This window comes from Vicia villosa, linkage group LG1 (genome assembly GCF_029867415.1).
Source record: "Vicia villosa cultivar HV-30 ecotype Madison, WI linkage group LG1, Vvil1.0, whole genome shotgun sequence".
In the NCBI taxonomy this organism is placed as follows: Eukaryota; Viridiplantae; Streptophyta; class Magnoliopsida; order Fabales; family Fabaceae; genus Vicia; species Vicia villosa.
Window position 1 is genome coordinate 131,112,302 of NC_081180.1, and position 72,089 is coordinate 131,184,390.

The 72,089-nt window shown below is 33.7% G+C and overlaps 6 protein-coding genes across 14 annotated transcripts; 2 read left to right on the forward strand and 4 right to left on the reverse strand.

Annotated features, from left to right (window-relative positions):
• Positions 1-2,934: 2,934 nt before the first annotated feature.
• On the reverse strand, positions 2,935-3,940 carry LOC131616865 (germin-like protein subfamily 1 member 7). The gene is made up of 2 exons (XM_058888325.1): positions 3,769-3,940; positions 2,935-3,668 (listed from the first exon to the last, which is right to left on the reverse strand). Exons 1-2 carry the CDS (start codon positions 3,884-3,886, stop codon positions 3,118-3,120), a joined length of 669 nt encoding a protein of 222 aa, XP_058744308.1. The 5' UTR covers positions 3,887-3,940; the 3' UTR covers positions 2,935-3,117.
• A 21,445-nt stretch (positions 3,941-25,385) lies between these two features.
• LOC131644216 (U11/U12 small nuclear ribonucleoprotein 48 kDa protein-like) lies at positions 25,386-30,650 on the forward strand. Of its 8 annotated transcripts, none has more exons than XM_058914655.1 (7): positions 25,386-26,607; positions 26,762-26,876; positions 27,524-27,631; positions 27,979-28,327; positions 28,421-29,152; positions 29,260-29,449; positions 29,757-30,650. In XM_058914655.1, the coding sequence occupies exons 1-4, from the start codon at positions 25,436-25,438 to the stop codon at positions 28,309-28,311; spliced, it is 1,728 nt and encodes a 575-aa protein (XP_058770638.1). In that variant the 5' UTR covers positions 25,386-25,435; the 3' UTR covers positions 28,312-28,327; positions 28,421-29,152; positions 29,260-29,449; positions 29,757-30,650. The 8 variants fall into 8 exon arrangements, with proteins under 8 accessions (XP_058770638.1, XP_058770640.1, XP_058770642.1 ...); XM_058914657.1 differs by lacking the exon at positions 29,757-30,650 and having other exon boundaries at positions 28,421-28,994; positions 29,116-29,152; positions 29,260-29,502; XM_058914659.1 differs by lacking the exon at positions 29,757-30,650 and having other exon boundaries at positions 28,421-28,454; positions 29,116-29,152; positions 29,260-29,502.
• Positions 30,651-36,007: 5,357 nt separating this feature from the next.
• Positions 36,008-36,991, reverse strand: LOC131654197 (putative F-box protein PP2-B12). The gene is made up of 3 exons (XM_058924623.1): positions 36,722-36,991; positions 36,514-36,632; positions 36,008-36,389 (listed from the first exon to the last, which is right to left on the reverse strand). Exons 1-3 carry the CDS (start codon positions 36,989-36,991, stop codon positions 36,008-36,010), a joined length of 771 nt encoding a protein of 256 aa, XP_058780606.1.
• A 7,081-nt stretch (positions 36,992-44,072) lies between these two features.
• Positions 44,073-46,173, forward strand: LOC131616872 (U-box domain-containing protein 9-like). The gene is made up of 2 exons (XM_058888331.1): positions 44,073-44,508; positions 45,051-46,173. Exons 1-2 carry the CDS (start codon positions 44,251-44,253, stop codon positions 46,122-46,124), a joined length of 1,332 nt encoding a protein of 443 aa, XP_058744314.1. The 5' UTR covers positions 44,073-44,250; the 3' UTR covers positions 46,125-46,173.
• A 136-nt stretch (positions 46,174-46,309) lies between these two features.
• Positions 46,310-49,345, reverse strand: LOC131616882 (probable serine/threonine-protein kinase PBL25). Its single transcript, XM_058888335.1, has 5 exons — positions 48,964-49,345; positions 48,537-48,712; positions 48,256-48,445; positions 47,741-48,138; positions 46,310-47,637 (listed from the first exon to the last, which is right to left on the reverse strand). The coding sequence occupies exons 1-5, from the start codon at positions 49,070-49,072 to the stop codon at positions 46,732-46,734; spliced, it is 1,779 nt and encodes a 592-aa protein (XP_058744318.1). The 5' UTR covers positions 49,073-49,345; the 3' UTR covers positions 46,310-46,731.
• A 6,867-nt stretch (positions 49,346-56,212) lies between these two features.
• LOC131616892 (F-box protein PP2-B10-like) lies at positions 56,213-57,497 on the reverse strand. Of its 2 annotated transcripts, XM_058888346.1 has the most exons (4): positions 57,299-57,497; positions 57,087-57,205; positions 56,524-56,927; positions 56,214-56,340 (listed from the first exon to the last, which is right to left on the reverse strand). In XM_058888346.1, the coding sequence occupies exons 1-4, from the start codon at positions 57,419-57,421 to the stop codon at positions 56,330-56,332; spliced, it is 657 nt and encodes a 218-aa protein (XP_058744329.1). In that variant the 5' UTR covers positions 57,422-57,497; the 3' UTR covers positions 56,214-56,329. The 2 variants fall into 2 exon arrangements, with proteins under 2 accessions (XP_058744325.1, XP_058744329.1); XM_058888342.1 differs by having other exon boundaries at positions 56,213-56,927.
• Between the last annotated feature and the right edge of the window lie 14,592 nt (positions 57,498-72,089).

The following is a 72,089-nucleotide window of genomic DNA, read 5'->3' on the forward strand; positions in this document are numbered from 1 at the left end:
TCTTTCCTTGGACTATCTCTGTAACCTTTCAAACCTTTTTTTAAAGAACAATTTTTTTTAAAACACAATTCAAACTCCCCTTTCTTACATTTTTCTTAAACTTCATGTCTTACCTTTCTGAAGAGATGGAAAAAGATAATATCCAACAATGTGATGGCTCTATTCTCTTGTTGGGAAGGTTTTTTTCCCCAAAATAAGAAACTGGATCACCCCATTGTCATACTCTTTACATTTTCTTATTGCAATGTGAAGTTGAAAAGATAAGAGAGAGAAAGTTCTATTTTCTTTCATCCAACTACGATCCATAATCACATAAAGCTTCTTAAAATAAAATAAAAATAGTACACAACCAACAAAAATGAACATTCAATCTTAATAAACAACAATAACAACAAACAATAACTAAAAAAAACTGAACAACAACATTATAGTAAACCGTATAAGTCTCAAAAACCATAATAATATAACACAACAACGACGATGACTACAACATCAACGACGGAAACAACAACAAGAGCAAAAAACAACAACAATAATGGAGAATTTTTACATATCGGAAATGTGATGAGAGACTAAAAGAAAAGTGTTGGTTCGAGCTTCCTTCCTCCTTAGAGAATAATGGTGTTCTTTTGTTCGCTTGGGAAGAATGGTGTTCTTTTCGTTCGTCAGGGCTCAAAAAGTAAAATGAGACTTAGCATTAATTCAGAAGAAATAAAAAATTTAGAGAGTTTTTATATTGGTTTTCTTAAAAAACCGAGGGAACATATCCGATATAAATTCTATAAAATATAAGGACGTCTTTTTGTATTAGGAAGATCCTAAAGTCCCACATTGGTTGGAGATAGAGCATCGAAAGAGTATATATAGAGTGACACTCCTCACCTTACTAACCGGTTTTGTAAGGATGAGTTAGGTCAAACTCTAATATGGTATCAGAGCCTATCGATCGGACCATGGGCCGCCCACCGTTAATATCCACACATCAAGCCCAAAAAGAGTGCTGGACGTGAGGGGGTGTATTAGGAAGATCCCAAAGTCCCACATTGGTTGGAGATAGAGCATTGAAAGAGTATATATAGAGTGACACTCCTCACCTTACTAACCGGTTTTGTAAGGATGATTTAGGTCAAACTCTAATATTTTGGTTCTAAATGAATAAAATTTAGAAATTTATTATCTCAGTTTTCTAAAACACCGAGAAAACACATTCGACGTAAAATCTATATAAAAAAATAAACACGCCTTTTTGATTCTAAATAAAATATAAATTACAGGAGATGTGAATCAAAGGTCAAACCTCGAGCAACTTTTTATGTCGATTTTAGGAAAACCAAAAAAAAAAGATTAAGTTTTGTTATAAGACAAAGTTGGTTAATTGTGTTTTAAAAACGGGTTAATACAACTCAGATGTAAGTTAATGAATTTCTAGATATTAAAAATTAAATGAAATTACAAATCCAATAAAGTTAGTTAGTTGTGGAGAAAAAGTTGGATAATACAATTTAAAAGTTGGTTAGTAAATTTTTAAAGATGAAAATACACCACAGTTTACACATAATAGAGTTCTCTTTTAAAGCTCTATTAGCTTTTAACAAATTCCATCTTAACATAAATATGATTGAAATCGATCAATATAGGTCGATGGTTAATTTTGGTACAAATGTGAATGTTAGAGATTAAAATCGAGTGAGAGAGGAGACGGTCAAGTGTTGTTTGATGAGGAGAAAAGAGATGACGATTTTGATTTTATAAGCAAAAGAAAAAACAATATTGTAGTAGTAGAAGAGAGGAAAGAATTTTAAATTTTAATGGAGGAGGAGAGAAAAAGTGTGTGGTTACGAAGAAGGAAAAGAGAATGGTTATAAGATTCAAATCAACATGACAAAAATACCATAAAGTGAAATTACCAAACCTATTGTATTTAAAAGTAGTAATATAATTGAGGAGCATTTGATTGAGATGTTAAAAGTTTCTTCTAGTTTAATCAGAGATTTTGGGATCGAATCCAGCCCTGTGGATGCAACAATGTTAAATTTCTTAAAAGAGAATTTTGCCGTCTATTGTGGTCCTTCCAAACTCTAATAATATACGATGTAATATATGTAATGTCATATCAATATATCATTTTTCTTTATATAAAATAACCTCGCGTCCAGGCATACACTCCGCCTTTTTAGTTTACGCACGTGTGAAAATATAAATGATTTTTTAAAATTTAATGTTGATATTAAAAAAGAACATGTAACCGTTAATAGTAATCAATTATGCGAAAGTAAATAGTAGTGGATTTTGTGGAATTTATAATCTAAGTTATACAATAAATTAAAGATATAAATGGTAGAAAAATAGATTTTTGCCTTCATATATTAATATAAGGGTCATGCTAACGAGTGTTCCAGGGGCATTGGTTAAACATTCCAAATTAAGAAAATATTGTAGATTCATTGCATTGAATACATCTAATCTTCTTTTAAAAAGTTAAGGGTCATGCTAACGAGTGCCCTAGGGGCACTGGTTAAGAATTTCAAATATAAAAAATATTCTTTAAATAAATCAATTATTTAAACTTGCAATGCATTGAATACAAGTGTTTTTAAGAAAAACATACCTTTTATTTCTTACCATAGTCAATTATTTTAATTTTCACTACATTTAATAAAAATATTTAATAAACAAAATATACCATTTTAAACTTTTAACCAGGGCACTCGTTAGCATTACCCAAAAGTTAATTATTTATATTTTCAATGCATTTAATACATATATTTTAGATAAAAACATATATTTTTACTTTATTAAACAATGCTCAACTTATTTTTTTAATCTCTTAACCAGTGCTCCTGAGGCACTTGTTAGCATTATAAGTGGATAGTCTAAAAATTCATAAAGTATTTCTAAGAGTGGTGTGAAGAGGGAGCAATATGAAGTACCAAAGTAAGAACAATACATTCATTTATTATACTTGTATGATATATCAAACAAGTTAAAGTACACACAAAACACAACAACCATATTGCACATCCTCGTGCACATTATTTCCTATATTAGTAAATATTTTAAAGACTCAACATGAGGTAAACTTAAGAAAATCATACATATAAGTTCCCACTATATTATTTAGTTATTGTTGTACCAGAATTGCTTTTGAAGATAATCAATCACATTCTCCTCCACTTGAAATGCTTTGGTGAGAACTTCCAAGGAAATTGGTGGTTTAGACCCAAACACCGCATTTGCAATCGTAATCACTCCAGGGTTTTGGCTACTAAGTCCAGCAATAGCAACCGCGTCGCTATAACCCACATTCAACTGAAAATGAATGAGACCGATAGGGAACACAAATACATCGCCTTTGTTCAATACTTTCGTGATGAGAGTGTTATTGTTTTGATTGGAGGTTACGAAACCTACATATAGTGTACCTTCCACAACCACAAGAATCTCGGTTCCTCGAGGGTGTGTGTGAGGAGGATTTAGACCTTTAGGTGCAAAATCAATGCGAGCCAAAGATATACCAAGTGTGTTAAGTCCTAATATTTCGTTAACAGAAGCGGCAGTGACTTTTGAACCGAGTGGATTGGAAGTGTTTCCAGGTCCTAACCCTTGAAGGAAGAAATCATCAGCATTTGCAAGCTTAGGATCTTTGCAAAATTTTCCATTCACGAAAACTGCAATATTAAAAATACAAATTTCAATAAATTTATAATAATTAGTAACTTACTAATATTATATATAAGGTGAAAATAATGAAGAAAAAAAATATTATACCACCAGTTTTGGTATCATTGATTGCTACACAGAAGTCTTGGAGGGGGCTAGGGTCATAGGCAAAAGCAATAGAGGAAGCAAAAGCCAAGAAAACAATGAGAAAATAGAAAAGTTTCATTTTGTGTGAATGTTTAGTGCTTAATAGAATTGAGTTTTGTTGTGTGGAAAGCTAGCTAATGAACCAACTATTTATAGGAAGGGGAGTCATTGGTCTTGAGGGGGTGAAGGGGGGAATGTTTCTAATTAAGTTTTCTGAGTTAGGAATCATAATATAGGCTATTTTCCTATTTTAATTCTTGTGTTTTTAAAGGAACAATTTTTTTTACATAAAAATCGAATATTTTCTAGAGCAATTATAGAGATTAATCTCTTGAGTTGAAGAGGAGCACAATAAACAACAAAAGACTCTATCTGTGTATTTATAATTGAATTTGGATCCAAAATTTTTAATTAATCGGGAAGAAATTTCTTAACATATCTTTCAAATAAAATTTGGATGATAATTTTGAGTTTCATCAAGAGTTAAAATTTAAATTTAGATTCGTCTGATTAACTAAAAGTTAAAAAGATAACTTAGTCTATTTTTTATAGAATTTAATTGAAATAATAAAAAATATTTTAATAGATTGATTGTGTAAAAAATTTATCTGTTTTTACATGATGCTTAGGTTTTTCTTTGAATAATTGTAAATAATTTATTCAAATACCAATATTCTACTTACAAACATGTAAGATATTTGGTGTTCTCAGGATAATTTTAGTAAACACATGTGAGTAATTTTCATCGTCAGTGTTGATAAAGTAACAACAATTATTTCAAATATCATTTAAAAATAAACCATATTTTTTTCAATGTTGGAATTAACTTGGACATATTTCGTGGAGGAAGCAGTCTTTAGCAACAGACATATTTGTCAAAAGATTAGAGTAATTAAATGCTAAAAATCAACTCAATGACATATTTAGGTATTACCTTGCACTATCGTCTTGTACCTACTACATTTTTTGACTGAGTATTATACCCACTACCAGTGCTTAATTAATTATTATTACTACTTTTATTGTGGGAACAGGTCTGTTAAAGGTTAAAGTTGTTGAGTAAAGACAAATTATTCAGAATAACTCAAGTTTAAATTGTGAATACAATAACTTTTAGTTAGCCTTTATTTAATTGACAACAAAATTCAAAATATTTTTTTATAGGCAAAATATATTAATGAGTATAATTTAGAGTCCAACATTAACAATTGAAAGTTCGACAAGCTACAAAAAGATTTCATCCATTTACAATTGAAAAAAAAAAGAAGACAAACCACCTTCAATCCTAATAGACGGCATCCTTGATAGATGATACATAATAGAACAAAATAAATTATGATGAACCATGCATAATAACCTCCTACCTCCTATGATAGATTCAGATTATAATTGTATCTTTGGATCATAATTGAATAACTTTGTGATGATTTCCATTGATTAGAAACATGTACATATATAAGTGTGTTGAGCTAATCACATTGTTGAAATAATGCAAGTATGAGTGTGGAGAAAATAGTCCCACATTGGATATATATATATACTAGTACTTTAGACCCGTGCGAGGCACGGGTTAAATATTTTTTAAGTAGAAAATCTCATTTTAAAAACACTTATAAATTACAAATCTTACTTATAGCAATTGAATACAAAAAATGTATAAAATAGATCTTTTATTTAATATATAATAATATAAATTGAATAAAAAAAGACAAATTTGTGTTTTTCATAAGAAAGTTGTGTTTTTCATACATCATAATTGTCTCATGTCTAAGATATAATACTTATAGCAAATTTTAGTATAAATACAATTTGCATAGGTATATAATTATGTGTAATTTCAATGTACATATTTCTAATAATAAATTTAAATATTTCATAAATATTAAGTTGTATTTTAGTTATAAATTAAAACCCGTTTTAATATGAATCTATTCAGTAATAATAATAATATATGTTTTATGTTATAAAATTATATCATCTCATTCACTAAAACAAAAACGATATACTACATAAGCCTCTAAAATAATTTACTAACACAAATGAAAAATGACTCTTATGATATTTGAAGATAAAAATTTGAATATAATAAAATATATCAAATTAATTTATTGATCTTTATTAAATATAGTAAGAGAATATAAATTGTCCAAATTTTACCGTATCAAATTTTAAAGTAATAAATTTGTGTATATTAATCAAATATTTTTAAAAAATTTAGAATAAATATTAATATTTTATTTTAAAAAATACAAACTTTTATGATAAACTAATATTTTAATATAATTTGTTACACTTTAATAGTGTTTATAATTATAGTTAATTACATGTATTTTTAAGAAAAAAATATCACAAATAAATAAAGTTTATAGATACAAATTATTATATATTATTTTATACATTTTTAATAAGATAAAATTTACTTTTGATGCAAATTAAACTTTATGTTAAACAAATTTCAAATTCTCAAAACAATATTAAATTTAATTAATTATTTAATTATTGTTCTAAATTTATACCTTTGTTATAGGTTTAAAAGAATAAATATGTAAGTCAAGTTTCTATGTAATGGTCAATAGAAAAAAATAAAAAAATTTGAATATAGAGAAAAAAATAATATTGAAATAAACGAAGTAAAAAGATATCACATAAAAGATCTATTTCAATTTAATATAAAATAAATAATTTTTTTACCGTTCTTATTACAAAAAATATAAAAAGTTATTGTTTAATTAGATCTATTGGAACATAATAAAAATAAATATAAATAACAATAAACATTAATAATAATTATAATAAAAAATTATTATTATTATTATTATTATTGATAATAATAATAATAATAATCAAAATTTTAATACCAAAATTAGTATAAAAATTGAAATGATAAAAATAATGAGAAGGAGATATATCTGTATGGTAACGACAATAAAGCTAAGGATGGATTAGAAATAATGAAATACATTAATGGAATACATGTATTAAAAAATAAAATAAAAATTTAGTTTTTATTTTTTTAATTGGAATACATGAATTAAAAAAAGAGCAATCTTCATCTTCAAGCCTCAAAGGTAACCACCATTAATCCAACTCAAAAAGCATCATCAGAAAATCAATATCTACTGACAATTTCCCAAGCAAACGCTCAACCAAAACCTTTTCAATTTCATCCAAGTGCAAAACCACTGCAGCATCGGCACCACAAACTCCGGTCAACAACGAAGACACCACTGCAAACTCTGGTCAACAAAGAAGACATAATTAATCTCTCAGGTTTCACTCGAATTGTAACCAAAATCTGACAAACAAAAAGAAAACACACCGAAAAAGAAAATCTGACAAACAAAAAGAAAACACACCGAAAAAGAGTGTTATTGCGGCAGCAAAAAATTACACAGCATAACCCTTCAGCAGATCTAAAACAGAGAGAAAAAGAGAAACAACCAACTCATGATTTTCAGAAAAAACTCAGCAATGCTTATATTTCTACAACGCAAAAATAATTAAAAACTTTAAAAGTTTATGAACTTCAGAAAAAACCAATTTGTATCTGTATTATAGAAATAGCTCTGAAATGGGATTAGGGCTCTAGGGTTTATATAGGAATACGTTAGAATCTAAAAGTATGAGGAAAATCTAAAAGCCATCAAATATTGTTTGAATCAACGAATATTTTGATTAATGTGGGAAGGAAATATCAAAAGGCATGGAAATTGTTGGAAATAGAAAACTGAATTGATTTAGCCGTAAAAGCCTATCATATTGGAAGCATATAGTTGGTTCACGCGAAACAATTTTTGGGAAAATAAATAGTCCATAATTATTATAAAAATTTGTAAATTAAATAGGTGGATAATTAATTATAAATAAGACCAAAGTGAATATATAATAATTTTTAAAAAAATGAATTATTAAATTAACAATTATAGTAAGATTTCCTAATGTAGAAATAATAAAAATAGTAAGCTCTCTATAATTGTGACACTTGTCAAAATTGCCAAAAATCTCATTTTGCTTTATTATATTGTATGATATATATATATATATATATATATATATATATATATATATATATATATATATATATATATATATATATATATATATATATGTGTGTGTGTGTGTGTGTGTGTGTGTGTTTGTGTGAGAGAGAGAACCCACTCACCTATTACCTTAAGATTTTAGGTGGAGAAGTGGTGTGTCTCCCACAAAGATGTGTTGCTCGAACAGAATGTCTCGAAATTAACAATGCTCCTCGTTCGACCCTCTCCCGATTGTTGCGCTAACAAATGATATCATGAGCAAGGGACCGACTTACTTGTAGTTGAAGAGAGTCAACGAATATATGTAGTTGAAGAGTCAACGGATACAAGTGTATGTGAAAGAGGAGTTTCCACTTTTGAAGACTAGTCTCTACCTATAGAAACTATTAATTCAATGACATAATGAATTCTAAATACACTTAATGCATGTGATATACATACAAACATGATTCAAGTATTAAGGGATTGTGCTTAACTCCCCCCTCAAACGGATGGTGAGTGCATCACAGCGAATTTATCTCTGAGTTGAATGAATCTTGTGTGGATCAATGACTTGGTCAAGCAATAAACTATTTGATCAGTGATAGGGACATAATCAATAACAATTTTATTTTGAAGCACTTGGTCTTCAATATAATGAATGTCAATTTCAATAAGCTTTGACCTGATATGCATAACCGGGTTAGAAGCAAGTGTCTTGACACTTAAGTTATCACATTATATTATAGGTTTGCTTGGCATTGGAAGTTTGAGCTCAATAAGTAGTGACTTTGTCCATGCTACTTCAGCAGCCAAGTCACCTAGTGTTTTGTATTCTAATTCAGTGCTTGACTTTGACACCGCGTTTTGCTTTCTTAAGGACCAAGAAATGAGTGTGTCTCTCCAAGAAATACATATTTCCCATCCATGGATCTTCTATCATCCACACTAGTGTCCCAATCTGCATTTGAGAATCTTGTTAATTCTTAGTTGATGGATTGATGTGCAAACAATGGTTGATGATGCCTTGAAAATACTTCGGGATCCTTTTAATGCATAACCAATGACCAAGAATGGGTGAGCTCATATATTAATTAAGTTTGTTTATTGAAAATGTTATGTCAGGTCTTGTGTAAGTCAAGTATTGTAGACATTATATATCTTACTTAAACATAATTAGGACTTTTAAGTTCTCTCCCTCAACTGTGAGTTGCCTACCTGTTACAATGGGTGTTAGGCAAGGTGAAGCACTCTCCATATTGAATTTTTTTTAGAAGATCCCATGTATTTGAATTGTTTGAGATACATTCCATTATCATCTCTACGAACTTATATACCCAAAAAGTAATGCATCTTGTCTAGGTCTTTTAAAGAGAAGGCGTCATTTAGTTGTTGAATAAATGCTTGAAGAAATTCAGGATTGCTCTATGTGATTATGATGTCGTCCACATATAAAGAGAAGAAAGTGACATGATTTTTACCTTTGAGAGTGAAAAGAGAGATGTCAATTTTAGTGTTTTGAAGCCTCCAATTAAGCAGTGCAATTCTGATACTCTCAAACCAAACTCTTCGTGTTTGCTTCAACCTATAAATTGCTTTGGATAATTTGCATATATGGTTAAGTTTTGTTTAATATAAAAATACCTTTGGATGATGCTTGAACAATGTCTCCTTGAAGTGTCCATTGAGAAATTCATTGGTGATGCCTAGTTGCATGACCTCCTATTTGAGATGCACTTCAATGGAGAGGAGGATCCTGACTGTACTGAACGTAACTACTAGGCTGAATGCTTCTTCATATTCTAGCCCAATTGTTTGTTGAAACCCTTTTGTAATTGGGCTAACTTTCCTTCTCTCTTGGAACCGTCTGACTTATACTTGGTTTTGAAAACCCATTTGGAATCAACTATGTTCTATTATCCTTGGAAGGATACTAAAAGTCAAGTTTGGTTGGTCATGAGGGCTTGGAACTCCTTCTTCATAGATTATTTTCATAGTGGTTTAGAGAGAGTTTCCTAAATAGTTTTTGGTTCCATTGCATATGTAAGGGCTTCAACTAGTCCAATGTAGGGGACCTTAGGCTTGTGAATGCCTCCCTTAATTCTAATCTAGTGACTATTATTGTTGGTACCTAGCTCGTCAATATTTGTCTGAATTTTTTTAAAATAAAGGGTAATATGAATTAAAAGAAGATTAATGAACAAAAGGCGGGGGGGGGGGGGGGATAAAGCCAAAACCTACTCAAAAGTATCTAAACCAAAAAAGAGGCAAGTCTAGCCTATTTTTTACATAATCACCCCTGATATAAGTAGGTAAAGAATCGAAAAAGTGAAGACATTAAATGTGTGACCCAAATTAAAGAAGAAAACATCCACACAAATATTTCCTTCCCTGCAAATATGAGAAATGATAAAATTCATGTCCAAAATAATCTTGATACAAGCAAACCATTTGTTCCTTAATTGCCAAGGAACAATATCCAAATTCATAACTAAGAAAGCATTGGCAACCATTTTTGAGTTTGATTATACCCAAAGATTATTCCAACCTCTTTCCTTTGCTAATTCTATACTACGAAGATCATCATAAAATTCGAGTATCAAAGAGCTACTCCAAGCCAGAGGTTCATTAGAAGCTAAAGAAAAATCTCATGCACTTTTCCTGAATAAACCTCCACACCCAGAATAATTAGTTCTAGAAGCAAAAGAATCATCAACATTACATTTCATCCAGCTTTAAGGAGGAGGATTAAAAAAAATCTCCTTAATGAGGGGCTCTAAGAGGATTTATAGGAACCTGAAAAGCATTAAGCAACTCAAAATCAAACATATCGTGTTTAAAAGTGAGATTTGTTTTTGAGATAGAAAGATTGACTTAGCAATAATGTTGGCTCAGATAGAGTATAAGTTAGGAGAATTGTTAAAGTACCTAACATAATTCCTGGAATTCCAAATGGCGTTAATCAAATAAAAGCAAGTAGCTTTGATTGTAAGGGAGGCTCGAGAAGATTTTGCTTTTGGAGAAACTTACCGAAATTAGATAGAGAGATTTGGGTGTGTAAGTTAAGCAGATTGCAAAGCCAATTCCAAATGTTCATGGAAAAAGAGAAATTAAAGAAAAAGTGTTCTAAATTTTCATCTTGTCTATTACAGAGATAGCACTTAGACACCACAGGGAAACCTTTGACTTGCAGCTGATCATCAGTAGGGACTTTGTTGTGAATGAGCCTCCAAACTAACAAGGATTTTGAAGGAGGGTTATCTAGGCTCTAAATTGAAGAATTCCAAGAAGGAGGTGGTTGAGGGTGGTGCTTGAAATGATATGCATCCTTTAATGTCAACTAACCATTATTCGAACAACTCCAGCACAATTGATCTTCACTTAAACCATCTGATACAAAGTATCATGTAATTTTTTCCTTTAGAAAAGGAAATAAATCATACCAAGCAGCGGGAAAAGTCTGAGAATTTTGGTTATTTAATGAGAAACTCTAACATCTAAGTTAATATAAAAATCAAAAATACTGTTCAATGCTAACTCATTAATAAAAGGCAAACCACACAAAGGATTTTTCCAAAATCTAATTTTGGAGCCAATACCCAACGAACGAACTGAGTGATCCAAAACATTTGAATACTCCTCCTTGATCCCAATCCAAATTATTGAGGGAATATGGTGATTAATTCCTCCTTTTGTGTTTGGCACATTTTCATGGATTATGTTGTTTTCTAAGGAGATGACTTGGTTTGTGGTGTCAGTTTTTTTAAGATCCTCCACTTGATTTGGTTTCTAAATCAGTGTCATTTGGGAAAAATTATTTAATATTAGATGCATTCACATCATTATTAAAATTACCCATAGTTCTCAAAGGGAAAGAGTTTGATAAACAATTAATCATTATCTTCAAGGGGCCTCTTCTATTTATAAATCCATCATGAAATGGAAAATGATCTTCATTGAAAAGGACATGTCTGGAGGTAAAGATCTTTCCATGAGAGTTGATGCACTTATGCCCTTTGTGAGAATTGTTATAGCTAAGGAAGACACACCTAGTTATGAGGAATTAGAGTTTGTGTTGGTTGTAGGCTTTGATACCGGGATAACAAGCACGTCCAATGGACTTTATAAATTTGTATTTAGGTTCCTTATGAAATATCAGTGAGAAAGGACTTTCATTTTAAGTAACTTGTGATGGTAAGCTATTTATGAGGTACACTATAATTAAGAAGGCATCGCACCAATAATGCAGAGGAATTTAACTTAAGCAAGTAGAGTTAGTCCAAACTCTATAATATGCTTATGTTTTATCTCGGCCCTTCCATTTTGTTGAGAGGTATATGGACACAACATTTTAAATTGCATGCTTGTTTATATGCAAATTTTTGCATAAGCTTGTGTTCACCACCACCATCACATTGTATTATTTTTATCCTTTTGTTAAGTTGACTTTTTGTCATATTTTTAATCTAAGTAGAGGCTTGAATAGTGTGAGACTTTTGTTTTAATGGATAAATCCATATAAATCTACTAAAATCATCAATGAAATGCACATAGTATTTAAAAGTGGAAGTTGATATTATTGGTGCAGGACCTCATACATATATGTGGATCAACTCAAGTGGATCCTGAGCTTGGGAGAATGAGGACTTAAAAGGTAAGAGAATGAGGACTCAAGTGAAATCGAGTTTTTTCGGAAATTCAGAAAATCGAGTTTTTCAGAAAAACAAAAAAATCGAATTTTTTCAGAAAAACAAAAAAATCGAGTTTTTTAAAATATTAAAAATCGAGTTTTTTTCGAAAATACAAAAAATCGATTTTTTTTTCAAAAAAACAAAAAATATTTAAATTAATTTTTTGGATGAATTTTTATTTAATGAATGGATTGGATTAGATATTTTTAAAAAACTTTTAATGAATTGTTTTAATCTATCCATTAACGATCCAATTCATATCCATCCATTTTGCCACCTCTAGTTAAGACCAATGATTACCATATTGGAAAGTTATCTCAGTCCAACTTGATAGCAATTGAGGATGAAAGATCACCTTTGTTGGTTTTGTTGGCAAATGCAATGAATGAGGTTTTGGATCAAGACCTTTAAGCAATGTTTCTCTAATGTCAACTAAGAAAACTCCTAATTGAATAAGTTGGTGGTGATTTCTATTTATCTGAAATGTGTTTATATATACAAGTGTGTTACCTAATCACACTTAAGATTGTGCTAGTACTGAAAAGTTGTCACTAATTATATAAACTAACAAATCATTGGCATAATGATTTATAAATACGCTTAATGTACATGATATGCATACAAACAGAATCCAATTATTAAGGTATTATGCTTAACTATTGAGACCCAAAACAGCAAAGTTAAACAACCAGTTTATGCGCTAAATACAAAATATTATATAAAATTCTTCTAAATCATATTTTTCTAACCTTTAATAATATGCTATGTTGTCATACATTTTATTCGAATTTAAATGTAGATTCTTGTCATAGTAGGAATCAGTCTTCCACAGCCACATTGTCCATACACCAACTGCATAATTTTGAAGCAGTAATTTACTGTATGTCCAAATGATTCCATCTACATAATTAACAAGAAAGCCCTTTATTAAGGGATTTAACTACACATATGTGAGTAAATTGACCCCAGCTTCCAATTCAGCTATTGTATTGATCCACATTAACTGAAGATGTGCAAAACAACCTGATAAAATTCCACTATTAATATACAACAATATCTTATTTTGAAGAGCATACAACAATAACTTTAATTAGGGATCACCAACCTACATCATCATTTTATGTTTTAATTTTCTTCCAAATTCAGTACATTTTAATGAATCCTTATGCCGACTTTCCAATCCATAACTATCTTTCTTGATAACTCTATAAATGAACCACTCCCTAACCATTACTTTTATATTCTTATAAACTCTATAGACATCTAGCTTCCACGTATAAGTATTACTTGGGTCATGCTAACATGTGCCCTAAGGGCACATGTTAAGAGTTAAATGTAGAAATTTTTTATAAAAAATTATGCATTGTTTTCATAAAAAATTTATAATTAATGTGTTTATTACGTTTTTCAATACAAATTTACTATATTTAAGTTTCTTAACATGTGCCCCAAGGGCACATGTTAGCTTTATCCATATTACTTTTATATGTTTCGAGATTAGAAAAATTCAGATGTCGAAAAGTAGCAAGAATGTCTAGTTTGAGCGTTTCACAGATTTCAAGTTTGACCGGTTCAGATTGGGGATCCATTATTTAATATTAGAATATTGGATATATATTCATTTAGAAATAGTTTAAATTAATAGAAAATATTTTATAAGATAGGCATAATATTTTATTCCAAAATTAATATGTTGTGTTTTGGACTTTGTATGTTGGAATTTAGTAATTATAAATATGTATCTCTTCAGTGTTTTACAGTGTGACAATCTTAGAGTTTATAGTTAAAAGGTAAAGCAAAGGGACGTAGGATCTTCTCAAGAAAAAATTTAGAAAGACAAGAGTTTTGGAAAATCTTTGGAGATATCTAAAGGAATTGGAAAACAATTGTTTATATCTTGGATTTGCATGCTTACATTATTGAGAGTTGGAGAAGTTAGGAAACACTTAGGTAGAAAATAGAATTTTATTTTTGGGCGTCTTCAGTGTTGTTCTTTTGGAACTTTGAAGGCGAATGATATTTTTTTGTAACTCATCGGTAATCTCTTGTAACAATTTTTTTGACTATAGTGAATTAGAGAGGTGCCCTCTCCCCTAAAATAGAACTTTGATCGAACTGGATAAACAATGTTTTCACCCTTTTCTCACCTTATTTTGATATATTTTCTTATTGACTATTTTCCATCTAGCTTCCACGTATAAATATTATATCATTTCTCATTAACCACTTATTCCTTGTAGTCGTCAACCCAAACCGTCCTTTAATCTTCTTGTTTTCTTTTCCTATAAATAGTATACAAAACTGAAGACATATTCTAAGTCATCCTCAATTAGAATACATTATATACCAATCAATTTATAGACTATTGACCAAATTATTATTGTCACGTTGCATCCAAAGAACAAATGTTGTGTTGTTTCATCACCCTCATTATACAATACACACATTAAATTACTTTGATTCATTATCCCTCCTCTTGCTTATAAGAAATCTTTAGTAGACAAATTATTAGACAACAATTTCCAACATACTATATGTATATTAGATGAGACCCTTGTTTTCCTTAATGCTCTAAGCGCGGTATTTCTAATATTAGGTGCTAGTTGGAAGCCATTTTGCCTTGAATAAAAGTATAGCATAACTTTACCATAAATCCATAGAAATTACCAGGAATCCACACACACCTATTGCGCACCACTAGGGTTATTCTTAAACCATATAAGAGGTTTATCAATTCATGAAGACATCATTCTCATTCTTTTGAAAGTTCTTTACTCCACTCAAATATCTATTTCTAATCCACTCTATCCCATTATCCCATTTCAACCACATTCTCTTTTTTATTATTACAAATACAATACAACATAGGAAATAAATTTTGCAAGGCTTCATAACCTAACCTGTAACACCCTTCTAAACCCCCGCGAAATATTAATTAAATTCAGAGTAAAACATGTACAAGGGCATTACAACTCTAAAATATTTAAAATATTTAATCATGTCATGCCTTATGAGGAACAACAAACCATATAAATTCAGCAAACATGTTAACACAGCGGAATTACTTCATAATCTGAATAACATAAAACATCGGCATTCAACACTAAGAATTCACCGATTCAAAACCAACCAAAACATTATTCCAACAAAAGAGATAATAGTTCATCAAACAACTCTAAGTAAACATTTCCCAGTGTTACAAGACCAGAGCATGACACCGACACAAGCGAACTAAACGAAATAACTCTACGGGCTATCCTCACCAAGCACAAGCCGCTACTCCTTAATCTGAAAATGGTCAACAGTAAGAGTGAAACAAATCACATTTAAACTATATTATAAGCTCATAATGATAAAACGTCGTAAATAGATCATTCACCCAACTGCAGTACAATTAGATTTTAAAAAATCATTCATAAACAGTTATCCACACAGCTCAATCATAAATCACAACAAACCGATATAACACTAGACAACCTCCAATCATGTTATATCAACATATATGCAAATGCAACGACTCTTATGCATGTGGTACCAATCATGAGATTAACCCATCTCACTGATTCCACCACCAATAGGATACAACTATTTCCACTCACTAATTCCATACAATGGGAATTAGCTACCGCTAATTCAACACCACCATGATACAGCCACTAATATGATTATGAATGCATGCACCACCTTAAGCATGCTAATCATCAACACAATTAATTTGAATAATCATTATCACATTTCAACTCACCGAAGCAACACCAAAATAATGCATTTATATTTCAACACCATTCAGAAATTACATCATGCATAATCAACATTCAAATACAACATCCACAAAGCAATTACATTGCCACAATTCCACTTAATTGTTACACTTAACACTTAAACATGTAACATACAACTCACCACCATAAAAAAACTCCGATTTTAAAAATAAAATCAAGCTACAGCTCAAAACACCACTTAATTATATAAAATATTTAATTAGGGACACAACGCTCAAAATGGCGCTTAAAACGGATATACGGTTTGAAAGATATGGATTTTCAAAAATTATTTTTTAAAATGCATCAAGTGTAACCGGTTACAGCATGGGCGCTACCCGGTTACGCCTTTACGTCAATGTATTTTCTATTTTCAAAATGCGACTATAATCGGTTACAGCATGGTGGGTAACCGGTTACAGTACTCAAAATTGCCCAAATTATTCAATTTTCCACGCGGTAATAAGTTACAGCAGGGCTGCTACCCGGTTACAACGTGCACAGAACCAAAAATACCAATTTTTGACAGCACTTCCCCATTTCAATTCCAACCCAAATCGTTCCAACATCATCAAATCACCAATACAGTCTCAATTCAAACATTCTAACATCTTTCTAACATATTTAGGGGTCCATTAACATCAAGCATCATTCCAATTCATCCAATTTCATCACAATCCAACAATTGTTCTATATTTTCAAAGACCCCAAACCTAACATACTATCAATCAATTCAAACAACCTACATACTCAATTCTTCCACTGTTAAACCGATAATAGAGAGTAAATGGATCAGTCACCCCTTACCTTAGCAAAATTCTTGAGATTCTTCCTCTTCTCCTCTTCTGTTATTTCACGTACTTGCTCTTCTCCTTCTCTGGCTCTTTTGCTTTCTATTTTTCAATTTTCCTTCTTTTCTTATTTTATGAAAAATAGAACCATTAGTTAGTAAGACCTACTCAACTTAACACCTCCCTTCTACTAACTACTATACCAAGCCCAATAACACTATTTTCCAAAATTCTCCATTAATTAAATAAAAGTAAATTAATTCCAAATAATTAATTTAAACTCCGATTAAATTAAATTATGAAATTATGGAGTGTTATATAACCAACAGTATATCCCAAATTTTATGTTCTCTCATTTCCAACTTTTAGAACAATTCTATTAGCAAAATAAAATATTTGATTATCTATCCTATTCCCATCAGAACACATGATGTCTCACCACCGCAATGAATCTTTTTGGGATAAAGGGTCATACATGAATGATGATAAATCAAATCATATCATATAGTATCTTCATTGTTAATGCACCACCACTTTTATTGTTCAACAGAGCTTTGTTGAATGTTCCCACATCTTTTACCCCTAATCTTTCTTCATCTTTCTTGTTGCATATAGTTTTTCACCTAATCAAATTGATCTTCCTTTGAGGTTTTGTAGAAGGATAAATAATATAATAATTCTCTATTGGGTACCACATTTATAAGAAAATTATACCTCGTACCCCTACCATTATCCCTCTACCCCTACAATTTTTAAAATATTCCAATTCTATCCTTTTAATTTATAAAATAATTTTATTATTTAATATTTACCATTTCACACTCCTACCAAAGTGCATCGGATAACTTGACAATTTTTCTTCACCGGATAACTTGCAGTCAAGTTATCCGGTTTGTAATTTTTCTTCACCGGATAACTTGCAGTCAAGTTTTCCGGTTTGTAATTTTTCTTCACCGGATAACTTGCAGTCAAGTTATCCGGTTTGTAATTTTTCTTCACCGGATAACTTGCACTCAAGTTATCCGGTTTATAATTTTTCTTCACCACATAACTTGCAGTCAAGTTATCCAGTTTGTAATATTATAGATAACGATTTTATTTACTTTTGGCCACATTTTTTCCTTGTTGCCTAAACTTTTTTATTTTTTATATTATTTACTTTTGGCCACGGTTGTTCCTTGTTGCCTAAACTTTTTTTTTTTTTAAATTTTCAGGTTAGTTAAAAACTATGCATCATCATCATCATTTTTAAATGGTTTTAGATTTTTTTTCTAACAACCCTTTTATGTTTCCATCATATTTTGACTTCATCAAGATTAAATGTAGTGCCTACAACGCCCCAAACTACTTTCAGGATTACCGACTAACACCACAAACCAACACGAGGCTTGTCATCATATGTTTTCCTCACTCACACGTTGTGGGGTCCGTTAGTAATCTTGAAAGTAGTTTGGAGCGTTACAACACTACATTTAATCTTGATGAAGTCAAAATATGATGGAAACATGAAAGAGTTGTTAGGAAAAAATCTAAAACCATTTAAAAATGATGATAGTGCATAGTTTTTAACTAACTCAAAAATTAAAAAGAAATAAAAAGTTTAGGCAACAAGGAACAACCGTGGCCAAAAGTAAATAAAATAAAAAAAGTTTAGGCAACAAGGAAAAACCGTGGCCAAAAGTAAATAAAATCGTTATCTACAATATTTCAAACCGGATAACTTGACTGCAAGTTATCCGGTGAAGAAAAATTACAAACCGGATAACTTGATTGCAAGTTATCCGGTGAAGAAAAATTGCAAACCGGAAAACTTGACTGCAAGTTATCCGGTGAAGAAAAATTCGAAACCGAATAACTTAACTGCGAGTTATCCAATGCACTTTGGTAGGGGTGTGAAATGATAAATATTAAATAATAAAATTATTTTATAAATTAAAAGGATAGAATTGAAATATTTTAAAAAATGTAGGGGTAGAGAGATAATGATAGGGGTACGAGGTATAATTTTCTATTTATAAATGTCACGCGACCACCGTAGATAAGTGTTGACTTTTTCATGCTGGCAATTTTTTTTACCAACTTCTCTATCATCGAAATTCACATTACATCTTCTCGGATTTATTAAAGTTAAGACAACAAAAAAATAAAATAAAACAAAAACCAAAATTTTAGAATCAACTACTTTTATTCATTTTCTCATTATTAATTCTTCTTAATTTTTAATTTTTAATTTCTTATTTTATTTGTCACTGGCTAATTCTTCTTGTTTTCTAATTTTAAATAGTGGCTCTTGAAAATATTATTATAAAAAAATACAAATTTACATTGATAATGTTAATATTGAAATTCTTGAAAGTGTAGTTATTAATAAAATGATGATTTAAAAAATAGAGGTGACATGCTTATTGAAAGTATTTATTGTTTTTATGTTATTTATCAATAAAATGAATGATGATATTTTTCAATTTGTTATGCTTTTTTTCATTAGAGATACAGCATTAAGATTATAACATAATTTCCAAATTATTTGAGCTGTTTCTAAAAACCATTCATAAAAATTAATATTTGTACAAATAAAATAAGTTAAATACTTTTTTTTATTACATAGAATAAATAATTAACACAATTTTTTTTATAAATATATTTAAAATATTACTGGTGTAAATATTTTATATTAGAAAAATTTAATTATTAAATTTTTTAAATAATAAATTATTTAAAACATCTTATTTAAAGTATTTTGATTTATATTTTGCATAAAAAATTAGAGTAGTTAGTTTGTCTCCATCAAAAAGCAAGTAGTTTAATTTTAAGACCTGGCGGCAACAAAGATCCAAGCACTTATATATATATATATATATATATATATATATATATATATATATATATATAAAACTTTTAAAATATGATATGTATATTACGATAAATTTTTACTTATAAAACTTTTAATCTCGGCTTTTATTATTGAGAAAAAGGGATATACATTGATAGTATAAAATATTTTTATATTGTCAACCAATCATAACCATGTATCCAATTAAAACATAATTTTAATTTTAAAAAACTAATATGACATGACAAATGTAAGGATTTTGATTGGTTGTATGTGTAAAGTTAATTTACATTGTCTATGCACTACCTTTAAACTCTTTATTATTAATCTATTGACATGACTTGGGAAATATGATTTAATCAACAAATTAACTTGAAGATAAATCTATAATTCGATTTAGATCCTAAAGGATTTTAAATTAATAGGTTTATCTGTGATCTTTAGGATGATAGATTATTGATTGTTTATGTTTTTATTCAAAAAGCACTTAAAAGAAATCAATACTAAGAGAAAATGAGTAAAGACTTGGTTAAGTCGACAAAGACTTCCACCATCTCATCTAAGTACTTTGAGGTTTATTTATATTTATTTGTCGTAGTTAAAACCGTGACTAGTTATTCTATTTTTTAGGAATGTTCAAGAATAATTTCTTTTGTTGATAAAAAGTAATATTTTTTTTGTTGATAGTAAACAATCTCTTTCATTAGATGAAGAAAAGAGAGTACAAACATAGACATAAATATTGTGTTAGGACATTCCCCAACCACAATTTAACATCAACATTAATAATTAAGCCAAATAAGCTATGGAAATAAAAAACCTTTGAGAAATTCAAAACCAATAGGGAGGTACCAATCCAAATCCTTAAACCAAGCAACCAAACAACATTCTTCCACACGAGCCGAGTGAGTTTTAGAACCACAATCTTTAAGTCTATCCAGTTACGGATCATTTCTTTAGCTTTATCACGCGCAATTCGATTATGCGGGTTCATATGATTGAATAAACTCACACTTTGTAGAGGAATCCATTGTTGATCGGAAGGAAGAGTTTGATTTGCAACAACCCTAGAGAGAGTTTCATTCTTCAACACATCTCCTTCATCCAAGCTTCTTTGAGTCATTTCTACAAACACCTTAAGGACAAGCTTACAACAAACTAATCTTAAGAACAAAACACACAATATAGCAAAGCAAACAAGAAACACCAGCAACCAGAACAACACAAACATAACAATAGAATCTAATGCAGAAACACACACACATAAACTCAGGAGATCCATATCTTTTAGCGGTGGAGGCTCTGGTGGAGGCCGGTATTCATGACCGAACCAGCTTGACCTCTCAGTTGGTGGAAATGATTTTGGGGTTTCAGACAATTGATGGTTAATGGCAGAGAGGAGGGAAAACTTGATGGGGGATGGAGGAAGAAAACAGTGTGGATCTAAAATGGATAAGTGTTTTGACGGAATGAGAAAAAAGGGACGGAAACTTACAGTGGAGAGGGGAGAACCACCATTGAGGAGGAAAGTGCCACCATACCGGCGGGGAAAAGCTCCGATGACGGAGGAGAAGCCTCTACAAGAGAGGAGGCGGCGGCTCTCACCAAGAGAGGAAAACCCTACTTTTAGAGAGAAGAGAGAGCTTCTCTCTCTAAACATGTTGAAGGGTACTAATAAAAAGTAATATATATTAAGAGAAGACTGATATAAAAAAGATGGGAATTATAGTCAAAATTTAAAAAGAGGCAAACTTAATCTATTTCTGACATAATCTTGTCTAATCTCCAAGTTAAAGAATCAAAAGAGTGAAGAAATTAAATGTAGGACCCAAATTAACAAAAAAATTTGCACATATGACTTATATCTTGTAATCCGATAATATAATCAATTGTTATAATTTAATACATTTTTTTAATAATTTAAATGAGACCTATTTAATTAAATTAACTTTTAAATAAGTCTAGGCATAATATTTTTATTAAATAAGTTAAATCTTAAATAGATCGGATAATAGATCTATTGTTATGTAAATAAATCGATGATGCATAATACATTCCTAACCCAATTTTTTTTCTTCAGAATTGTGGAAAAATGCAAAGCATAAGGTAGGACTTTGTAGTGAAAAGATGGGAGTTGTTATATGTAAGGTACGTAGTTAATTCATTTTTTAAGACAACGACTTTCAATTCATGAATCCAAGTTTGTTTTAGAAACTTGGAATATCCCAAGGATTTTTTCTACCTTTCCTATTACAATATGAAAAAGATAATCAATCTCTATTATACTGCCAACTTAAAATATTTTCTTAATTTTATTAATAGAATATATTTTGTTGATATTAACTATTTTTAAACTTTTTAAATAGAATGAAAATATATTTTGGTCGCTCATAAATATTGCATAAGCTAAATTAATCCTTTATGAAAAAATAGATTCGATTTAATCTCTAACCGGAACATATAAGTTTTTTTATAAGGAATCGAATCCAGGGTCTTAAAAAGATATCTCCGTGTCTTCACCACTAGGCCAATATACATTCATGACAAATAATTTCAATAATTTCTATTGATATTAACAAATTTTATACATAAATTTTTACCTATGAGATCTCAAACTCAAGTCTCTTCAGGTTAAATGATATTCACTTTATAACTAGACAAATCAATTTCTTGTTTATAAAGTGACTATCATTTACAACTAGAAAATTCAATTCCTATTGTTAGTAAAGTGGCTATTATTTACAACTAGACAAATCAATTTCTATTGTTAATAAAGTGATTATCATTTACAACTAGACAAATCAATTTCTATTATTAATAAAGTGACTATCATTTACAATTAGAGAAATCAATTTCTATTGTTAATAAAATAATTATCATTTACAACTAGACAAATAATTTTTGTTATTAACAAAGTGATTATCATTTACAATTAGACAAATCAATTTCTATTGTTAATAAAGTGATTATCATTTACAACTAGACAAATCAATTTATGTTATTAATAAAGTGATTATCATTTATAATTAGACAAATCAATTTCTATTGTTAATAAAATGATTATCATTTACAACTAGACAAATCAATTTCTACGATTAGTAAAGTGACTATCATTATGTAATTTTTTATGGAATGATATTATAATTTATTTTTTATTTAATATTCTTTTTGTTGTCAAAATAATTAAAAAATAGCAAAAACAACATAGGAGCCAGGACGAGTGACACATACTACTAATTCTTACATGCATACGCCATTGTCATTGGCATGACACATGAGCATATGCCACAAGCAATGATGCATCCTTTATAAGACGAAAATTTTTTATTTAAAAAGTGATTAGTTTGAAAAATATTTTTAAAATATTATTATTTAGATATTTCTTTTTTAAAAAAAGTCATTTAAAAAATTTCTGAAATTTTTATATTCAATTTTATTAAGAATTCCCTAATTCATACCACAAAGAATTTGAATACTTTATTCGTTCCAAAAACCACATATTAAGTCTATGTTAGATATAATCCTAATTCAGACTTCAAAGTTGGATATTTTATTCGCTCGAAAAACCACTTACTAAATCTATGTTAGGTCTATGTTTGGAAAATGTCAAAATCATGGTAGAAATCCACGTAGCCCAAAAGCCACTCTCTCCTATATGCTTCTAAGGATCACGGGAAATAACCTAAGGCTATGTTTGGATTGATGAAACATAACGGAGCGGAGCGAAATGAAACATAATGGAGCGGGACAGATTAAAGATACCCCTCCATTGTTTGGTTATTTTATTTAAAATTTCTCATTTCATCACATACACCCCAAATTGGATGGAACAAAAAATAGGGAATTTGATGGAATGGGATAGAATGGATTCTATCATGTTCCGCTCAATTTCATCCACTATTAGTAAATCTAAACGATGAAATCTCATTAATTACGATTCTATTCCATTACATCCTATACCACCAATCTAAACATATCTAATATTTTGTATTACTTATTGAATTATAATATCAACCTTCTAGTTCCTATTGATCACAGCCAATTTTCTAGGATCAATATGGTCTATTCAAACATGGTGTACATTAAGAATTCCTTGAAGATTCTTGTTATCACCCTTGATTCTACTTGAGTAACCAACATTTTTAGTTTATAGGCAAAATATTTTTTTTGGTCCCTTATGTTAACATCGGGATTCATTTTGGTCCCTTATGTTAACATCGGGATTCATTTTGGTCCCTTAACTTCAAAAGATGTCATATTAGTTCCTTAACTTTTCAAAAGGTGTCATTTTAGTCCTTTTTGTCATATTAGCAACTGATTTAGCGACCAATTTTTGAGTTTTTCCGTCACTATTGTGACAAAAAGGATTAAAATGACACATTTTAAAGAGTTAAGGGACCAATATGACACTTTTTGAAGTTAAGAGATCAAAATGAACCACGAAGTTAACATAATGAATCAAAAAGAGTATTTTACCTAGTTTATACATGGTTTATTCGATAAATAGATTGGTACTCTTTAATTATGGGATTTTGGTTTACTCTTATATCCTCTTTTTCAATATAATAATCCTTTCACCAAAATAAAAAAAATAAAATAATAATCCTATCCTAGAATGAAAATGGCTATTTTCTCATTAAAATCTAAAAAAAAATCATGAATTTCTTCGGCAAATTTTAGATGAACCTGGACCCAAATTCAAATGAGATGTAAAAAACAAAAAACCACTTTTTCACAAAAAAACCCAGCATTTTCTATTTCAACACCGATAAGTTAAAATTCCTAAGACTATTTACAATGGTTATATTATTCAACACCATACTTTTTCACTTTTTATCTTCCACATCATCTTCTCTCTCTTCCACCTAATAATTCAACACCTATTCAATTTTTTTTCACTACAATGGTTTTGTTTAATAAAATTCAACACCCTACCCCACATCATATTCTTATTTTCTTTTAAAGTTTTGTTTTTATGATTATATATTAATATCTATTATCAATTAAAAGTGAATTTTTTTTTATGAGTCCAAATCAAATGAACCAAGTCTCTATTTATAGAGGAAAAAAAATAATGAATTATGATAAAAATAAAAATAAATAAAAAATTTATTTACTATGAAATAATTAATTTTAAATGATTAAAAGAAAATAAAATCTAAATAATCACAACAACCAATAAAATTGTGTAAAGTGTTGCATGTGGCCCCACTTTTTTCTCATTCAACATGTTGAATCTTTTCAACACCAATTAATCCACATCACATTAAACACCTCATTCAACAAACCATTGTAGACATTCAACTATTGAATAATTTTTTCAACACCCCCATTGTAAATGGTCTAACGAAGAGAAATCATCCGCGACTCATTTATAATAAAATAATATTTTAAAATGATCTATTTTAATTTCAAATATATTTTTTTCAAATTTATCTATTAATTAATAAAAATTTCATTAACATTAACATTTTGGACAGAGGGAGTAATTATTTTTTCACACATAACATTAATGTGTTAGAAATCCAAATTAATGCAACACCCAATCATGAATCTGCCACTTCCTCCACCACCACCTCCGTCACTACCACCACCGTCGTCACATCCATCACTACCACCACCATCACCACATCCATCGCTACCACCACCACCACCATCACCACATCCATCGCTACCACCACCACCACCACCACCTCGTCCAACCCTAAACCACCTCAACACAACCCTCTCATCCCTCACCAACCTCCTCACTTTCTCAAACCAAATCCTCTCAACCACCCCAAAACCCCAAACCCTAACCTCAAATCTCATCCCCTGCCTTTTCAACCACAACCACCTCCTCCCACCATCTTCCCTCTTCCTCCACCATCTCCGCTGCCCTTCCTCACCTCGCCCTCTTCCCGACCTCAACCACCTCCTCACCTCCCTCTCTTACCCCAAAACCCTCCACAATCCTCAATCCACTCACCTCTCTTCCTACTTCGATTTCACTTCCAACTTTTTCTACAACAATTGCCCCGGCGTAGTTACCTTCTCCGAAGCAAACTCCGTCGCTAAAACCGCAACTCTCCATCTCCCTGATTTTTTATCCCGGGAATGTTCAGACAATTCCACCACCAACACTAATCATAAACCTCCCTCCATTCTTCCCTCGGAATATATCTACATTTCCCGCGAAATCGAATCATGGAACAATTTTCCCTCAACCTACTCCACCTCTGTTCATAATGCAATCCTAGGTATTGGAATTGCCAAAGAAAATGACATGGATAATTGGATAATATCCAATTCGCCTCGATACGGAATCGTAATCGATACCTCTATGCAGTGTCATATATTTTTGCTGTTTTCTTTGTGTTTCAAGTCAATTCTAAGAGAAGGTTCTGTTTTGAAGAATGCCTTAATGTGGTTAGAATCTCAGGTTTCGATTCTGTATGGTGTTAATGGAAAATTATTTGTTCTTGATTTCGTGAAAAAATGTATTCTGGCTGGTGCTTCGTTTCTGCTTTTGTTTCCTTTAGGGAATAATGAAGTTGATGACTCTGTTGCTTCGAAGAAAGAAATGAATAATGCAGATTGTATTCAGAAGAGGAAGATTACAATGCCACAAGTTGTTGCAGCGGTTGCGGCATTGCACGAACGAGCATTGCTTGAACGGAAAATTAAGGGATTTTGGTTTTCTCATCCGACAAATAGCTATCAGCTGTATGTATTTGCTTTTATATTCTGTATGTATAGTTTTGCATTGCACCGATGAATATTTCCTTGCTGCACTTGGAAGTTTTATAATATATTTCCAACTATGTGTGATTGTGGATATCATGAGGTTAATGTGAATTATGGTTTTTTGATTCTCTAGGAAAGCTGAGCATTGTTATTTATATGACAAAGCTAATGAAGAAAGGAAAAACCGTGTCGATTATAGGCCTATAATTGAGTATGACTGGGTTCATCGGCAGCATTCATATCAGCAGGTACTTCTAATTGGTTAATATGGTTTCCGGAAACAGTTTTCCATTTTGTGTTTTCCTGAATTATTTATTTGTCTAACCACGGATCTGAACTCACTACGGTGGATAAGTTAGAGCCGTCTAATAGTTTAGCGGAGATCAAATGAGTTATATGATTTTCATCCTAACGCTTCTATCGGTTAACTGTGGTGATTTTAATTTTTTTTGTAGTAAATCCGTTTCTGTCTAACCGATTGGGTTTTTACTCTTTTTAGTCACATTTATAGCACCAAAATACCTAGGAGATGACTATTAAATAATTAGGCAATTAGTATGTTTACATGTTATGTTAGGGGTATGAAACCAGTATTACATCGGCAGCCCTTGCCGCAATCCGGGTCCCTACAACATCAAAGGGGCTCGCTAAATCGAGTATGGCGGCTGCTCACGCCACAACCTCGACTGGGAAAAAATCAAAAGGATGATTAAATCCAATCCTATCCATTATCCTTATTGACACAATCTGCATGTCAAATTGTCAAAATAATGATAGCAGTTCATTCAAAATTTGTTCATGTTAATTAAGGTGTCACCGCATTCATGGAAGTGAATATAATTTACTTTTATTCTACCTATAACTGACTTATTTTTCGACCATTTATCAAATATAGGGAACACAAAAAGAGAAGACGGTCGAGGAGTTACTAGCTGAAGAAAGGGATTACAAACGTAGAAGAATGTCTTATCGTGGCAAGAAGAGAAATCAAGCACCTTTACAGGTTAGACTTAAAATTTTCTGCTTCTATCATTGAATCATAGTTGTTTTCTGCTTTTAAATATTGAATCATCCATAAAAAAAAAGGTACTCAATCATTGTTCAGTTTTCTAATTGTTCATTGTCTCTATTGAAGCTGAATAACCATGAACATCTTTTGATTATCATGTAGTTATTTATTCCAGTTTGTATCCTTTTCAACATTGTATCAGATTCAGTGATGAAGGAGATCTTTGTTTGACTCGTTTGTCTTTAGCAATATTTATAATAAATTATTCAGAGGAATTTCATTTCTTTTCTTTAACTTCTTACATTTTAACAATTTTTTATGTTTAATTCTAAACTCTGAAGGTGATGAGGGATCTGATAGGGGAGTACATGGAGGAAATCAAGCTGGCTACAGGTGTTAAAAGCCCTGTCCGTGTTTCTGAAGACAGTCTGATGCCTCCACCTAAACTGTCTTCTAGTCATGCCATTCCTATGGAAACCAATAATTCAAGAAAAGTTAGCGATGACTCACCTGCAGTACATGTAGCTACTTCTAGAGATTACGAACAACGTAAACAAAGACATCACAGGAGTCATCATAATGGAGGAGATCGTGCTTCAACAAGCCCTGAAAGACAGAGAAGTCGAAATGGATCGCATGAGCATAGAGTTCATCATAAGAAACAAGAACTATGAAGGCATTATACAGTGGGTAAGTTAGGCTAGCCATTTCCTATTTAGAAGTTGAATATAAATTTGAATGTGAAGCTCTACTATAACGCAGTTTATTGACACAAATTTGCAGTATTAGCATATCAAGATTCGGGGCTTTTATCAATGTATCCTCCTTTGTATCCTTAACTGTGATAGAGTGTCTAGAAGCATTCATTGTAGTGATTTTACTGTCTATATCATCACTATTGCATTCTTTATTTTCCCTCTCAAGATAAAAGCAACAAAATGCAATAATGGCAACCACAATAAAATCTATTTCCATTAAAAAGTTTTTATTCTCTCATTGCTCTACTTAATTTCTATTTTTTAGTCTAATTACATCTTAAATGTGTATCTAGGATGAGTGAAGCAAGATGTTAATGTTCTACTTTATTGAATACTTTAACTACCAGAAAAGCAATTATATTAGTTCCTATGTCTTATAGGAGTTAGATCCTCTCCATTTTCTTTGTCCATTACTTCTTTGTGTTCTCTTCTCTCCCAATTACTTGCTGCTAACTTTGGCTTTAAATGTGCAAAGGCTGACCAAAGATTGTCATTATTCAACTATTTATATATTGCAACAAAACTTATTATATATTATAGCATTATCTGATATCAAAAGTTCTTTGATGGTTAACTTATTTTGATTTGATTTGATTCAGGTAAAATAAAACAGAACATTTTGTTATCTGCCTGAATTCCCTCTATTGTTTTTTTCTTTCTGTTTCTGTTTCTGAGTTACATGCTCATCAATTGACTTATCTTTGTTTCTACATTGTTTAGTAATAGAGAGACTCAGCTGCGATGGAGTGATTACAAGGTTAGATAAATAATCCTTGTGGTTTTGTTTTTATACCTAGAAATTAGGGGATAACAATACAAAGAGAGGGTAGCTAATGTATTTTTTCTCTGGATGTGTGTATTCAGGACTACAGATGCTAATGTCTTCGGAGGTCTGGGTTCAGTGTGAGACAATACCAAACTTTTTTATTGCAAGAGAAGTCATCTAAGTTCCTGCTTTGCACCAGAACTGGACAATCTTCTGTCCTAAGATGGACTGTGAACTGATCTTCCCATATTTGAAAATAATGTAACTCTTTTGGAAGAATATTCACAGGTTATGTCAATTGGATAATATGTTTCTTTTTGTCCACATTGATTTTTTGGTTACTTTGAAAGATATACTATAATGCTATGCAATATGCTTGTTACTTGAGGAACAAACTTCAGATATTTTGTTTCTCAAGCGACAATAGTATTAGTAAATGATGCTCATTTTACATGGGAAATAGTCTTTTTACCCTGTTGGTCTAATTCCATAACTTGTTAAAAGGAGAAATATCACAATTTAGCCCTGATTATGCAATTGGATTAGGGTAATAGTAAGGAGGGAACAACTGAACATACAGAAACCCGTGTTGCAGGTTGATTAGAAGTTGTTGCAAGAGTCATAGCAAGTTGAGCAAAAGCTTCATAAGGTTGAGCAGGTTGTGCATGATCCTGAGCAGGGGTCTTTGTATTTTTACTTGGGCTTCCTTTCTTGGAATTCCCTTTGGGGCTACCCTATAACAAATGAAATTTGAGATAAGTCCTTGCAAAGAACAAATGATAGTAAAAAAGCAATTGTGTAAAGAATAAGGGATAATAACCCTCTTTTTTGATTTTGTATTCACATTTGGAATTTGGCTCCTCGAGTGAGTGTTTCAATATTTATTGGCAATTCACCAGGAACAACTACAAGTTGTTTATTCTTCTTATATGTTCTGGTATTGTGCCCATATTCTAAGCATGTGTTGCACACGTGGCTTGTGCTTGTTCTTTGCCATCTTGTTTGGGATGCCTCATCTGGTTCTCTTTTGCGGAGTTTCTTTGGCCTCCCTGGACCTCTCTTAAACATTGGTGGCAACATTTCAAGATCAATGGTCCTTGGCCATATGTTTTTCCCGTTTAGGGGAGTGATAACTTTGTTGTAACGTGATATATAAGTGGTCCTATGATAACACTTGTACATACTTGATGGGATCATCAAATTTCCTATGTATTGCAGCAAAACCATGTCTACATGGGATCCCAACCAAATCCCAAAATTTACATGAACAAGTATGTTTTTGCCAAGTCTACAACAAAACTATCTGTAAACATGACATGTGTTACTTGAAATGTTAATATGCATATGCTGACAACCAATTTCCACTTTTTTCTATCTCCTTCTAACCTAAATGGTTTAAAAATTATCTCCCTTTTGTAATTTTCTACCTTTTCCCTAGGTGTGGCAAACTTACCCATAAGGTAGTTCCCGATCCACATAAACATTGTTATAATAGGTTTGTCCCTTTGCATCAATATAGTTACATTGAATGATTCACTAAGATTGTTCATCAGAATATCACACTTAGAGTAAAAGAGAAATGCATGCTTACACCATTTATTTTTTGGTACAACATTTTACCATTCAAAAACATCTAAACTAACCTCCTTGATTTGAATCATCTTAAATTCATATGTGCTTCATAATAGGTTGCATATGTGCTTCATAATAGGTTACCTTTGCTATAGCCATCCATAATGAGATTTCTGAATAATGCCTTAACCAAATTGTGTGTTCAAAATCAAGGTGTTTTTCCTCAAATACTTGCACCAATCCCTGTACATATAATAACACAAAAATTTAGTAAACCAAGATAATAAATAACTACAATAACCATGGACAATTACACATACATTTTGCTGCCACCTACCATCACCATCACTTCACCATGATTGTCCTTAAGAATAAACTTCATAAACTAGTTCCAGGAATCCTTAGTTTCATTCTCCACAACCCTTAAAGAAATAGAAAGATACTGGTCATTGGCATCCATCCCAATAACAATAAACACAATTCCATCATATTTAGTTTTTAGGTGACATCCATCTAATCACATGAATGATCTACATGCCAGTTTCAATGCTTTATTTGTCCCATCAAAACACATGTAACACCTTGCAAACCTTGGTTGCAAGCCATGTGTTGGTCTTCCAATGTTTAATTTGAATGTGTTTCCTTGATAAGCCCTCTTCAACTCAGCACCATATGGTCATAACATACTATATTGCTTGGTTGAGTCCCCATCAACAACTTTCCTTGCTATCTGCCTAGCTTCATTGAACTTCATATTGGTATTGCTCTTCAACTTTTCTACAATCATTCTAGCAACCCATTCAACATTGTCATTCTTATTGAAGAACTTTCTTCCATATTTGTGTTTGTGAAACAAAGTTTTTATCTTAAATGTTATTGATCCCAAAACTCTACTGCATAGCACCGTGTAGTTACAATGCTCTTTATCTTTACAAATAACCCTACACCTATTAGCATCATTTTTGGTAAATCTTACCTTCTTACCATTCAACCCCTGTGTTCTAGTATAACCTTTTTAAATTGCTTCAAAGATGAAAGTTCCATTCCCACCTTGAATGTGAAATCCTTTCTAAGTGTTTCCTCTTCGCTAAACCTAATCATTACAGGCCTGTCATCACATGTATCTTCATATGCCCCACTATCAAGTTCACCAATAATGTAATCTTCTTCAATGACATGTTCCCTATCCATCTCTATTGTGGTGAACAAACAGTTATGTAGTTGAATTGTATCCGCACCATCAATATTCTCCATTCTAGGCTCACCTTTATCCACTCCAATGCTTAACCCTTCATCAAGATATTCATCAAAATCATGCATTCTCTCTTCTTCATTGTTTTCAAAGTGTATCCCATCCATAGAGTCTTCACTTAATTCACTGTCTTTAGCACTTTCTTCAATACTTTCCTCAACACTTTATATCCCTTTTTATCATCTATTAACCTTTCCATACAAGTCTTCTTACCTAGTGATAATTTTGGCTTTGTATATATTTCAACATCACAAGCATTCTTCTCAGCAAACACAGCTAACAATGATGCATCCTCATCATTTCTAAATGGTTTTAGATCCTTTTCAAGACAATACTCTCCATGCTTCTACCACATTTTCACATCATCAAGATTAAAGGCTGAGTCCATCCCCTTACTTATATCACGTGCTTCAAAGAAGGACAAAAAATCAGAGTCTTGCGCACTGAATGCATAAATATTCCCACCCTCATACCTTAACTTTGCATCCTTTACAAATGAATCCTTTGTATAAAATACCACCTTAAATAACCCTATATCATGTACAATACAAATATTAAAGAGGGTAAATTAGACATCATATTCATAGTCAACATGATAAAACCCTAGATATTTACAATCAACACAACTAAAGTGGCTTATCAAAGACTAAATGGGGGGCATATCAAAGACATATGACCATCATTAGGAGTAAGTCGAGCAAGACGTATACCCTCGGTGCCAACCTCAGTGCTAGGAGGAATCTGGACATTCAGAGTGTGGGAAAAAGTGGCGTTAAGCCATAGTTGTAATAGCTAGATAAGCCCTCCTATTTGAAGGTTGTCGAGTTGGTTTCGATAGACAAGGTCACCAAACGCATGTCCCATCGACTCATAAAGTCCCGCAAGGATCAGTTTGCTAAGGCAAACATTCACCCTTTCATGAAGTTGTGTGGCCAGAGATATGTACATCTTAGTAATATGAACCCCACGAGGATAAAAGACGTATCGACGTAGCCAGTAATTTAAAAATGCCATGTGCTCATGAGCATCGACAGTATCACCAGAGCCACAATCCTCCTCAACCAATGTACTGAAAGCACTTCTTGAAAACTCAAAACCATAATCAGTCTTCACAAGCTCATAATCCACCCTAGTTGGCCAAAGCCCACCGATGGCATCTACATTAAAGAGGGTGGGAGTAATCATCCCACAAGGAAGGTGGAAAGTGTTTGTCGAAGCTTCCCAAAAACACGTGGCAACAAGGAGCATAACATGGATGTACTTATGGCCTACCCTTGATAGTTGGATGAGATCATAAACCCCTTGTTCTTCCGACACAAGTCTCTTCTTCTCCTCTACTATATTCAGCCATTTGATATAAGCTGAGTCAGCGACGTCGACAACACGTTGAGCAGTTATTATCAAAAGTTCGTGCAGAAGTTTGAAACGATTATAACTCAACATGGGTTGTAAAGAGAAGGAATCGTGGGTGACACGTAGGCGCACTAAGGGGAACATGAAGATCAAACGTGGAGTAAAACGCACCAGTTCCATAGTGGATGGAACCGTCGTCGATAATTATTTTGTAAATAAAATAAATAAAAAATTCATATATTGTAACAAAGGTCACAAAATTTCATACATACTCTCCATACTGGAGTACCCGAGTCAAAGAGCGAAACAGTGTATGAGAAACATGTATGTGTCTGCGTCCAGTCTTTTAATTGTTTCTTAAATGAAACGCTTACTTGCTTTTGCTTTCACTCTTGTTTAATATCATTTACTGCATTTTACATTGTCATTTATTACAACTTAACTTCATTTAAAGTTTATTTCTACGCCGTTATCGTGCGAACGACCACCGCATTTAATTCATACTCACTTGTGTTCACACAAATCATTTGCACAAATTGCTTTGGAGATTTTTCGAGTAAATCTCACTTACTTTCTAAACTCGCGATTGGTTACCAAAAGCACAGGTAAGCACAACCAAACAATTCCACAAATGAACAATAGAAGACGAACCCCACCTGAACAACAAGAAGGCTAAAAACATAGCCTTAACCACCAATTTGAACAAGCATCCTACTCTAAGACACAAGGCAAAACACCCTCCGAGAGAACCTATTGGAAGGAGGAAGACACCAGATTTTGCAAGAAAACAAAGAAAGGCAGCTGGCCACTTGGCCCACCCCTAAAAGCATAAGCATTCGAGCGGGTCTCGCTACCAGTCCACCAGGGAAAGAATAGCACCAGAAGTATGTACATTAATCCACTTCCAAGCCAAACAAATAATTAGATCCATCTAATGTTAGAGATTAAAGAAAAACACTCTTATAATAAACAATTATAGACATCTTATTTTTTTATAAGTCAATTTATATTATCATCACATTGCCAGAATTTTTACGGTGATTAAACTTTAAATTAGTGAGCTTATTAAAAAAAAACTTTAAATTAGTGAAAGTTTATTTTAAGTGTATGATTTTTTTTTATTGTAATAAAAATGAATCTTCTAATCATTTGCTCCCTCCGTTTTTTATTATAAGTCGTTTTAGACTTTTCACACGGATTAAGAAAAATAATAATTATTGTATGAAAATGAGAAATTATGAAGGTTTTTATAAAATTATTCTTCATTAATGACATATAGAGATAAATTTATATAATTGAAAAGAGAGAGAATAATAAATATTTAAGGATATAATAGAAAAAATAACATTAATTATTCATTGAAATTGTAAAGCATTTATATTTAAATACAATTTTTTTTCCAAAATGACTTATAATAAAAAACGGAGGGAGTAGTTTTTACACAAAAATATAAATCACTTTCTAATTGCAAAATCCTTGAAAGTTGAAATAATAAATATAGGAAAATGCTAATTGTTAAGAAAACATAAAAATAAGAAAGGCAAGAATAAATCTCAACCATTCATTATCACCACCACCCCATGATTCCTATTAAAAAATAAATTAAATTATAAATAAATTAAAATTTTTCCTATAATATAGTGACATGTGTCCATTCTTGCATTTCTTCTCCAATTTCCTTCGTACTAAATAGCATTACTCATAAATATATTCAATCCTAAAAAAATTGGGTTTTTTTTTCTCAAAAGGAAATATTTATAAAAAGAATGAAATTTTAATGTTAATAATGAATATTTACACAAATTTTAATGTAATTAAGTTTAACAAATAATGAGAGTAATTGCTATATTTAAAAACATATAGCAAGAAACCAATCGTTAGTTGGTCCAGTGGTGATTGGCGCTGGACTTGGTAGGGAGAACCACGGTTCGATCCCCCGCAACTACGATCGGGAGGGGGCTTGACCCACTTGATGCCAGAGCTGTTCCCCCGAACCGGACTAAACCGGTGGTTATAAACCAAAAAAAAAAAAACATATAGCAAGAATATTACCAAAAAAAAAAGATATAGCAAGAATTGACCGCCGACGATTGGACAAACATATTTGCTTCCCTAACAAGTAACATATATTTAAAAAACAGTTAAGAGCAATAATATATTGTGAGAAGTTGGGATTTCAAATCTTCAAACATTGTTCGACCATCCAAGATACAAAGTTCACTGGATGCTTCTTAAGGGCCAGTTTGTTTTAGCTTTTTTTAAAAATGATTTTTATAGTGTTACTAAATTTTGTGAAAATTTTTTTTACAAAGAAACTTTTTATAAAAGCTTCAAATGAAAATTTTGTTTGAATATTTATTGTTAAAATGTGATTTTAGGTATTTCATCTATTTATGGGAAAAATAAATTGGATATCAAAATTTCAAAAAATCACTTAATTTTGAAGCTATTTCAAATAGATTTTCATAAAAATCATTTTTGAAATACAACTTTTTGAAAAAATTATAATTTTGACTAAGTTTTGGTCTTCAATTATGTATGTTTATGTTAAAGGATATCAAATTAAGTGTTTCATTTTAAAAAAAACGAATATAACAAAAACTTGTAATATTTTGGAAAACGATTTTAGAAAATCTATTTTAAAAAATACAAAGAAAAACAAACTGGCTCTAAGTGTCATGCATATGCATAGGCCTAACTTCTATTCCTTCCAAAGAGAGACTACTAGTCCAATTACAACCCTTAATCTCATAAACATACATGTGTAAGTCTTCATGGCGTAAATTGAAGAACTCCCCCATCTTTATCTCCAGCCACCCATCACTTCTCACACTAGGATATTGCCATTCCAAATTTCGATCCACCGAAACATTGTTGTAACCTTGGATACCAACTAAAAACTCCACAGGTTCGTGCTCAACTACCCAGATATCAGTCTTCTTAAACACAACGTAAACCTCATACCAAGTACTTGAGGACAAAGTAATGGTGTTTATCATACCATAAATTTTAAGCATACTCACATTTCGAAGCTTAGCGATTTCAGGGAACCTGTCCATACGTAGTACACAAAAGTTGCAATGAGATAAAAGTTGAGAGTGATTCATGAGATAAAAGTTGAGAGTGATTCATTATGTAAGAAGCTTAAAAACAAAGAGAAAAGTTAAGAAAAAACCTAGAATCAGGCTCGGAAGTCCATTCTAAATATTCATTAGGGAAACTCCAAAAAAAGTGTAGATATCTGGCAGCAAGCATAAAACACCTTTTCCCATTCTTTCTCACCAATTGAAAGCTCTGATTTTCAAAGATAATTAGCAACTAACCATCTTTTTTTCAGAAAAAAATATAATAAATATTTGCATAACAATAATTCAGTTTAATACCTTTTGACCATAACGGATGATAAGAGGGCAATCACATAGAGACATGTAGAGAGCCTTTTTTGTAGGGAGGTTGGCAAGGGTAGAAGAGTGTGAAAAGATATAGTTCATGAATGGAGTATCTGACTGGAGAAACTTATTCCAGACAGTGTCGGAGTCGGCTGCAGAACGGAAAGTTTTGGAAACGAGGGAGAGTCGGCATGCGTCAATTGGCGTAGTATGAGAGAGTATGGTGGCAATGCAGCCTTCTGGTAATGTTTCAAACTTTGCCATTACTCAATTAGGATTAGCTCCACCAGGGTTTGACAGGGTTTTGCTCTAAATTTAAAGAGAGATCAGAAAGAGTCATATTTGTGTCACGGTAGAATCATTTCTTTCTAGTTTGACCTGTTTTATACTCACTCCCCTATGCTTATCCAAGACAAGGGCTTTAAATGCCATTAAACAGTCTATTTTACATTCATTGTCATTTATTCGGCTATATAAATACCGTATAATTTTAGACGATTGCTATCCTTACCCTAAATATATTACATATCTACACCATCACAAATACAACATAAAGAATAATTATTAAATATATTAAGAAAAACAAAATCGTATCAAACTATGGTGTTAGTTGTCATTTTACTAGTGTAACAATATCATCTATCTCCTCTACTTTAATCTAAATCTACTCTACTTTTATTTATTTAATCTAAATTCAAGATTACCATCATGACGTGTCATTCTAATATAACACTAATGCTATCAACTTTTTAGAATTTTCAATACTAATTAAAATTGTCATTATTCATAACTATTTTTAAAATTATATTTGATATTATATTTAACAAATTAATTAATTTTTACTATCACAATATTTAACTATTTATATATAATATTTTGAAATAAATAATTAAATTATTTTTTGATTTTATAGTACTAGAACTCAATAATTAAGAGAATTTCTTTATTGACCCTCCTATGAGGGTGACCCCCAGCGAAAATCCCAACTTGCCTCTACTTCGGAGATGCATCTTCGAAGTTTTTTTTTTTCTAAATTTTCCCAGACTTCGGAAGTGCACTTCCGAAAACACCAAATGGGGGGTGTTTTCGAAGATGCACTTCCGAAAACACCTTTTCTCACATTGTGGGGGGTTTCGGAAATGCACTTCCGAATTATGCAGAAATTGTGTTTTTTTTTTATGTTTTTCTTAACATGTATTTTTAATTAAACGAAAACGCCAAATAAAATAAACGACATATCAACATAAAATACTAATATAATAAATACAATCCGAATAATATATATAAGCCGAGTAATAGTGTGCGAAATACAAGTCGAATACAAGAAAAATAATCCGGAACCCCTACTGTGTATGCCTAACCCTCTCTCCCTGGGACCTCCTCTGCCTCCTGTATGCCGCTGCACGGCCCGCATCACCGACTATCCTCTCCACCACGGCGACTGCCTCTCGACTGCCCTGATCAATGATACCTCGCTCCAACACGTCCCGCCCAAGCAGCTCTATCCGCTGGCATATCGGCAGGAGATCAATGACATGGTCATCCTCGGCCTTCTGGTTCTCCAAGATCTCCTCGTATGTTGGCCTAGGAGCGCTGGGAGCGCCGGCTGTCATCAGAGGATGTGACACCCGATAAAACCATGTGACGTACCCCTCTACACAATGCCAGTCCTGGGTGACTTGCATGCGACGATACTCCTTCGGGACCACATGACGCTCCTAGTCCGCAAATATGGCAGTGAGCTCCACTCGGGTAACTGTGTCGGGAGCAGCCTCAAACGATGACCTCGGTATCATCTGCACATGTCGAAACTACCGCATGCACCGCTCAGGGAGATACCTCACCATGGTGTTGGTCCCGCATGCCAACCAACCAGAATATAACGCGATGCGGTCAAAGGCGACAACAACAGTGTAGTCACTGAATGGCCTCCAACGAATGTCATCGTGAGCTGTGCGGTCGAGGTACCCACGATATGGTCCCACTGCATTGTTCCCCCTTTGGAGAACGTATCGGGCGGCCCTGGGCATGGCGTCCTCGTACGCAGGATCAATGTGGAAGCCGTGGATGCGGGGGAAGTAGGAGATGATCCAGCCCTGAAACACAAACACGATAATGTGTTAAAAATAAATACGAACCATAAATAAATGTGAAACAATTAAAATGAAACGTACCGTCAAGAGTGTGGCGGATCCGGTCAACTTCCTGGTCCTCCAGTTGGAGGCCTCATTCAGCTTCTGGTATAGGTATACCAGAATAGCTGACCCCCGGTTCCACTAGTGAACGGTAGTCAAGTCCATAAAGTAGAGGAGGTAGGTCACGTCGACGTATCTTGCACTCTTGTCCACAAAGAGTGCAGTGCCTACCAAAAACATTAACAATCACCGGAGAGCACAGGCACGGTGATACTCCATAAACAGGTCGTTCTCCGCATCCTCGGATTCGCCCGCCGCCACCAAGTGGTGCTCGTAATAATCGCTCAATGTGGAGAACCGGATATGAGGCCCATTTGTCGTCCGACACTCAAAATCAGCCATATCTGGCTCCATACCCAGATAGATCGCGATCCAGTCGATCGCATCGACCCTCTGGATCCGGGAATGGTTCAGCAACATCTCCCTAATCGGCAAGTGGAGAAGACACTGCACATCGTGCAAGGTGATCGTCATCTCCCCAACCGGTAAGTGGAAAGAAGACGTCTCCCTATGCCACCGCTCCACAAAGGCCCCTTGCATGCCGTGGCTGATGGTGGTATACCCGGTCATGCACAACCCACCTAGCCCGGAAGCAGTTACCGCATCATTAAACCACTGCGCCTCTGGTTTAAAGAGACCAAAAATCTTCCGTGCATGGTTCACCATTTTTAAAGTCGGCCTTTCCTGTTACAACAAAAACAAAAAACTTTGTTAATTAGACCGTTAAGAAAATGTGGAATAAAAAACTAAATAAATAACGGTTAAATAATAAAGTCGGATAAATTATAAAAAATACCTCTCCATCCCAGACACGTCGAGCGACGTGCTCGTGGTAGGAAATCAGCATGGACGTGTCACTAGGCCCTCCCGGGTAGCCCTCCTCCTCCTCCTCCTCCTCCTCCCCGTGCGGAGGGTCAACATCAGGTATCTCCTCCTCCGCCTCCTGGTATCTCACCTCCTCCTCCTCCCGTACCTCCTCCTGACGGGAAGAAGATACCCGAGCCAGCCGACTCCTCGATCCAGACGAGGAACCGGGCTCATCAGTATGTACGGTGCTCGTACTCCGCCCCGTCCCCGCGTTGATGCAAGCTGCGCCGCACGCTCGCGTCTAGCCGACGCTGTCTGTGTCTCTCTCCCCTGTCTGATACGTGTTGGGTTGCCTGCCATATTCCTGAAACAATTGAAATCTATAAAAATGCGAAACAATTAAAAAAAACCACTTCTGGACACATTTCAGAAGTTCATTTTCGAAACTGGTGAGGGAGGTGTTTTCGGAAATGAACTTCCGAAACACCCCTGCGAACACCATTTCTGCACCTTTCATGGCAGACCCCAAAACACACTTAGAAATCAGATTTTAGGCTTCTAAACAACCAAAATACTACTAATTACCTACCCCTATATCATTTTTGTAATTTCTAACAACCCTAACATGCATTTCAATCATGGATCTAAAGATTAAGAAATTTACAAATTGAAGTGATTGAGATGCTTTTGAATGTAGTAGAACAAGTGGATGGAGCCTTTGATGTAGCCTTGGAAGTTGGTTTGCAGAAAATCTCTTTGAGGTTGAGTTTGGAATTGGTTTAGGGTAAATGATTTTGGGGGGAGGGGCTGTTTTGTTTAAACTGCAAAACGCGCAGTATTTCGAAAATGCACTTCCGAAATGCTGTTTTCGGAAATACATTTCCAAAATAAGAAAATTTTTAAAAAAAAAGGTGTTTTCGGAGATGCATCTCTGAAAACAGCATTTTTTTGCACTTCGGAAATGCATTTCCGAAGTATAGGGGCGTTTAAGGGTTTTCACCAGGGGTCACCGAGAAGATAGGGAGGTGCATCTCTGAAAACAACATTTTTTTGCACTTCGGAAATGCATTTCCGAAGTATAGGGGCGTTTAAGGATTTTCACCAGGGGTCACCAAGAAGATAGGGAGGTGGATAAAGAAATTCTCATAATTAAATACACGACTCCTTGAAAATTTAATATGTAATATTTTTATATTCTATTTATTTTAAAATAAAAAAATTACAATTTAATCAATTGATTGATTTTAAAATAATATTAATGTTAATAATTAATGAAGATAATAAATCTTTTCAAATGTAACATAGGATATTTGATTTGCTCAATCATTTATAATATTTTGGAATCTTGACTAAATGACTTTTGGGCCTTTGGCCCTCTTTGTAACAAAAAAAATAAATGACTTTAATTTATTTTAATATTAATTTATTTTCATTCAACTTTATTTTATTATGCAGTATCCTAAGTAAATCAAACATAATATTTTGGAACGTTTTCAGGTCAATTAAAGTTTTAATTGTAACAAAAATTTGGATAAACGTTCTAACATTTTGAGATTAATTATATTCTAATGTTCTAACGTAATAGACCAATTATTTTCTAACATTCTAACTTAATATAGGCCAATCATTTTGTAACAATTCTAAGTACAAACCATATATTAAAATAAATAATAATAATATTAAACCATCTCTATTAATAATTAATAAGAATAATATTATATGAGGAGGGATATATTTATATCCAAGAGTAAGTCTTGAACACTTACTCCAAATCTTAACCATTGATTTTCATTAATCTAACGACTTTAATTAATTTTTTATATAGAAAAATATTTCAAAAATAATTAAATTTAAAGATCAATTAAAACCATTAGATTAATCAAAATCAATGATTAAGATTTGAATCAAGTGTTTGACACTTACTCTTGGAGTCAATATATCCCTCATCATATTATATATAGCTAATAATAATAGTTTTATGATAATAATAATAATACTGATTATTTATAGAAGCGATTTTTTAATATTAATTATTAAATGGGATATCTCTAAATTAAAAAATCTCTTATTTCTAAAAATATATAGTCAATTAATAATAAATTATAAATATATTTATATAACAACATTAACCTCAAAATTTAAAATTTAAAATTTAATTCGTGCAATTTTGAAATTATTAATAATTTTAATTTTTTTTAATTCAAAAAATAATAATAATAATAATTTTAAAAATTAAGAATTTAATTCTCCAACAAATAATAGAAAAAACTCAAAAAATAAATATTTAAATTTTCTGTGTAGTTTTAGAATATATTTTTAAAATAAGTATTTATAATTTAAGGTTTAAGAATACTCCTATGGATAATAGAAAAATCTCAAAAAGTAAGTAATATATATATATATATATATATATATATATATATATATATATATATATATATATATATATATATATATATATATATATATATATATATATATAAAATTCGTTTAAAAAATAAACTCACAACGAAAAATTAAAAACATAAATATCAATGATTTAATTGTGTACAATTATAATCATGTGTTATTAGATTGACTTTTGAATTTTTTCGTATTATTAAATTTCTTTTGAAAATATTTTCATATTATTTTACTTCTCTCAATCACACTTGTTATGATATTAATATTCTTATGAATAAAATTATACTAATTCTACAATATGTGACAATATAAGACTAATTTTAATATTAATAAAATATTCATTTAAAATTTTGTGTTATTATATTAATATAATTATGAATATTTTAATTTTTATGATAAATAAAATATAAACATATATAACAGAATAATATTAGTAGAAAATATATTAATATGTTAATATAATTGTTATAAGTAACATTAATGAAATAATTTAATATATTATAATAAGAGTTTAAAGGTAGTGCACTAACAGTGTAAACTAACTTTACACGTACAACCAATCAAAATTCTTACACTTGTCATGTCATATTAGTTTCTTTAAATTAAAATTGTGTTTCAATTGAATACATGGTTGTGATTGTTTGACAGTGTAAAAATATTTTACACTTTCAGTGTATATCCCTTTTTCTCTTTTAATAATAAAATAAATATTAATATTATAAAATTCTATTTTGAAATACCCGTGCATCGCACGGGCCATTTATCTAGTCTTAATTTTAATCTTATTTTAATTTTATTAGCAATTCTTAACAAAAACCTAATTCTATTATAATAATAATAATAATAATAATATTTAGCCATCACTATTAATAATAATATAAACAATATAATATTTATCAATAACAATAATAATAATATTATAATATTCGGTCACCACTTTTAATAATAATAATATATAAAATTTGCCTAGGTAAAAGAGAATATTCATCGATTAAAATATTATATTTAAATATAGGTATTATTAGTAAATAAATTAGAAAATTTGAATTTTGAAGTGAAATAATAAAAGAAAGAATGTAAAACAGATATATTTTGATCTAATTTTTTTATTAAAATCTACAAATACTATATTTTTCTTGTTTACTATCAATAATGTTCTTAATAACAGTTTTACAAATATTACAGAACCTAAATTAATCCTCCACAAAAAAGACCTGATTTAATTTCTTACAAAATTTAATCGGGTCACATTAGTGTTAATATTTTTATCAAATTTGAAATTAAAATTTAATCGTGTAAGGTCCCCTTTTCAGAAGAGCATCCTTATCTAATATTAAGCATCTTTTAAAATCACATCCCGACTTTGAGGTAAAGTTTGCTAAACGCCAAGCGAATTTGGTTGCTCACTTATTAGCGAGGACAGCCAGTTCTTGGTCTAGGCGTAGGTTTCTACATTCGATTCCTTTTTGTATTGAACATCAGTTAGATAATGAAATGATTTGAGCTTGTTTCGGTAAAAAAAGTATGATTTTTGATTATATATATATATATATATATATATATATATATATATATATATATATATATATAAAAGTATAGCTGATTAGTTTTGATCCGTATCAAATCGTTTATTAAAGATCCGAACCATTAAATTATTTTTCAATTTAAAATGAAATATATAATTTGTTTTAAGTATTTTTCATTTTTAGGTTTGGTTTGGTTTAGATTCAATTTGAGTTTGGTTAGGTTTCAATTTTAGCTCAATTCTAAAACTGTTTGTGTATTATAGATTTGATTGACTAATCAAACATAATGATTCAATTATTTTAACATCAATTTGATTCGTTTCAATTCTTGTATTTTTTTTAAACAGCCCTAAAGTCAACATGCTTACATGTGTGAGTGAAATGCAATTAGAACAATTACACATAGTAAACTGAGTCGGTGGCTTTTCTTCGGTGGCCCTGTAAACTAGCATGTCTTTTTCCGTTATCAAGATTATTCATTCATCAACTAACTCTCAAATCTTTGTCTTTCTTCACTCACAACACAACACTCGTCATTTTCATATCTCCAACCCCATCGATCGATCCAGTTGCAACAAATTCTTGTTCTGCAATGCCAAACAACGAAGACCAGACGTTTGCATTGAAGGACAAGTTACGAGAACTTGTTCATACTATCGTTGAAGGCGATGATTTCAATCTGCATGCTGCTGATGAAGCCATCACTGCACTTTCTGTTCTCAGGGACTTGAAATCCAGTGCTTCTTTCTCGAGTAAATTCGATCGTTTATCTGTTCCTGTTCCTTCGCAGTTTCGGTGCCCCATCTCAGGTCTCATCATGACTGATCCTGTTATCTTGGCCAATGGACAGGTCAGTTCTTGATTTCTTTCGTCTCTATGTAATTTCCTCGCTTTCGATGGATCATTGTGTTCGAAAATAGGTAGTTTTGGAAATGTAATTGTTTCTGGATTGAGTGGTAGTAGTACTAGTAGTATGTTATTATGATTCCATGGTTTTAAATTATGGTTGCAATCGCGATCCTGCCTAGAATTGTAGAATTGTAGGTAAATGTGTTTGATTCGCGGCCTCGGCTGTGATCAAGTTATGGTTGCATAGCCTGAAAAATTATAACGTCGCGGTTCAAATTGTAGATAGTTATTGATTCCGAGGTTTTAAGTCTCGCGATCCTTTAGTGTGGGGGGTTGCTCAACTGACTTGAAACAGTTGAGTTAAGTGTTAAAAGTAATTGCGACATTTTGGAGAAATGCGGATAAATGTGACTAATGCGACCACAATCGCAGTCGCGTTGTAATTCCATAGGCAAAAAAATCATCATGTTGTAGTGGTATTGCACTGTTATTTTATGTTCATCATGATTGTTATGATCCTTGATTGATGTATTGATGTTGCAGACTTATGATCGACCGTTCATTCAGAAATGGCTGAATGAAGTTCATAGAGATTGCCCTCAAACACAGCATGTCCTCTCTCATTCCATCCTTTCTCCTAATTATTTGGTCCAAGACATGATTTCAAGGTGGTGTAAGGAGCATGGAGTTGAGCTACCAATGCCTGTTGGGGATATTGACAATGGAGAACCAACCGAAGCGCATAAGTATCGTTTACGAACATTGCTTCACAAACTGTCGTTATCTGCATTGGATCAAAAAGAAGCTGCAAGGGAGCTTCGGCTTTTAGCGAAGCAGATGCCTCCGTTTCGAACACTCTTTGGTGACTCCGAAGTGATTAAAAAATTGCTTACTCCGTTATCACAAGGCGTGGCTTGTATAGACCCGGAACTCCATGAAGACTTGATCACGGCTGTTCTGAATCTGTCGATCGACGATAACAATAAGAGAGTTTTTGTAGAGGATGAAAAGCTTATCACCTTTATTATCGATTCGTTGAAATCAGGAACCGTTCAAACAAGAAGCAATGCAGCAGCAGCCATTTTTTCATTATCAGCACTTGATATCAACAAACAAATCATTGGAAAAACCGGTGCGATTAAATACTTGGTTGACCTTTTAGAAAAGGGACATCCATCATCACTGAAAGACGCTGCTTCGGCTCTATTCAATCTATGTATTGCACATGAAAATAAAGCGAGAACAGTTCGAGAAGGCGTGGTTCAGGTTATTCTCAGCAAGATCATCGTGGACCGTGTTCTAGTAGACGAGTTTTTGGCCTTATTGGCACTTCTCTCTAGCCATTCCAAGGCTGTTGCCGCATTGGGAAGCCACGGCGCTGTCCCTTTCTTTATGGATATATTAAGAGATAGCAGCATTTCGGATCGCAGCAAGGAGAACTGTGTTGCAATCTTGTACATAATATTTTTCAATGATAAAACAAAGAGGAAGGAAATTAGAGATGATGAAGTATCCAATGGTACATTGGCTAAGCTTGCAGAATGTGGAACTTCAAGAGCTAAGAGGAAAGCTTGTGGTATTCTTGATAGGCTCAAAATTTCTCAATCCTCAAGATAATCTCCCATTTAAGGGTATATAGAAAATAAATTCTTAATGAAATTAGGACTAGAAAATTATAATCACATCTTTTTGTAATGAATTTCTTGTGTTTTGTAGTTTACTTTTAAAAAGTACAGAAACCTTACATATTGTGTATATTTGCATGCAATTGTATCATAGTGAGTATTAGAATTGCCATACGATTATACGAGAAAAATGTTAAGTAATTTATTAAATTATGTAACATTTTCAAATGATCAATACATTAGATGCAGGTTAGCAAGACAAGAAATACAAAGCAAGAAGCATCATTCTTCCAATATTGGCCACAGTTGCCCGACGAAAATTCACAGTTGTTTTTCACTCTAGTCCTTGAACCAAAGGTGGATAAAGTAATGATACAAATGAAGCCTACTAAACAAAACAATAGATTTAAAGGAATCTTGAATTTTCAAGTTTGAGTTTCGATAAGAAATTCCGCATATTGGTTAAATGGCAACACTTCTGTGGCATGATCCAGCAGCAAAATGCAAAGCACCATGTCAAAGTATGTGCTTGTCTGTTCTTCAGCATTGCAAGTAGCAACCAATGCTTGATCACAAATGTAAAACACGTTATACTCTCCTCATCGCCGTTCTGAATCACTGCTACTCATACGATCGAAAGGAGGATTGGTTCCCTCATCGCCAGATTCCATGGCTAAACGCATGCTCTCTTCTGTCCTTCTGCTACCGTTAACATCCGAGCGAACACTGCCACTTCCTCTGCTGCTGCTAGACATACTGCTGCTTGTATATTGGCTTGAGGCACTTCTATGAAACGAATTCATGCTCCCATCTTCAGATTCCATGCGACTCGAAACTTTAGCAGATGACTTTCTACTACTCTTATGGCTTAAATCTTTGTTGGAAGATTTTCTACTGCTTTTTTGGCATAGTTCTTTGATTGAAGTTTTTTTGCTGCTCTTCTGGCTTATTTCTTTGATAGAAGATTTTTTTGAGCTGCTGTTTGACTTTTGGCTTAAATTACCAACAAAGCTTTGCCATTTTCTACTGGTTTTGCCACTGGAAGAAGCACTTCCCTCTGCTGAATCTTTACTAGTAGTTTCGTTCCTTGATTTTGTGCTGCTTTTTCGGCTTGATTTCTTCGAAGTCGCCCTTTTCTGAGATTTTTCACCGGCTGCGACATGATTTTGAGCAGTTTCATTGTCTTCTTCATAGTCAGTGTCTTCATCATCTGAAGTTTCTCCTTCTGATTCACTCTCACTGTCATATTCGCTTTCAGTAGCAGTGCTATGCCTAGAGGTGGCAGCGGGGAGTGAAGGTGGTGGAATAGGTTCCGTTGGAGCCGTTGATAGAAAACTCAAAGCGGTTACAACGTCACCGATCAAAGGACGGGCTTCTGGTTCCTCCTGCAAGCACATTGCTGCTATTGCAACCGCTTGATTAAGATCCTTTTCTGGAAAATGCTTATTGAGAAGTGGATCCGCCATATCTGGATACTTTTTCGGGTCCCTAAATAAGGGTTGTGCCTGCAAAATCACAAAGTTACATTACATCACAATAGCTCATAGATAAGTCTATCAGCATAAACATAAAACACGTTCTGTATTAACGATTATACTGGAAATTTACCCATGAAACTAGATTTTGCTCTTCGTTAGGCTTTGTGGTATCAACGGCGCGTCGACCAGTGATAAGTTCAAGCAAGACAACTCCAAAACTGTATACATCTGATTTCAAGGAAACTTGACCTGTTCTTGTATATTCAGGAGCACAATAACCATATGTTCCCATAACTCTTGGAGGTGCATTGTTCATCTTGTCTCCACCACAAAGCTTGGCCAATCCAAAATCATATAGTTTCGCATTAAGATCATTTTCAGTACCCAACAAGATGTTGAATGTTTTCAAGTCACGGAATATAACCGGTGGATTGGCATTATCATGCAAGTATTCTAGTCCTTTAGATGCACCTGCCGCTACTCTCATTCTTTCAAACCAATTCAATGGCGGCTCATCCGGTCTATTCCCTGCCACAAAAAGTACACAAGTGCTATGTTAATCATTTTATATCAAAATCGAGAAAATGACTCAGATTCTCAATCATCAAAACTAAGACGGAAACTGAAGATTTGATGGAAAATTACCAAGAAGACGATCTTCAAGAGTATAGGCAGGATAGTATTCGTATACCAGAAGACGTTGTTCGCCATCAGCGCAATAACCAATGAGACTGACAAGATTTTCATGATGAACATGACTCAGCAGAGCAACTTCAGACAGAAAATCCTTGCTGTTTTCTGTCCCATGTCTGTCGAGTTGCTTAACAGCCACGGCCTGAACAAAGGTTTCAAACAAAACAAACTATAAAAAACAAAAGAACAACAAATAAAGATAAAAATCATTAAAAAGGATCATTTTTTTTTACCTGTCCAGTTGCAGGAATAACCCCTTTATAGACTCTTCCAAAGCCTCCTTCACCAAGAAGACATTCCTGGCGGAAATTCTTTGTCGCTGTCGCTAGCTCACGAAAAGTGAAATTTTGCGCGTTAATATTCGTCGCGTCTCCTTGCATTTGCTCATCCCCCCTTTGTTTCTTCATATCTGCATGTCAACAAAATAACAACAATAGTAAGTTACATACATTCCTTGCATGCATGAAATATTTCAAATAACAGGTCTGCCAACGCGAAAGCGATCTAGACCTGCAACATCATTTTATTAAATGTCTACGCGACCACAATACAACCGTGGTCACGTAAACTATATTCGATCACTATTCTCTACAATATAAAATATCGTGAATCGCGTAAATTTAAAACCATGCATGCATGCACATATGCACGTAAAATTACCGGGTGCTTTTGATGCAGAAGTAACTTCCTGCGTTGTTGTAGTACCATGCTCCCTCTTACTATTACTTTGTTTATTTTTCTGAGGGCCACAACACGGGAAGCAATTCATGCTTTCCGAATCCAGAATAAGTTAAATAAACAAACCTTCAACGAAAGGTTATATATATTTAACAAAAATTCTGAACAATTAACGTTGCTGTCATATGTAACAAACAATGACAGAAAAAAACAAAGATGATGAAGAAACTAAAACAAAGGGACGAAGGGTCCCTCAGATGATAGCATTAAACGAAGGACCCCCCAGAGGAGGGGAGCAGAGGCAACAGGAGTGGCAAAGAGATTAACAGGGAAATATGAAAACAAGACAAGGAATTAGCCATGGTTGACAACAATGGAAAAATGATCATGTTGTTTCCTCATAACACTCCGATAGAAAAGGAGCATATATGAGTGGACTTCATTATGAGATGGTTACCAAAATTTGTGGAATTCTAAATCCTGTTTTTGGAGATTAAATTAGTTGTTATATGTCTTTTTTTTCTTCTTCTTACAGGCCATTTTTAGATGGCATCCAGCCATTTTCTTACTTTTCATTACCTTAATTTGTTTGGTTGATTAGGTTTTTTTCTTCTTTTTAATACTTGTACCTTTTATATCATATATATCTAAATTGTGATTTCTAAGTGATTTTATCCTAACATATCAATTTTAAACAATATGAGTAAATTATTTTTATTGTTAATCAATGACAATCATGTAAGACAATAAATTTTAAAATACTTTTATGATTTGGCACTTTAAAATATTTTGATTGGATGTCTGTGTAATGCGCTATCATTAAACTCTTCATTTTAATGTGCAACTTTTTAAAATCTAAAACTATTTCACTAATTGTCTCTGAATATTATTTTTTATTTAATTTTTTGTTTTGTTAATATAATATATTTATTAAGTTAATGTTATTTAAAATCTAAAATCATTTATTATGTTCAGCCAAAGGCTATAGATTCACCTGTGACCGTAACACGAGGTCCATTATCCAATCTGCTCCGACAGGCCCAAGATATAAATACTTTTGTAAAAGATTTTCAAGTACATGATCTCTAATATTCACTTTCACTATAGAATTTTGAACCCTAAACTGACTTGGGTGTTGAATTGCTAACCATGTCGGTACCCCCTTTTTGATCCAGCGTACCGAAGGGTTATGACGCCGATTAAATATCAACGACCCAGGTTCAAGGAACACTGTGATCGTAACCTTCGACCCACGGTGCCTCATCGATGTAGTGCTCAGGAAGCTTCACTCTGTCGTAGTTTTCGCAACCCTCTCTATTTCTGGTTCCGCGACGAAACAATGGCACCATCTGTGGGAATCGACTTCCAATTCCTACAATTTTCCATAATTTCTCATTCAATTCTCTAATATAAACTCTAAAAGCATCTCATGTGAAGAAATCAAAGTCTCAAGAGGCCAAAATATCAGATATACGCCGTTTGGATCAACCGAGCTACGATTCATTTTTCGATCGAATGGTTATGTCGATCCAGAACTACCGCAAACTGACACCAGTGCACATCCTGAGATCGAGATCCAGTTTTGCAACCATTTGGTCAATTGGGGGTCTCGGCCTCAAACACTTGGGAAAGCCGATCGGTGAGCATCCTTCGATCAAGATTGAGATTCACAAGGCCGAGATCGACCGACCATAACTTCGCCATCCGCCGAGCAACAATGGAGGTCCTCTTCTGCCAAATGAATGTCCGGGTGGAACTCTTCAAATCTAATCTAGACTTCACCTCGATATGGGGAAAAAAGAAAATCACTTCCAAAAGATGTGGCGGCATAAATATCACCACGAACGACTAATTCCGGATGTCTCATCATCGTAAAAACCTCACGCCAGATGTCTCATCTTTGTAACTACAAGAGCTCGGTCCCAGACAATCAACAAGGCTCCAGAACTGCTGAATGATTAGGGAGTTGCAAGATGAGGAACAATCTCGAACGTGGGGTAACTAGGGAGATCAAATGGTCGGACGAGTGTCCATCGACAGGAGGAGCCTTTGACATTCTAGCTTTGTTTCCAAGGGAAATTAGAAGGGAAGTCGGGGTGCGATTCAAGAAGAAGGATGACTCGTGTGTGATGAAGCGGACTAGGTATAACTAACTAAGAGGTTTTGCATGATACAAAGATAAAAGGGAATTAAAGAGTTATCAACCGCCATAAATGTCAATCATAATCTCCTCGACAGTGATCCAAAGAAGGTTGGTTTCAACATAGCAACAAATGTTGGAACATCTACTGGAGCATCCAGGACATGGAAAACATCTGTGACAGAGATGAAATCCTTGAAGAAGAATCATGTTCATCTACATGATTTAGACTCATATGCTGATGAAGACTGAGTTAAATTCATTGAATCAAGAGGGAGACTTGGATAGCTGATATATGCTCTCTGTTGAAAAAAATACATAAAAAAGAAAAAATATAAAAAAAATGAGAGTTTGTTTTTTTAAGTCTTTTATTTCCCTCGTTAGTTTTTGTCTCTTTGGGTCATGTTTGTTTTTCTATTTCCATTTTTTTCTCTTCTGCATCATTTTCTGTTTTTTGTCAGTCCAAGTTGGGTGACTATTTTGTTTGTTTTTGTTTTAGTCAAGCATCTAGTTATTGAGTCAGTTTCTTTTTGTTGTTTGTCTTGTATCAATTCATGTTCCTTTTTTTTGTTTGTTGTGTCAGTTTCTTTCTCCTCATTTTTTAAATCAATTTTTGGCTGAAAATGGGGAGAAAAATGTCATTGAGTCTAATCACTAAATCGAGGAATACAACAATTTAGAGGGAGTGAGTCTTGAGTCTGTCTTTGTTTTGTTTTGTTTGATCTGCACAATATCGTGTTGGATGTTCTAGCATCTTGTTTGTGTCTTGTTGTTTGAGTTATGAGCATAGTTATGTCTTGTGCTTTCAGTTATGTGATCCTTCACATAGAAAGTTCAAGTGGTAAATTGGAACTGTGTTTGAGGGGGAGTATCACTTATCTTCTTCCCATGTACAAAGTTCACATGTTTAGCATGTAGCTTGTGTTTGTGTAACTGCGTTTGATTTTCAATAATGGACTGCTCAAAATGACCTCATAGACATCTAGGTTGATCGTTCATTTTACACTTGGTGCAATGGTAGATCAAATTTGAATTCAATGGAAAGAAAGCTTGAAAGAATATTTTGCAACCATAGTTTTTTAACCACGTGTAACTCCATTTCTGCCACTACTCTGCATAAGTTAAGCTCGAATCATTACCCTATGTTTCTTGATGTTAATTTCACCACCCACAACTTTGTTTCTCATTTCAAATTTCTTTGCATGTGGTCTATTCATGATCAATGTAATGACTTCTTATGCAATATTTGGAAAACTTAAGTTGTTAGATGTCTTATGTTTATTCTCACTAAAAAGCTTCAAATCTTCAATTCTAAACTCAAAACATGGAATAGGGATATTTTTGGTAACATTCACACTTTGGTGAAGGTCTCTACCAATAATCTGCAAAGAATCCAGAGCCTCAATAATTCTATTGGCAACATCGATTCTTTAATATATTAAGAAAGAAACACACAATTGGAGTTGGAAAATTCTTTAGCTAAGAAAGAAATATTTTGGCAGCAAAAATTTAAGGTTGGGGTCAATATTAAGAAAGAAATATTTTGAAGGGGGATATGAACACTAGTTTCTTCCAGATAATGGCTAAGATTTAAGGCACCAAAAGTATGATCTCTTACCTTAAAACGGGGATCATATCATTATTACAAATACACTAAAGGTTGGGGTCAATATTATTTCTATGGTTAACAACAAAAAGTATCAGGCCCGACTTGTCCCAAAAAGAAGCAGGAAAAGTGTGGTAAGATATCCAGGGCTTATCTATAAGACAAATATCATGTTTATGAAATTCTAGAATGTTTTTAAGGGCCAACTTAGAGGGGGATTTGGCAAGACCCCTAATGTTCTAGAAAAGACACTTCATAGGGAAAGATTTTTATGACTAGAATTAGATATGGTATCATATACCTCCTTTGATTTGAATTTTTGTTTTTTCTTCTTTATGTTAGATTTTGAAGTAACAACATGGAAGCTAGATGTGTCAGCTTCTAAAATTTCATCATTCGAGGTGTTAAATCTTTCAGTGTTGTCATCCATATTAGCCCAAGAGACTTAAAGACAATCCCCATTAATGTTTTGCATCTCTTCTATAGGGTTTGAAGTTGCATCTACAAAATTTGAATCATAAGATCTTATGTTTTCTATCTACGTAGCCTTACTACCGTAATTATTCTCCATTATGTTACAACCCATGGAGTTCAAGGGGTTAATTGTGTTATCCTTATCTGCCACCAGTTGTGGGGATATGATTATAGCATCATTGTTAACTAGGCTAACATTATCTTTATCACTCCACTAGGCTCACCCATATGATTTTGTATGGGATTATCTTGGTCAGCCACTACATTATCCTTCATTTTATGTTTTGGGGTTATAGATTTTTTATTGTCTTGCATTTTATTGTGATATTTGCTATCCTTATTAGCCATTCTTCTGCAGTTTATTATGTATGTGTGTCCTATGGCCTTACAAAAGTGACATAAGTCCGTGAGCTTTTCATACAATATCTCAACTAAGAACGCAAAACCAACTCCTTCCACTGGGATTTTGTCTCTAACATCATTTAAGAGATACAGGTCAACCAAGACTAACAAAATGCCCAAAAGCCCTCTCAAATGACGATTTATTAGAGATAGAGTCAATACAAATTGGGGTACATAGGCTACTTGATTTCGTAAAGATGATTTTAAGTCGTCAATATTATTGCGATAAATCGTGAATCTTTACCCAAACATGGACAAAGGTGTTTTTAACATTGTTTATGATGAAATCCCTAGACCACAGAAAGAGTTTCTATACTCCTGGGTTTAGATTCCATGATGGCGTGGCTCTAACCCTCCTAAAGCTCTAAAGATTAGAGAAGGTAAATTCATATAAACCTTTACCTCGGGAAGTGATGCCCAATTTCGCGAAAGAGGTTCAAAGGGCTGATATTTTTTTTGATATGTTGTACCGTTATGGGGAGATCATTTTCAGCCATAATATTCGACCTTGTTGGTTGTGCTTGCAAGACTATAAACGCAATTGATATTCTTCTTCTGGGATTAAGATTCATAGTTCATTTCCTTTAACACACGAAGTCGGAAGTTGACTTGTTGGGTGATCAGTACATTTTGATGCACATTCCTCTATGTTTATACTTATGCATTTCCATACTTTACTTTTTTTCTTTCTATTTTATAATGTTTTTATATTTGAGTTTATTTTTATTGTTATTTGATTTTAGCACTTTATTTTCAACATTAGCAGTCTGCACTAAAATGATCATAATTGGAGCTGTGGGAATCCGATTGACGCGTTCTAATAATCGCCGGATAGCTAAGAGAAAGAGCTACAACTTTCATGTTGGAGTCAAAGGCAGATTCAGAATGCCTAATTCCCAAAATCCCGTTTAAGTTGCAGCATTAGTTATATTTTAGTTTTGCGGTTTTTTATGTTTTTGACCCAGTTGAGTTATGACCCGATTTAGTTGTTTCACTATCACCTATGTCTGGCCGTACACTGTGAATTCACGTTTGACTATTCACAAAAATGTTTTCGAAAAACTTGTACGAATCATGAGGAACTAATCCCCTAAGGCAAATTCTGCTGGTTACGATTTCCGCATACTTTGAGGTTTTTAATCTTTAATCCAATTTCTTATCCCTTTCAATATTAATCTACATGTCTTGTTTGTTTAATTTGAGTTATATAGAATACTATTGATTTATACCAGTTGATTGATGTCCCTTTATGTTTATCGTATTTTATCGTTGCTTGATCGTTAAACTGCGTAAGTTAGAATCACATTTGCTTAATTCGTGATTGTGATGATCTGTTTGCTTAATTCGGAAAATAGGAATGAAATCTTATAATATCAATTTCGCTTATTAATTGGTGTTGTAATCGGTAGGGGAAAAGAGTCTTCTTAGGGGATTGATGTTTTATAACCAGTGATAAGTTGGTACCAGAACTAGTAGAATTGTCGTTTCAGCTTATTTTGATAATCACTTATTTAATCACTTTTTCTTAATCGAAACCTAAAACCAAACCCCCCTAATTCGATTTATTGTTGGTTAGTAATAATCAAGAATCTTTGTGAGAACGATATTCGAGTCATTGTCGCTATACTACCGTTTTATAAAATATTCGTTTTTGATCAGTGTGCGACGACGGATCATTGAGATATTGTATACATTACCAAGCACCTCCACGAAGGATTTTTTTGGCTTTGCTAAGTTGGGAGAAGGGGGCGGAGGAGTGTTTTTGTGGGTTGAAGTTTCAAGGAAAGAGGACTTGAACGGATTCCATGGGGGTAAGGTTAATTTAGGTCAACAATGTTTATCCGAGGAAACATTACAACTTGTGTAATACTATTGAAATAAGTGATCAAAATACCCCATATTTAGATAGCAAGCTGTGTTGATCTTAAAGATGCGTTGAACAGTAATACCTGGTTGAGTGTTGTCAAGACCACTCTTTTCAATGATGTTTGAAATCAACCTTCTATAAGGTATTTCTCATGACAATGTTTTGTTTTTCTCCCATTATGCCTCTTTCCCAAAAATTGAAAATGATTTTCATAAAAATTAGCAAATATCTTTTATGCATACACCAGATAATAGAACTTTGTAAATTATTTATTGTTATGAATAAGTTGTTTATTTATTAATTTTAATATTACTTAATTATAATTAGTTATATATTTTAATCATATCTAATTTTACTCAAAGACATTTATATTTTTTTATAAATACATTTAAATTTTCCATAATTAATTTATTTATGGTCAAATATTTTAAAATATATGAGACCGACAATAAAAATGTTTTTCTTAGTTAAGAAGAAATTAAAAATAGATAAAAAATAATTAAATAAATATAAATAGTCTATATTCCATAATAATTTATTTTATTTCATTAGTTTGTAATACTTTTATCTATTAATTTTTTTAAAAAATTTATTATGGAGAGTACCTAAATATATTAAGTAATTGGTATACTTTATTTTATATATTTTTGAATTATCAAATTTTCTCAAAAATAAAAATTATTTCTATCTTTTAAGAATTAAAACAAATCCAGCAATTTATTCAAAAAATTACTATAAATTTTTGCTCTTAACATAATAATCAAATTCATCAATCTTTCAAATGCATTTTATTCAATACATAAACTTCTTGAATAAGAATAAGAAAGTGCACAGTAAAGTGATTTCTTTTAATGATAATCTAATTCTTAGGTCTTATTTCTATTTTTTTTTTTTTTTTTTGGTTTATAACCACCGGTTTAGTCCGGTTCGGGGGAACAGCTCTGGCATCAAGTGGGTCAAGCCCCCTCCCGATCGCAGTTGCGAGGGATCGAACCGTGGTTCTCCCTACCAAGTCCAGCGCCAATCACCACTGGACCAACTAACGATTGGTAGGTCTTATTTCTATTCCTTCAAGAATGAAACCACATTTTATACGACCAGCCTTAATCTCGACAACACCCATCTGAATGACTTCATCTTGTATGCCTGAACTAAAGAACTCTCCAATCTCGATCTCCAACCACCCATCACTTCTCAGTTTTGGACTCTCTAGTCCTGATAACTCATCATCTCGTTCCTTATCAAAGTTTGGATCTAACCAAACTTGTTTTGTAGATATGCGGTCTTCAAATTTATCTATGGTTAATTCCACAGGAATAACATCAAAATCACGGGGATCAATCAATTTGAACACGAGAAATGCTGCATATTGAGTATTTGAGGACAAAATATGTGTGTTAATTTTCCCATAAATTTCAAACCACCACACATAATTTAGCCTAGCAACTTCTTGGAATCTGTTAAAACAAGAATAAATGGAAAAATCAACACATTTATAAATTGAGAAGATTATTTAAAATAGATCTAAATAAGCTATGAATCACAGATACCCCGATGCAGTTGTAAGACACTGATACATATACAGACAGTCTTTTTTAGAGGTAATAAGAACTGACCTAGACTCAGGTAGAGTTATCCAATCCCAGTAGGTAGGAGTGTCACCCCAAGCGATGGAGAGATCCCTGGCACTAAGCATGTATATCTTTTTACCACTTTGTTTCTCTAACTGAATACTCTAAATTATAGTATAACACTATTTGATTAGTCAGAGTTTAGGAATTAGGAATTAAAGAGTCAAATATTTAATATATAATAATGAAAATGATACCTTTTTACCATTGTCGATAATGACAGGATTGTTTGAGAGAGTAAGATTGGCAATGCATTCGTCTGGAAAAACCTCTATCATGTTTTTTTCTTCTTCAGTCTTCGTTTTCATCTCTCCCGCCATTGTTGGTATTGTTGGTGGAGTATGCAATATGAACTATGAAATAGATAAATATAACCTTGAAAAATTGTTTGATTTCTTATGTTTTGTGCCGTTCTTAAATAGAGCTAAAAAGTAACTTTTCATTTTATTTTATATGATTTTTAGGAATAACTTAACCATTAAGAATACTAATTTTTATACTTACACATATTACTATACTAAAAAAAATATTATAATAGGCAACTATAATACCATAAATTATATATATATATATATATATATATATATATATATATATATATATATATATATATATATATATATATATATATATATATATATATATATATATATAGGGGACGACTCAAGTGAGAACACTTGGTTATTATGAGAAATGAGAACAATGAATCACGATCATTAGATTTTGATTTTGTTGATTTTAATGGTCTGGATTGATTTCTCTTTCTATGATCCTTAGTATTTATTTTAAATCAAGATAGAAAGAGAAACCAATCCAGACCATTAAAATCAACAAAATTAAAATTTAATGATCGTGATTCATTGTTCTCATTTCTCATAATAACCAAGTGTTCTCACTTGAGTCGTCCCCTATATATATATATATATATATATATATATATATATATAGGGGACGACTCAAGTGAGAACACTTGGTTATTATGAGAAATGAGAACAATGAATCACGACCATTAAATTTTGATTTTGTTGATTTTAATGGATTGGATTAGTTTCTCTTTCTATGTTGGTTTAAAATAAATACAAGATCATAGAAAGAGAAACCAATCCAGTCCATTAAAATCAACAGAATTAAAATTTAATGGTCGTGATTCATTGTTCTCATTTCTCATAATAACCAAGTGTTCTCACTTGAGTCGTCCCCATATATATATATATATATATATATATATATATATATATATATATATATATATATATATATATATATATATATATATATATATATATATATATTTGCTTCCCTTTTTTGAATTTTAAAAGTTAGATATTTTTCAATATATAGATATAAATGAAACTATTAAATGTTGTATTGAATTATTTGTTGACTAGAATAATATATTATTATAATATGAAGATTTCTTTGCCACTAAGTTATTTGATAAAAATATTATATTTTAGGTAAAATATAATTCATAATCTTTTATATTTTAAAAATTAATTTTATTCATTTGAGAGATAATTTTAATTTTATTTTTAACAATAATAAAAAATTTCGTCTAAATAGACACTCCTATCTATTATGTATGCTTAATTTTGATTTTAATTTTAATTATTCTCATGCTAGACGTATGATAAGTATTTATATCATATATTAAAAAATTTTAAGATATGTATTAATGTGTAAATTTATTAAGTTTTGTTTAATATATATTGTAATTGTGATAGAAATTCAGTATATTCATATAAAATAATTAAAATGTATAAAAATAAAGATAAATTTATCTCACATTTATTAAGCTCTATACAAATACATAATACATAAGACAAACTAAAGAAAAAAGTTATCTCACATTTTATTAAATAATAAAAAACATAAGACAAACTAAATTTATTTTATATTTAATATTTTCAAAAATCAATTTTGGCAGGAGTATAATATGTCATAAATGCTTATATAATTTCAATTAATTTTTTAAAATTTAAAATTTTTTATTCTAAGAAAATGAGTTATCCTAAAATAAGTTATATTTTAGAATAATAAACTAAAATTTATCCTTTTCAAATTTGAATGGGTAAGATTCCAGCAAATGAAATATAAAAGGCAAAATTACCATTGTGTTATCATTTTATTTTTCTATATCAATATTTATACACAAAACACATGCAAAGAGAATATTGTGTAAATTTTTCTTTTTAATAAGTCAAACTTGTATTCATAGAAAGAGTAACAGGGGTACTCAATACAAGCAAAAGAAAATATATGGTGGTCGGTGGACTGTTGTAGTGTTGGAACAGATTTGTAACGTTAAATTGGAATAGAAAAACGTTGTGATTTTATTGATGTTTGGCTTATCTTAAATAGCCTAAGTACAACTGACTTTTAGGAACCACCTACTACTCAGCTCTCCTATAATATAGGACTGAATTATTCAACTAAAGACTTAGTAAAAGCCTAACAAACTGATTTATTCAAATACAGACTTAATAAAAACCTTAACAAATCCTTCCCTAAACTGCATGCTGAAAGCAGGGCAGTTTAATTAGGAACCTCCAGCACACCTAGCATCTTCCTTAATCTTGTGAATGTCTCGAGCTTAAGTGGCTTGGTCATAATATCGGCTATTTGATCTTGTGTTCCACAATGTATAAGCTTCACTCTTCCTTCTCTAGTTTGATCCCTCAGATAATGAAATCGTATACCTCAATGTGCTTGCTTCGTCCATGAAATACCAGATTCTTTGACAGTTGAATTGTAGAACTGTTATCACACCTAATCACAATACAATCATCATGATTATTTCCAATCTCGTCAAGTATTCTTTTCATCTAAATTCCTTGAGTTGCACATGATACTGCTGCTATGTATTCTGCCTCTATGGTTGACAGAGCAACAATGGGTTGTTTTTTCGAACTCTAGGCAATGGCTCCTCCACACATTAAAAAAACAAAACCTGATGTACTTTTGCGATCATCTAGATCACCGGCATAGTCGCTATCTGTGTATGATAGCACTTTCTCATCTCCTCCTCGCCTGTATAATATTCCAAACTCCATTGTACCTTTAATGTATCGGAGTATCCTCTTTACTACCTGAAAATGTTCTTCAGTAGGTGCAGACATGTATAGACTAGCAAGACATAGAGCAAACATCAAGTCGGGTCGTGTAACCGTAAGGTACATTAGGCTGCCTATCATTTGCTTGTAGAGCGTGATGTCTACCTCGGCTCCTTCTCCTTTCTTTGAGAGTTCCACACCCGGTACTATGGGATTGTTTACTCCATTGTTGTTCTTCATACCAAACCTGCTCAGAATATCTCGTGTGAACTTTCGCTGACACATGTAAATTCCCTCTTCTTTCTGCAACACTTCTACTCCAAGAAAATACCTCATCTTCCCAAGATCAGTCATATCAAAGTTTCTTTTCACTGACTCTTTGAATGAAAGAAACATTCTTTCATAGTTTCCAGTGTTGATTAAGTCATCTACATAAACACTGACAATCAAAATATTACCTCTGTTTTCAGTTTTGATGAACAAAGTGTGTTCGAAGTCACACTTTTCGAATCCCTCTTCAGCAAAGTACTTTTCAATCTTGCTGAACCATGCTCTTGGAGCTTTCTTTAGCCCATACAATGCCTTTTTCAGCCTATATACCTTCCCTTCTTCTCCTTGCTTAACAAACCCTTGCGGCTGCTCGACATACACTAGCTCACTAAGCTCGCCATGTAGGAATGCACTCTTTACGTCAAGTTGGTAGATGTACCAGTTCCTTTGTGCCGCAGTTGCTGTAATGAGTCTGATTGTATCCCACCTTGCAACTGGTGCGAAAACTTCAGAATAGTCTACTCCGAACCTTTGAGTATATCCCTTCGCTACTAGCCTGGCTTTGCATTTATCTACATCTCCATGCTCATTAAGTTTAGTTTTAAAAACCCATTTAACACCAATAGATTTCATACCTTTTGGCAGTGAGCTCAACTCCCATGTATGATTGCGTTCAATAGCTTCAATTTCTAATTGCATATCCTTTCTCCATTCTGCATGTTTTGCTGCTTCTTCATAGGTTAATGGGTCTTCTTCAGAGGTAAGGACTTGAAAGGCTTGGGTCTCAATGAATATTGCTTCTTCTTCTTCCTCCGAAAGCCCATCTCCAGAGACATAGTCTTGGAGATATACATGTTGTCTGACTTCTCTTCTCGCTCTACGCCCTCCTGCAGTTGAGCTGTCAAATGAGGAGCTCTCTTGTTCTTCATGACCTTGCTCAGGTGTGGTGTCTACGGCTTCAGGGAAAGAATTCTCCTCATGACCTTCAGTATCCTCCCCATCATTCTCCCATGTGAGTACATTAGAAGTTGTAGTCACATGATCATTGTTCCTTCCCCAATCCCAAGCTCTATTTTCTTCAAACACAACATCTCGGCTGATAGTGATCTTTTTAGAGTTGGGATTGTACATTCTGTATGCCTTGGACTCCTCACTGACACCAAGAAAAATTGCCTTGCAGCTTTTGTTATCAAGCTTGGTTCTTCTTGCTGCTGGAATATGAACATATCCAATGCACCCAAATGTTTTAAAATGGCTTACATTTGGTTTGAGGCCACTCCATGCTTCTTCTGGCGTTTGTTCTTGTAGTGCTGACGTTGGACTTCGATTCAATACATAAGTTATCCATTTCGCTCCCTCGGCCCAGAATTCTTTTGGCATCTTTTGGTTTGCTAAAGTGCTGCGCACCATATTCATGATTGTTTGGTTCCTCCTCTCCACTACTTCGTTTTGTTGAGGAGTATACGCCGTTGTTAATTGCCTTTTAATGCCTTGAATCCTACAGAACTCATTAAATTCTTGCGAAGTGAATTCTCCGCCTCGGTCTGTTCTGAGGCAGCATATTGGAGACATTGCTTCTTTCTCAACAATTGCTTTGAAACTCTTAAAGATAGTCAGTGCTTCTGATTTTTCTGAAATGGGATAAGTCACATTTTTCTACTATGATCATCAACAAAATTTAGGAGATACCTCTTTTTACTGTTTGACATTGGAGTAATTGGACCACATATATCGGCATGGATAAGTTCCGGATTTCTTGATGCCCTCCAATTGCTTTTCCTTGGGAATGGGTCTCTTTTCTGCTTCCCCATGAGACAGTCTTCACATAGCTTTGTTGGCTCTCCTATATGTGGTAGTCCAATAACCATATTCTTTGAATACAAATTTTTCAGACCTTTAAAGCTTAAATGTGCATCCCGGCAATGCCATCGATGTGCATCCTCAGAGGTGATGGATTGGAAACATGATTCTGCATCAGCTGTTCTGCCCAGGATTGCAAACATTCTATTTGCACTCATTTTTGTGTCCATGATGACCCCCTTAATTGGGTGATAAATTCTGCACATATTATCTTTGATTACAATTTTCAGCTTTCTTTCTTGCAATTGTCCGATGCTCAAAAGATTGTTGCTAAGATCCGGAACATAATACACATCCTTGATTACTTGAACCATGCCATTTATCTTAAGCTTGATACTCCCTTTCCCATGAACCATCATCCTTGCATTGTTTCCTAGCTTCACCGAGTGCTTAAACGTTTCATCCATATCTGAGAACCATTTCTTGATTCCCGACATATGGTCGCTGCACCCGCTGTCAAGAAACCACAAATCCTCCATCTTTGCGCCTTGTATCTCCACATGTGCCATCAGTAAGAGTTCCTCCTCTTCATTGAACTCAACATAGTTGACTTGCTTTTCCCCACTAGGGCATTCAAATTGAAAATGCCCAAACTTATGACATCTATAACATTCTATTTGAGTTTTGTCAAGCCCTAACCTTCCACGTCCACGTCCTCGGCCTCTGAATGCTCCTCTTCCCCTTCCACGTACTCCGGCAAAGCTTCCTTCTCTCGAGGATGTGATCTGCAAGACTTGTTCTTCCTTTGCTGTTGTCTTTGGGTGATGTCTCATGATCTTTTGCTCATGACACAATAACGAACTCTGAAGTGCATCCACCGAGAGACTGTCAATATCTTTTGACTCTTCAATTGAACATACTATGTATGTGAACTTCTCTGAGAGTGTGCGCAAAATCTTCTCCACAATTTGGTTGTCCTGCATGTCCTTTCCAAGGTTCCTCATCTCAGTTGCCACTAGCAAAACCCTGGAGAAGTAATCTGTGATGGTTTCCTTATTATTCATCTCCAGTATTTCGAACTCCCTTATGAGGCGTTGAAGTTGTGCTCTTTGAACGCGCTTATATCCCTGATATTTGGTTTTGAGTGACTCCCACAATTGCTTGGAAGTATCCTTCTGAATTATTGTTTTCAGAATTGATTTATCTATAGCTTGGAATAGATAATTTTTTACTTTAAGATCTTTAAGCTTGAGATCCGCCAAAGCTTGTCTCTGTACTCCATTCAGAACTTCTCCTCGAGCCGGCTCAACATAGCCAGTTTCAATCAGATTCCACCATTCTCTCGATCTCAGCAAATTCTCCATCAGCATGCTCCAGTGCTCATAGTCCCCATCGAATTTGGGAATGGTTAGCATGTTATGCCCTTCTCCTGCCATTGCTGAATCTTCTCTTTTCTCTATTTTCTTTCTCACTGATCAGGCCCCAATTGGGGCTATGATACCAATTTGTTGGAACAGATTTGTAACGTTAAATTGGAATAGAAAAACGTTGTGATTTTATTGATGTTTGGCTTATCTTAAATAGCCTAAGTACAACTGAAAAATCCTAACTTTTAGGAACCACCTACTACTCAGCTCTCCTATAATATAGGACTGAATTATTCAACTAAAGACTTAGTAAAAGCCTAACAAGTTGATTTATTCAAATACAGACTTAATAAAAACCTTAACATGTAGCAGGAATAAATTATAGAAGTAGAGAAAAAAATCAATGATTTGAAAGACATTTTACTAAATTATCACACCCATCATCCCATTAGAAATCCTTCGCTACTTTAACTCTAGCGGCAAACTGATCCGCTGTCGCACGCGGGTCAAAAACGAGTTAATTTGTAAAACTGTAGTAACGACGGTAACGGTAACTCGAGTATCGTCTCTCAAGGATTCCTATTCTTATTAACCAATGTAAAATCGAATTTGGGGGGGGGGGGAGTTGGTTCAGTTTCGAATTACAGAAAAAAATGCTTAAAATAAGTGATTCTGAAAATAAGCTGTTTTGAAAATAAGTGATTATGGGATAAGCCAATCTACCGATTCAGTTCCTACCAATCATCGATTATTATAATTTTACTATCCTAAGCGGATTCCATTCCTGTTCGATTATAACATCAATCAACAAGCACGACAACATTATCAGAATTATATTTCCCGTTTGCCGAATTAAGCATTCGGTTAAGCATACAGCGGATTAACGATTAAGCAACGATAAACCGCAAATAAATTGGAAAGCATAAATCAATCAAACCAAACAATCTACTCTACGAATAATCAGATTAAGCAAATGATAAACACAAAGTAGAATTGAAGGATTTGGAATTATAATGCAAAATTATATTAATCTCATAGTTTTGGAACCTGAATACGGAAGATTAACTCGAAAGGATTAGTTCGCCATGGATCAATTCGTACAAGCCTTGTTTTTTCGTGAATGGGAGATGATTCTGAACAGTACCGCGGCTGCTACCCTAAGGGGAAAGATTACAACCCATTTTACAACCCAACTGGGTCAAACAGACGACCCAGACCCAAAACTAATTGACCCGAAACTTAACTAAAACTAGTGCTGCAACTTCAACGAATATTCTGACCCTTCTACAATCCGATTCTGACTTCGACTCCAACATAAGAATTGTAGCTCTTTCTCTTAGCTTTCCGTCGATTATTAGAACGCCTCAATCGGACTCCTGGAACTCCAGATATGATCGTTTCCGTGCAGACTGCTAATGCTGAAAAATTAATACGAAAAACAATTAAGTGCAAAAATAAAATAAAATATTAAAACATATTAAAACATAAAAATAAATAAAACAAACCAAAGAAATGCTTGAGTACAAACATGGAAGAATGTGCATGAAAATGCACTGATCAAATTCCCCCACACTTGAACTTTTGCACTCCGAGCAAAATGAAAAGAAAGCAGAAATACATCAACAGTTACTCATCCTAGGCTACAAATCTTCTTCGGTTAAGTTTGCATCGACAGGTACTAATCTTGCACACTAAGGACATCGTAAGAACACTAACCACAGATATGCAAACATAAGGCTCCTAAATACACAAACCAATTCAAATCATATTATTATACCATAGCCTAACTTACTCATCCTTTTTGCTCTTTTTCATTCAGGCGCAATCACATTAAGCCCGTTATCTCCACACACTTATAGCAGGACAACCGGTTAGTGACTCTGATCCTTTTGCACGGGGTTCCGGTACTTGCGTGGCATAACCCTTTGCTTACTCAAATGTAGTTGCGGGGGATCAGACCGTAATCCTCCCTACCAAGTTCAGCACCAGAAACCGCTGAACCAACTAACAAAGAGTTTTGAAAACTTTTTTTTTTGAAGATTACACAACCGTTGGGTTAAGTGACCGGGTGAGGGTCACCAAACTTAGAAGGTGTATTACCTTTTTCTTTTCTCTTTTTTTTTCTTTTCTTTTCGGAACATTCACTTATATTCATCGGCTTCCTGCGTAAAGTGTGAGAGATGGTGCCGACTGCTGAAATAAACTACTCAAGAGCTGTCAAAGAATGAGAAATTAAGGCTAAAACATAATAACAAATTCAAATCGATTTCCGTATGCAGGAGACTTACGGTGTTAGAACGATACCGATCTTGTGAATTTTTCCCAAGTCTCCGCAAACCCGACTCAAATCAGTGTGTAGCCTAAAACTTTCAAGAAGATGCATTTTTTTATTGAAATTAAACAAAATACTAACAAACAAAAAACAAATAAAACACACGATTTCCTCCCCCACACTTAAACTAAGCATTGTCCTCAATGAAAGGACATTACTAATAAAGTAGAGAGAAGGAAAGAAGGACTCCCTGATCAAGTTGCAGTGTAGTCAGGTGCTTCTAAAGAAAGCTCCTCTATGCTGACATTTTCAGGCACCGAACTTTCATGGAATAACTTCAGCCGCTGCCCGTTAACCTTGAAGACTTTGTCAGTACCTGCACTTTTTATTTCTACTGCACCATGAGGTAAAACATTAGTAACAACAAAGGGGCCAATCCATTTGGATCGAAGTTTCCCAGCCATTAGCTTAAGGCGGGAGTTAAACAGTAAAACCTGTTGGCCCACAGAAAATTCCTTCCTAGAAATCATTTTATCATGGAAGTGCTTAGTTTTTTCTTTATAAATCCTAGAGCTCTCATAAGCCTCTAATCTAAGCTCTTCCAACTGTTGCAATTGGAGTTTTCTTTCAATACCTGCTTGTTGCATCTCCAAATTACAACTCTTCACCGCCCAAAAAGCACGGTGTTCTATCTCAACAGGAAGATGACACGCCTTACCAAAAACAAGTCGCTAAGGAGACATCCCAATGGGTGTCTTGAAAGCTGTTCTTTGAGCCCAAAGTGCGTCTTCTAGACGACGGCTCCAGTCTTTCCTGTTTGGCTGCACCATTTTCTCTAAAACCTGTTTGATCTCCCTGTTTGAGATCTCAGCCTGCCCATTAGTCTGTGGGTGATATGCAGTAGAGACTCTGTGCACAACTCCATACTTCCGGAGTAAAGCTTCCATGGCGCGGTTACAGAAATGAGTGCCTTGGTCACTTATGATAGCTCGCGGTATTCCAAACCTGCAAAAGATATTAGACCTGACAAAATCTGCAACAACTCGAGAATCATTAGTCCTAGTGGGGATAGCTTCCACCCACTTTGAAACATAATCAACAGCAAGTAAAATGTAAAGGAAACCAAATGATACAGAAAAAGGACCCATGAAATCAATTCCCCATACATCAAATACCGCACAGAAAAGCATAGGCTGCTGAGGCATTTCACTCTTGCGAGTGATGTTGGTACCTGCTATCTGGCACTCTTTACAAGTGCGATAAATCTCAAAAGCGTCCTTAAAAATAGTTGGCCAATAGAAGCCTGAATCAAGGACTTTTCTTGCAGTCCTTTGAGGACCGAAGTGTCCGCCGACTTGAGATGCATGAGAAAATTTTAAAATAGATTCAATCTCATTGTCGGGGACACATCTCCTGATTACCTGATCACTACCAAACTTCCATAGATATGGATCATCCCAAACATAATATTTAGCATCACTCTTGAGCTTGTGAACCTGTGATCTAGATGCACCTGTAGGAAAAACACCAGCAACAAGAAAATTAACAATGTCAGCAAACCAAGGTGTAATCCCATGCAAAAGAAACAACTGCTCATCAGGAAAGTCATCCTTAATAGGAAAAGGATCTTCATCTCTCTCTATCCTTCTCAAGTGGTCAGCCACTAAGTTCTCAGCTCCACTTTTGTCTTTAATCTCAACATTAAACTCTTGGAGCAGCAACATCCACCGAATCAATCTCGGCTTTGCATCCGGCTTCTTCAGCAAGTACTTTAAAGCTGCATGGTCAGTAAAAACAACAACCTCGGAACCTAGCAAATAAGATCTGAATTTATCAAGAGCAAAAACAATAGCTAGCAGTTCTTTTTCAGTGGTGGTGTAATTAGACTGTGCAGAATCTAAAGTCCTAGAAGCATAGTAAATAACATGGGCAGCCTTGTCAACTCTTTGTGCAAGGACAACCCCAACTGCATAATTGGAAGTATCACACATAAGCTCAAAAGGAAGTGTCCAATCAGGTGGTTGAATGATGGGAGCGGAGGTCAATGCTTTCTTCAAGAAGTCAAACGCTTGTTTGCATTTGTCATCAAAATCAAAAGTGACGTCATTCTTCAACAAGTTCGACAGCGGAAGAGCTATCTTGCTGAAATCCTTGATGAAACGCCTGTAAAAACCTGCATGACCAAGAAAAGAACGAATCTCGCGAATGCAAGAAGGGTAAGGCAATGTAGAAATCACATCAATCTTAGCAGGGTCAACAGAAATTCCTTTTTCAGAAATAATATGACCAAGAACAATTCCCTGCTCAACCATAAAATGACACTTTTCATAATTCAACACAAGGTTAGTCTCGATGCATCTTTCTAAAATCAAGCTTAAACTGTTCAAGCATGCATCAAAAGAAGAACCATAAACAGTAAAGTCATCCATAAACACTTCCATGCAATTTTCAATAAAATCAGAGAAAATACTCATCATGCATCGTTGGAAAGTGCCAGGAGCGTTGCAAAGGCCAAATGGCATCTTCCTGTAAGCAAATGTACCGAATGGGCACGTGAAAGTGGTCTTTTCTTGATCTTCAGGTGCAATATGAATCTGAAAGTAACCTGAAAAACCATCAAGAAAACAATAATGTGATTTACCAGCTAGCCGTTCAAGCATCTGGTCAATGAACGACAAAGGAAAGTGATCCTTTCTAGTAGCCTGGTTCAGTCTCCTGTAATCAATACAAACTCTCCAGCTGTTCTGGACTCTAGTGGGAACAAGTTCATTCTTTTCATTTTTTACCACTGTGAGTCCAGATTTCTTAGGTACAACCTGCACTGGACTTACCCACTTACTGTCAGAGATAGGATAAATGATACCTGCTTGCAAGAGTTTGGTTACCTCTTTCTTTACAACATCAAGAATCAAAGGATTAAGCCTCCTTTGGGGCTGCCTTACTGTTTTCGCTCCATCCTCAAGTAAAATCCTGTGCATGCACATCGAAGGACTAATACCTGGAAGGTCGGCTAATGTCCACCCGATTGCTTTCTTGTGCTTCTTCAATACTGTCGCGGGCAAAAAATCGTTTTGTTCCTCTTTTTTGTGGATGAGACACCTGATGCCTTCTTTGGGCTCGAGTGCTAAAAAAAATGATTTTTCTCTGTTTCGACCAAACTTTTTATTGTTTCCAAAGTAGGAAAAGGAAAAAAGCTGCAATAACCTAAAAAGTGGGGGAGAGATTCCGGGTAAGAGGGTTGGTTATACGAAGGGAAGGTATTAGCACCCAACGTATCTATAGTACTCTATAGGTTTCTTTGTTTTGTTTATTCCATTCTTGTTGTGGTGGAGGTTCTTGTGAAATAGGTGGGACCTAAGGTGTTTGTTTGATTATGCTCGCAAAGATCATCGCGATCCTCTGCATACATATCCCTTAGAGGGAATCAGAGCATCTGTAGCTCGGGGTCTACGGGTGCTAAGGTTTGAATGGTTTTTTTTTGTTTTGTTTTGCTCGCCAAGGATCGACCTTATGCCTACGTATTCTCAAAGGGATGTTGAGAAAGTCAGAGCAATCGTAGTTCCCACTTATGCTAGTGGAAGCAAAGGAAAATAGACAAATGTCGTCTAAATGCTAGATGTATCTAATCTATATCATCACATACATCTGTTTGATTTTGTTTGAAAATCTTTTCATTATAAGCCCGGGGCCATGCCACTTAGGGTGCTTAGAATGATAAAGATGTTTTTGTTGTTTAACCAGCCTTGTGGCAAAAGTTTCAATGAAGTCAGCCTTGTGACAAAAACTTTGATTAATCAGCCAGCCTTGTGGCAAAAGTTTCAATGAAGTCAGCCTTGTGACAAAAACTTTGATTAATCATCCAGTACGGTGGTAAAACAGTTTGATTGATTAGCCATCCTTGTGGCAAGAAAAAGTTTGATTGATTGATTGTTTGTGATGATATATAAGAGATACTCCTAGCATAGAGATGAAAAATGTCTAATCTCCTAGGGTATTTGATTTGGATATTGGGGATGCTTATAAGAAGCCCGTGGGTCCTTGTACGAAGCCCAAGAGGAGGCTATCCGAGGGTCCTTGCATTGTAAGCCCAAGAGGAGGCTATGGGAGGGACAATCTAGGGTCCTTGCATTGTAAGCCCAAGAGGAGGCTATGGGAGGGTCACTCGTTTGTACAAAGCCCAAGGGGAGGCATGGTATAGTTGGTTTGAGCTCTTAGAGCGATTTCACCGGGAAACCATACTCTATGTCCTAACCTAAACTAGTGGAGATTCTTTGCACGAAGCCCAATAGGAGGCTATGGGGAACCTAGTGTTGTACTAAGTTGAACAAGCATATATAACACAATCACAAGTATGAACAAGTACGAACAAACATGAACAAGTACATGAACAAATATGAACAGTTATACATATATGACAAAGTGTGTGTATATAATGGAGTTTATGAAGGAAATATACCTGTAAGCATGATCCATTTGTATACACAGGGCTCGGGACTCACACTCGGGGAGAAGTCCACTTGAGTTTATTCAAAGCTATGTAAACAGGTGTCGCTACCGCGAAAATTAACAGAGTCGCCACTAACATATTTATCCTGAAAAGGAAGGGAATGCCAGCAAACCACGAAACAAAACAACGGTCTCACGACCAGAGAAAAGGGGTAAGGGAGTCGGTTACGCGAGGGGAAGGTACTAGCACCCCTCACGCCCATCGTACTCGATGGTATCCACGCTAGTGTCTAAAACTATGGGTGTGTAACAAATCTACGCTAATCTGGACTAAAATGAATGCAGAATGTAGGGAAAAGAAAGGATTATGCTCGCACGGGCCCTACCCCGCTGCCTACGTATCTGTTTTGCAGAATCAGAGCTACCGTAGCTCGGCTAACTAATTTCCGTTTGTTTTGTGTTTTTTAGGTGAACAAGTTACATTCACACTCCGCTGCTCGACCTTTGGAGGCTTACGCTTGGGAATGGAGCGGAAATAACAAGCTCTTAAGAAAAGAAAATCAAAGAGTGTGGTTTGTGTTTTAAAAGATGCATGAGGAAAACCTAAGCTAAGGGGGAAAGCTTGCTACCTAATGTTATCATACAAAGGGTACAAGTCTATACTAAACTAGCAACCTACGGGGGAAATGGCAAAAGCACACAATGAGCACACAAACGAGCATCCGCTCGTAAAGCAAACAAACCAACGGTACTGACCGAATGGTAGAAAAGCGGTCCCGCCATAGCCAAGGGGAGCAGCTCAACCCAAGTCAACCAAGCATTAGACCTCGCGAAAATGATCGGGCCATAGACAAGAAGGCGGACCCTTCTCAGCAACCAAGCCGTCACGGATCGTAAAGGAAAATGGTGCGTGCGTACACCGAGCATCAACGTCGAGCGACGTGAGCTATAAGAAAGGCGGGGGTCCGATTGCATGAACCCTTTTCCTGACATACTCGATAACAAGATCTTGTGCAGGTTCAGAAGCGAGCAACGCGTAGCATGCGCATACTGAACAGACTCGATGAGACTAGGCGGGGGTTGATTGCTAACCCTTGACCGCATGCCTTCAATGAGGACTTAACGGAGTGCCATATAGGACTTATTACACCGTGACTCCCTGCCGCAAAGCACAAATATAAACACACCAACAAAAACAGAGCCTCTTTCGAGGGCTTGGCCAGATGCATGTCTAAATCCTACTTCTCATGTTAAAGGATGATGCGAGAAAGCGGTAAAAGGGACAAGGAGACAATACTGAACGGATAGCAAATCCGCAATGAGCTAGCAAGCGTAAGCAGAGAAGAAACTTCACGTAATCTAACATCCATCAAAGCCAGGAGTCCAGCATAAGCATCAAAGCGATGCGGTGTGAAAATAAATCACAACCGCTATGTGGTGCGTATCAAACACAACCACACAAGCAACCTGCAAGAGAAACACAATCCAGACAATACAGGAATATACATCTCAATGAATGAGAGATCAGGTGAATCGCATCGGGAAGAAGTTCGTATCCCACAAATAAAGTGTAACACGACGCAAATCAACCGCACTGGAAGCAAATTCGTGTCCCACAAGTAAAGTGGAACACGAAGCAAGTCGAATCGGAATCAAAGGCTCTCTCGAAGTACCTCGCACATCTCAACAACAAAATCAGTGATAACAAGGAGGCACGCACCCGCCATAGAAAATAATAGAAATTAAATTCTAATTAAATCCTAAACAAAAGTCTAACAAG

Coding starts and splice junctions, on each gene's coding strand:
- LOC131644216 (XM_058914655.1), top strand. CDS start 25,436: ATGCAACACCCAATCATGAATCTGCCACTTCCTCCACCACCACCTCCG. Junction 26,877..27,523: donor GGCAGCATTCATATCAGCAG/GTACTTCTAATT, acceptor TATCAAATATAG/GGAACACAAAAAGAGAAGAC. Junction 27,632..27,978: donor GAAATCAAGCACCTTTACAG/GTTAGACTTAAA, acceptor TAAACTCTGAAG/GTGATGAGGGATCTGATAGG.
- LOC131616882 (XM_058888335.1), bottom strand. CDS start 49,072: ATGAATTGCTTCCCGTGTTGTGGCCCTCAGAAAAATAAACAAAGTAAT. Junction 48,713..48,963: donor TTCTGCATCAAAAGCACCCG/GTAATTTTACGT, acceptor GTTGACATGCAG/ATATGAAGAAACAAAGGGGG. Junction 48,139..48,255: donor TCTTGAAGATCGTCTTCTTG/GTAATTTTCCAT, acceptor TTTTTGTGGCAG/GGAATAGACCGGATGAGCCG.
- LOC131654197 (XM_058924623.1), bottom strand. CDS start 36,991: ATGGCAAAGTTTGAAACATTACCAGAAGGCTGCATTGCCACCATACTC. Junction 36,633..36,721: donor TCATCCGTTATGGTCAAAAG/GTATTAAACTGA, acceptor TTTGAAAATCAG/AGCTTTCAATTGGTGAGAAA. Junction 36,390..36,513: donor ACTTCCGAGCCTGATTCTAG/GTTTTTTCTTAA, acceptor ACGTATGGACAG/GTTCCCTGAAATCGCTAAGC.
- LOC131616892 (XM_058888342.1), bottom strand. CDS start 57,421: ATGGCGGGAGAGATGAAAACGAAGACTGAAGAAGAAAAAAACATGATA. Junction 57,206..57,298: donor TTATCGACAATGGTAAAAAG/GTATCATTTTCA, acceptor ACTATAATTTAG/AGTATTCAGTTAGAGAAACA. Junction 56,928..57,086: donor ATAACTCTACCTGAGTCTAG/GTCAGTTCTTAT, acceptor TTGTTTTAACAG/ATTCCAAGAAGTTGCTAGGC.
- LOC131616872 (XM_058888331.1), top strand. CDS start 44,251: ATGCCAAACAACGAAGACCAGACGTTTGCATTGAAGGACAAGTTACGA. Junction 44,509..45,050: donor TTATCTTGGCCAATGGACAG/GTCAGTTCTTGA, acceptor TTGATGTTGCAG/ACTTATGATCGACCGTTCAT.
- LOC131616865 (XM_058888325.1), bottom strand. CDS start 3,886: ATGAAACTTTTCTATTTTCTCATTGTTTTCTTGGCTTTTGCTTCCTCT. Junction 3,669..3,768: donor CAATGATACCAAAACTGGTG/GTATAATATTTT, acceptor TTAATATTGCAG/TTTTCGTGAATGGAAAATTT.